Source organism: Gossypium arboreum, chromosome 3 (genome assembly GCF_025698485.1).
Source record: "Gossypium arboreum isolate Shixiya-1 chromosome 3, ASM2569848v2, whole genome shotgun sequence".
Classification (NCBI taxonomy): Eukaryota; Viridiplantae; Streptophyta; class Magnoliopsida; order Malvales; family Malvaceae; genus Gossypium; species Gossypium arboreum.
The window spans coordinates 57,947,160-58,019,248 of record NC_069072.1 but is presented as its reverse complement, the minus strand read 5'-3'; the positions used below and the strand labels follow the sequence as shown (position 1 = coordinate 58,019,248).

The 72,089-nt window shown below is 34.5% G+C and overlaps 1 long non-coding RNA gene across 1 annotated transcript; it reads right to left on the bottom strand.

Annotated features, from left to right (window-relative positions):
• Positions 1 to 28,762: 28,762 nt before the first annotated feature.
• LOC128290096 (uncharacterized) lies at positions 28,763 to 30,363 on the bottom strand. Its single transcript, XR_008279738.1, has 2 exons — positions 30,041 to 30,363; positions 28,763 to 28,995 (listed from the first exon to the last, which is right to left on the bottom strand). It is a non-coding gene; the product is annotated as an uncharacterized LOC128290096 (long non-coding RNA).
• Between the last annotated feature and the right edge of the window lie 41,726 nt (positions 30,364 to 72,089).

The following is a 72,089-nucleotide window of genomic DNA, read 5'->3' as shown; positions in this document are numbered from 1 at the left end:
CATACAAAGGCACAATTTCGATTGCTTATTACTTCATTCAATCGAATCAAAATCTAAGTTTCGATACTCAAAACTTACCTCGGACGTGGTCGAACGATTTCGACGGCTATTCGACGACTTTTTCCTTCCCTTATCGGATTTAGCTCCCTTTGCTCTTGAGCTTAATTTAACAAATAAATTGGTTTTATCATTTGAGCACCGAAAGAGGAATTCAAGATACCTAGCCAATATATATGCTCATTAGGCATCAAAGTCGCATATGTACGAAATCACGAATCGAACTCAACACATTAGTTAATATTCCTCTTAGCCAATTTTCTAAGCCAAGAATAGGCATCAATATGCTTGCCTCTAACCGAATGCATGCACACCAATTTCCCTCATGTGGCCGAATATGCATGTCCATGTTGAGGCCAATTATGCACTTAATACCACACAAAACAGCATGCATTTTACTAACTAACGCATTACATATTGTAGCTCAATACACATCTCTCATGTACTTCATAACCAAACATCATCACAAGCAAATATATACCTTGAAATAGTATATATGTCATGCCAATACATCATGTGCAAACATGTATACACATATAGGTGCAAGGTCAATCTCAAGGGGTTCATACCCATCCAAACACAAATTTTACCAATCAAGTAACAAGCATAAATCATGCTCATGAATGCACCATGGCCGAATACATCACAACCATACTCTTTCAACTTCGGTCATGGTTAAACAAAGAATTCAATGTCCTACTCAAGAATACTAAAAGAAATTTCAAGAGTAGTCAATCCATTATTACATGCATCATCAACAAGCTTCACATTTAGCATGCAATGGCTTTAACACAATATCAACCTTGGCCAAATACCATTTTTCATGGCATAGCAAGGATTTGAACCATGGCTAACATGCACATCAAGTTAGCAACCAAAACAAGCATGAATCTCATGACACAACCTCAACATACCTTAATCTTGATGCAAGTATAGCCAAATCTCCTTCTAGATCTCTTCTAAACTAAAATGGAGCAAAATTTCCTTCCTTCTTAGAATTTTCAGCCCAAAGAAAATGAGAATGAATGAACCAAATTTTTTCTTTTCCTTTCTCTCAACTCACGGCCAAGGGGGAAGCATGGATGAGACCATTTTTTTCTTTCTTTGCCCATGCTCTTTATTTTATTATTTCACCCTAATGCACCAACAAAACATGTTTCATGACATGTTTTGCCCATCCACTATTGCCATGGCGGCCACTTCATGTTGGGGGAAATTGACATGCAAATCCTTATTTTTGCATGCATGTTCAACTAGTCATCACACCTTTCCCCATCATACTTTCAAAGTTTACTACTAGGTCCTTTCTAATGAAATTCACATTTATAACTCTAAATCGAAACATCAAAATGTCTCACATGAATTAACACATATTATAGGCATCAAAATAAATTATAAATTATTTTTATGCCTCGGTTTTGTGGTCCCGAAACCACCTCTCGACTAGGGTCAATTTTGGGCTGTCACAGTATCAAACCTAACTAAAGGCTGAAAGTTCGTTAATCAATTGAGCGAATACTATTTAATTGGAATCGACTTTTCCGAAGAATATACGAAACATACCTTATCGTTTGGATTTCATGAGCGTATTAATTGAAATTATTACAGCAAGGTCGCTCACTTCCAAACCCAAGTACCTTCGGGATTTAGCCGGATATAGCAACTCGCACAAATACCTTCGGGTCTTAGCCCGGATATAGTCACTAGCACAAATGCCTTCGGGATTTAACCCGGATATAGTCACTAGCACAAATGCCTTCGGGACTTAGCCCGGATATAGTCACTAGCACAAATGCCTTCGGGACTTAGCCCAGATATAGTCACTAGCACAAATGCCTTCGGGACTTAGCCTGGATATCATTCGAATAATCATGCACAAATATCAATAAATCATGACACATCCATATTTCATTTTCATTACTAAAGCTCAAACACAAGACACTTATCAAACCTTACCAATTTCGGCTCAATAGCCACATACAAAGAGCATGATTTTGATTGGCTTTATAACATGATCTCTATACATATTCGGCTACCCGTCATAGGTATAAACTAGTCACCTCAATATATAATTCAAGTAGAATCATTATATCACCGTTTATTTGTTATGCTTATATGTCATGACTTAATCAAATCATAAACTAAGTTTCATTACTCAAGACTTACCTCGGATGTTGTCGAGCGATTTACTGCTATTCGATCACTTTTTCCTTTCCTTATCCAACTTTGATCCTCTAGGCTCTTGAGCTAAATCAAACAATTTACTTCCCAAATTAAACATAGTCATCGACATCCATATACATTTTATACTAGCCGAAATGTACCTTCAAGATATACTTTACTCAAATAATTTACCTTGGCTGAACATGTATAATGTTTTGTAGCTTAATAAATTTAACATACATTATGTATTTATAATATTTGTGCAGCCAATTATCCATGGTCATACACACACAATCAAAAATAAATACCAAATTTTCATATCCTTTATGCCATAAGCCGAATACACTTGTCATGTTCACCTACATTTTTCAAGTACAACATTCTCATATTCGGCATTAGTATCAAGCATAATAGCCAATTCTTCCCACCTTGAATCTATGCATCTATTTAATCATAGTTTGTTCAAGCACGCATACAACAAGATACATCCAATTTAACAAGAAACAAAAACCTTATTTCTCCATAGCTACTATGACCGAAAGTTCTAGGCATCTCAATACCGAAATTTTTAACATGGGTTGCCTAAAGAACTTGGTGATGAGTTCAAATTAATCTAACATTTCAAGCAACTTAACACATCCATATAACTAAAAATTCTAAGTTTAAACACAATACAACATTTTAGCACCATGGTAGAATACTTCATGAAGTTGTTAAGACCCATCCTTTTTATTAAGCACTCAAACTCAATCATCTTCATGCCTCATCACCACAACATCAAACACCAACCAAGAAGACAACACCCATGGCCGAGTATCATCTCCATCAAATAGCAAAAGAATTTAAAGCAACATCTAAAAATATGCATGAATTTCATGGAATAACATCAAACATACCTCTTCCTAAACATCAACCAACCGAACATGAAGCAAGAGAATCCTCTTCTTCTTCCTTCCTCAAGTCACGACAATGGGGGAGCATGGATGAGACAACTTTGTTTTCATCACCCCTCTCTTCTCATTACTTTATTACTAACCTTTTATTTTATTATTTCTAACATAAAACATTAACACAAAATGTTTATAATATGCTTTAACCCATAGCATGGCCGGCCACCATCTTGATTTTTTGGTTAATTTGACATGCAAACCCATCATTTTTATAACATGCATTAATAGTTCCTTATAGATTAACCTATCACATTTCAAAAGTGTCACACATAAGTCCTATTAACTAAATTCACATGCAATCGACTAAATCGAAGCTTAAAACTTTCATAGATTCATATTCACATATTTTAGACAATAAATATCATATTCAAATACTTCGGTGACTCAGTTTAGTGGTCCCAAAACCACTTTCTGACTAGGGTCAATTTAGGGCTGTCACAACTCTCTCCCACTTAAGAAATTTTCGTCCCCGAAAATCTTACCGGTAAATAGGTTTGGGTATCGTTCTTTCATGGAGTTCTCGGTTTCCCAAGTAGCTTCTTCGATCCCGTGTTTGAGCCATAACACCTTTACTAACGGAACCCTTTTGTTTCACAACTCTTTCACTTCATGAGCTAGGATACGAATCGGTTCTTCTTCATAACTCATATCGGCTTGAATTTCAACCTCAGAGGGATTTATTATGTGCGAAGGGTCGGATCTGTAACGTCGAAGCATTGAAACATGAAAAACATTGTGAATCTTCTCGAGATCTGGGGGTAAAATCAATCTATATGCCACTGGACCAACTCGTTCGGATATTTCATACGGCCCTATAAACCTCGGACTCAGTTTGCCCTTACGGCCAAATCTGAGTATCTTTTTCCAAGGTGAAACTTTAAGAAACACTTTGTCTCCCACCTGATACTCAATATCTCTTCGTTTTAAATCCGCGTACGACTTCTGACGATCTGATGCTGCCTTCAAGCTTTCACGAATTATCTTTACTTTCTGCTTAGCATCTTTAATCAGATCAACTCCGAAAATTTTACTTTCACCGAGTTCGGTCCAAAACAATGGTGTACGACATTTGCGATCGTACAAAGCCTCGTAAGGTGCCATCTTAATACTTGATTGAAAACTATTATTGTAAGCGAATTCAATCAAAGGTAAATACCGCTCCCATGAACCACTAAACTCAAGGATGCAACATCTCAACATATCCTCGAGTATCTGAATTATCCGCTCGGATTGACCATCGGTCTGAGGATGAAAAGCGGTGCTAAAATGCAACTTGGTACCCAAAGCTTCTTGCAATTTCTTCCAAAATCGCGATGTGAATCTCGGATATCTATCTGACACAATAGAAATAGGTACCCCGTGTAATTTTACAATCTGAGAAACATACAATTCAGCTAGTTTATCCAATGAGTAATCCGTACGTACGGGAATAAAATGAGCCGACTTAGTCAGTCTATCAACAACAACCCAAATCGCATCTTTCTTAGTTGCCGACAATGGCAACCTAGATACAAAATCCATGGTGACTCGATCCCATTTCCATTCAGGTATCATGATCGGCTGAAGTAAACCTGTAGGCACTTGATGTTCCGCTTTCACTTGTTGACATATTAAACACTTCGAAACAAAATTGAAAATGTCTCGTTTCATACCATGCCACCAAAACTGACGTCTCAAATCGTTGTACATTTTCGTACTCCCCGGGTGAATTGACATTCGGCTACAATGAGCTTCATTTAGAATCATCGAAATAAGTTCTGAATTTCTTGGAACACACCAACGAATTTTGAACCTCAAACAATCGTCATCATCAATTTGAAACTCTAATTCCCTATCTGAAACACATTCAGCCCGTTTTGCAACCAATTCATCATCGACTTTCTGAGCTTCACGAATTTGATGAATCAACAATGGTTTGGCCTTTAAGTCTGCTACTAACACATTGTCGGATAGAACGGACAAGTGTACATTCATCGCTCGTAAAGCAAACAGTGATTTACGACTTAAGGCATCCGCAACCACATTAGCCTTTCCCGGGTGATAATCAATGACAAACTCATAATCTTTCAACAACTCAAGCCAACGCCTTTGTCGCAGATTCAAGTCTCTTTGAGTCATCAAATATTTGAGACTTTTGTGATCCGAATATACATGGCACTTCTCACCAAATAAGTAATGTCGCCATATTTTCAAAGCGAATACGATGGCAGCTAATTCGAGATCATGGGTTGGATAATTTTTCTCATGTGACTTAAATTGTCTCGACACATAAGCTACAACTCGACCTTCTTGCATCAATACACAACCCACCCAAGTAAGGATGCATCACTTGTAGATGACAAACTCCTTGCACGATTCGGCTTTGCACTAGTCTCGAGCTTCATCAAATAAGTTTTCAATTGATCGAAACTTTTCGACATTTTTCTCGTCCATTCAAACTTAACATCTTTACAAGTAGTTTCGTTATTGGTGTGGCTATCATCGAGAAACCCTTTACAAAGCGTCGTAGTAACCGGCAAGTCCCAAAAGCTCGAACCTCAATAATATTTCTGGGCTTCCAGTTAAGTATGGCTGAAATTTTGTTCGGATATACTCGAATACCCGATCACAGATACCACATGACCCAAGAAGCTCACCTCTCTTAACGAACTCACACTTCTTGAACTTAGCATATAACCGCTTATCCCGTAAAATCTGCGGACTAATCCCGGTGTTCAAGATGATCGGTTTCATTTCTCGAATAGACCAAAATATCATCGATAAACACAACTACAAACCGATCCAAAACGGTTCAAGATCCGATTCATCAAATCCATAAATACCGCAGGGCATTAGTGAGCCCAAACGGCATCACTAAGAACTCGTAGTGACCGTATCTCGCTTACGAAAGCGGTTTTGGGTATATCCGAATCTCAAATTCATGGCGATAATAGCCCGATCTCAAATCTATCTTTGAAAACACCGAGGCTCCCTTTAGTTGATCAAACAAATCATCAATACGCTGTAACGGATATTTATTCTTTATTGTCACTTTATTCACCGACGATAGTCGATGCACAACCTCATGGTTCCGTCCTTCTTTTCACAAACAATCTTGGTGCACCCTAAGGTGAGAAACTCGGTCGAGCGAAACCTCTATCCGTCAACTCTTGCAACTGAGCTTTCAATTCCTTTAATTCCGTTGGTGCCACACGATATGGAGCTATCGAAATCGGTGTAGACCCAGGTACGAGCTCAATACCAAACTCTACCTCCCGAACAGGTGGTAAACCCGATAATTCTTCGGGAAAAACATCCGGGTATTCACAAACCACTGGTACCAATTCAAGTTTCTTTTCTGACTCTTTATTATCAAGCACCTATGCAAGGTACGCTTCACACCCCTTTCTCACATATTTTTGAGCTAACATCGAGGATATTATTGTTGGCAATCCATTCAAAACAGTAGACTCAACTCGGATTATCTCATTATTTGCACTCCTCAAATCAATAGCTTACTTTTCAATTCACAACTGCATCATGTACGATCAACCAATCCAAACCGAGAATAACATCAAATTCATCAAATGGTAAAAGCATCAAATCGGCCGGAAAGCAGGAACCTCTGATTACTAAGGGACATTTCTTACACATTTTGTCAACAAGTACATAACGGCCCAAGGGATTCGACACTCTAATAACGAACTCCGTAGACTCAACAGGTAAAGTCTTACTGGATGCTAAAGTCTCACATACATAAGAATGAGTAGACCCAGGGTCAATCAAAGCAATCACATTAGTATCAAAGAGAGTGAAAGTACCGATAATAACATCAGGCGAGGAAGCATCCTCGCGTGCACGTATAGCATAGGCTCTAGCAGGAGCACGAGCCTCAGATCTGGTGGTAACATCTCTAGATCCTCTCGGACCGCTAGCATTCCCGTATTTTAGATGGTCTACCTCGGCGAGAGTAGCACCCGGTTTCCCACTCTAGTTTACATTTTGTTCGGACAGTCTCGAGCAATCCTTGATAAAGTGGTCAGCTGATCCGCACTTATAACAGGAGCGGTCATGGAATCTACAACTCCCCGAATGCCATTTACCACAATCTCGCACTGCTTACGTCTCGACGATCATTTCCAACATTGGCAACCGAAGTGACTCGTGTACTCACAGGGGGTCGATCACGATCTCATCTAGAAAAGCCCGAAGTGTCTTTAGATCGGCCTAAATCATCTCAAAATTTCTTCGATGACTATTGAAAGGGCTTCCCCGAAGATCTCTTACGAAACTCCTTTGCTCTCATATCAACTTTTCTTTTCTCCTTACTGAGCTCTTCAGCTTTGCAAGCTCGCTCGACAAGTACCACAAACTCTCTGATTTCTAAAATGCCAACATACAGCTTTATATCATCGTTCAGTCCATCTTCGAAACGTTTACACATCACAGCTTCTGAACAAATGCATTCTTGAGCGTACCGGCTAAGCCTGACAAACTTTCGTTCATAATCAGTAACCGACATGGAACCTTGTTTAAGTTCAAGAAATTCTTTCCGTTTTTTATCAATGAATCTCTGGCTGATATACTTTTTTCAAAACTCGGTTTGGAAAAACTCCCAAGTTACTTGCTCTCTGGGCACGACAGAAATCAACGTATTCCACCAATAGTAGGCAGAATCACGTAGCAAAGAGATAGTACACTTTAGGCATTCATCGGGTGTGCAAGATAGTTCATCAAGTACCCGAATAGTGTTGTCCAACCAAAATTCAGCTTGCTCGGCATCGTCGCTGTCTGTAGCTTTAAATTCAGTAGCCCCGTGTTTTCGGATTCTATCAACTGAGGGCTTATTTAACCTTATCTCGTCGATTCGGAGGTATCGCAGTCTGAGGGTTGTATTAGTCGGGAATGGGGTTGTGGAGCAGCGTATTAGTTCGAATGTATTGGTTGAACCAATCATTCATCACGCTATAAAAAGCACGTCTAGCTTCATCATTCTGATTACTAGCAATAAGTTGAGAGTCCACCGGCGCTGTCCCTTGTGCAGGAGCAGGCGCTACACTCTCAAGATCATCAGCTACCGCTCGGTTGGGATCGGGATCCATTACTATAAATAAACACATTTTTAACTGTCAGAAATCGCCACACTATCAAATCAACACACAATGGCATGTATAGCTAGACCCGAACGTATTACGGTAGTCCTAGAATCGACTAAACCGTAGCTCTAATACCAATAAAATTGTAACGCCCCGTACTCGAGACCGTTGCCGGAGTCGAACACGAGGTGTTAACAGACTTAATTCATTCATTTACACAGTTCATTTTAAAATTTCTAGATAAGCTGGCTAACTGCGTCACTGTCACCTTAAAAATCATATCTCGAGTTCCAAGACTCAAAAACCAATTTCGTAAATGTTTCCTGAAACTAAACTCATGTGTACATCTACAAATTTTTTTCTAGAATTTTTGGTCGAGCCAATTAGTACAGTTTATTAGTTAAAGTCTCCCCTATTTCAGGGTTCGACTACTCTGACCTTCATGCATTACGACTTAGATATCTCCCTGTACAGAGCTTCAATACTTATGCCGTTTGTTTCTAATGAAACTAGACTCAAAAAGGAATCTATAAATATAAATAATGACTTCTAATTGTCTCTGGTTAATTTATGGTAAATTTTCAAAGTCAAAACAGGGGATCCAGTAATCGCTCTGGCCCTGTTTCACGAAAACTTAAACATCTCATAAAATACGGCTCATATGGTCATTTCGCTTCTTCCATATGAAAATAGACTCATCAAGATTCGATTACATAATTTATTCATTATTTAATTATATTTCTACTATGTTTAGTGAATTTTCAAACTCACATCACTGCTGCTGTCAGCACCTATTTTAAGGCAGATTTTACCTATTTCATAGTTTCCATGATTCAACTAGCCATTTAACATACATAGCACCAAATATGATCGTGATTAACCATTCCAATGGCTAATCATTGCCAAGCATTTCCACACTTCTCAATAACCATATATATATATACAAAATGATTATAACTTTATGCTCAAAATATATAAGCCATTTTCGTATGGCCAACCGAATATATACAATACCAAAAAGGTACTTAATTAACAACGAAGGTCAATCCTATACATGCCGTTATCAAAGTTTAACTAAAAGAGTACCAAAAGGGCTTAGATAGTGTGGACGACTTCGACTTTGACAATCCCAAGTCCGATAGCTGACGAACAAAATCTATAAAACAGAGAATCAAAGAAACAGAATAAGCATTTAATGCTTAGTAAGTTTTGAGTAATGAAATTAGTTACGACTAAAGTATAACGTTCATATGGCTAAATGAATAATTTCATATATGCATATTCTCAAAATCATACTTACTCCATGCTTCAATCAATATATTCATACACAAGGTATCAAACCTAACTAAAGGATGAAAGTTCGCTAATCAATTGAGCGAATACTATTTAATTGGAATCGACTTTTCCGAAGCATATACGAAACATACCTTATCGTTTGGATTTTATGAGCGTATTAATTGAAATTATTACAGCTAGGTCGCTCACTTCCAAACCCAAGTACCTTCGGGATTTAGCCGGATATAGCAACTCGCACAAATACTTTCGAGTCTTAGCACGGATATAGTCACTAGCACAAATGCCTTGAGTTTAGCTTGGATATAGTCACTAGCACAAATGCCTTGGGACTTAGCCGAATATAGTCACTAACACAAATGCCTTCGGGACTTAGCCGGATAGAGTCACTAGCACAAATGCCTTGGGACTTAGCCGGATATCATTCAATAATCATGCACAAATATCAATAAATCATGACACATCCATATTTCATTTTCATTACTAAAGCTCAAACACAAGACACTTATCAAACCTTACCAATTTCGGCTCAATAGCCACATACAAAGAGCATGATTTTGATTGGCTTTATAATATGATCTCTATACACATTCGACTACCCGTCATAGGTATAAACTAATCACCTCAATATATAATTCAAGTAGGATCATTATATCACCGTTTATTTGTTATGCTTATATGTCATGACTTAATCAAATCATAAACTAAGTTTCATTAATCGAAGACTTACCTCGGATGTTGTCGAACGATTTCGACGGCTATTCGATCACTTTTTCCTTTCCCTTATCCAACTTTGATCCTCTAGGCTCTTGAGCTAAATCAAACAATTTACTTCCCAAATTAAACATAGTCATACGACATCCATATACATTTTATACTAGCGAAATGTACCATCAAGATATACTTTACTCAAATAATTTACCTTGGCGAACATGTATAATGTTTTGTAGCTTAATAAATTTAACATACATTATGTATTTATAATATTTGTGCAGCCAATTATCCATGGTCATACACACACAATCAAAATAAATACCAAATTTTCATATCCTTTATGCCCTAAGCCGAATACACTTGTCATGTTCACCTACATTTTTCAAGTACAACATTCTCATATTCGCATTAGTATCAAGCATAATAGCCAATTCTTCCCACCTTGAATCTATGCATCTATTTAATCATAGTTTGTTCAAGCACGCATACAACAAGATACATCCAATTTAACAAGAAACAAAAACCTTATTTCTCCATAGCTACTACGGTAGAAAGTTCTAGGCATCTCAATATCGAAATTTTTAACATGGGTTGCCTAAAGAACTTAGTGATGAGTTCAAATTAATCTAACATTTCAAGCAACTTAACACATCCATATAACTAAAAATTCTAAGTTTAAACACAATACAACATTTTAGCACCATGGCCGAATACTTCATGAAGTTGTTAAGACCCGACCTTTTTATTAAGCACTCAAACTCAATCATCTTCATGCCTCATCACCACAACATCAAACACCAACCAAGAAGACAACACCCATGGCGAGTATCATCTCCATCAAATAGCAAAAGAATTTAAACCAACATCTAAAAATATGCATGAATTTCATGGAATAACATCAAACATACCTCTTCCTAAACATCAACCAACCGAACATGAAGCAAGAGAATCTTCTTCTTCTTCCTTCCTCAAGTCACGGCAATGGGGGAGCATGGATGAGACAACTTTGTTTTCATCACCCCTCCCTTTTCATTACTTTATTACTAACCTTTTATTTTACTATTTCTAACATAAAACATTAACACAAAATGTTTATAATATGCTTTAACCCATAGCATGGCCGGCCACCATCTTGATTTTTTGGTTAATTTGACATGCAAACCCATCATTTTTATAACATGCATTAATAGTTCCTTATAGATTAACCTATCACATTTCAAAAGTGTCACACATAAGTCCTATTAACTAAATTCACATGCAATCGACGAAATAGAAGATTAAAACTTTCACACATTCATATTCACATATTTTAGACAATAAATATCATATTCAAATACTTCGGTGACTCGGTTTAGTGGTCCCGAAACCACTTTCCGACTAGGGTCAATTTAGGGCTATCACAAAACCATAGCTCTGATACTACTAAATGTAACACCTCTAACTTGTATCTGTCGTTAGAATAGGGTTTCAAAGCATTACCAGAAAATTCAGAAACATTTACAAATAATTCTTGAAATTTACTATTTATTTACCGAGATCATTTATAACGTCCATTGAGTGGGCCCTTGAGGCCTAATACGAGCATTAAGATTGAGTTAGGAATTAATCGAGACCTCTAAGAATTTTTTGCGACTTTTCAATCATTTTGCAAGGTACAGGGCTCACACGCCTGTGTAGTCTAAGGGACATGCCCGTGTCACCCTGGGGCACGTCCGTGTTGGTGGCCGTCTTCGACCCCGTGTAACTTTCTGACTTGCATACATGTCGTGTGCTAGTTCGTGTGGTTAATTAATTTAATTCAAAATTAGGTGCAAGTTTCACACGACCAAGACACATGCTCGTGTGGCACACACGGCTGAGACAAACCCCCGTGTCTCTGCCCCTGTGCCTAATTCTGGGCATTCTGTTTGGCAAAATTAAGGTGCAGAGGGCACACGGCCTAACCACATGCCCATGTTACCAGGCCGTGTGTCACACACGGTCTAGACACACGCTTGTGTATCTGCCCGTGTAGACAAAATGAAGCCATTTCTAGCTTCATTTCTCACCCAAAATTTCACCCAAGACCTGAAGTTGAAACACACAACCAATACTAAGCATTCCAAGCATTCAAAATAGGCAATTTCATCATTTAACATGACCTATCATTGCAAGCACAAGTGTTTATAAACTTACATTGATTTAACTTAGGCAATAACATTATTTGATCACATATACTTAAAATATCACATATGAATATATCATAATAACCTACTTAATCATACCAAAATAAGCTGTTACTAGCCATTCCAATGGCTAGGTTACAAAACATCATTTTCCTGCCACTAATGGCCAAGTTGTCCTATATATGCCATTATACCAAAATGATTTTACTAGGTATACCTAAAATGCTAGTTGATAGTGTGACGATGCTCCAATGGTCTTCATACCTTCACGAGCTTTCGAGCACTATAAAACAGGGGAAAATAAAATGGGGTAAGCATTGCATGCTTAGTAAGTTCGTATAACGGAAACTAAACTTACCAATCTTATTTATTAAAATCTAGGTATACAATGTTATGTTTCCATCCATTTGGTTAAATTGCCTAATCACATACACTCAACCAAACATGTTAGTCACAAAGTTTACATACACATCAAGTAAGAATAGATGAGCTCATCAAGCAATAATATTTCAATTCATTATTATATCATCTCAAGATTTTCATGCCATGTCAAGAGTTTGATGTCCGTTGAATTATTAAAACTCCGATGAAGGCTCAAATAGTACACTCGAAGTGTACGATTTTGTTAATCCGTCAATTCTTATCGGAGTTACCCCTTAGGATACTTAACCAAGGAACACACTCTCAAGCCACTTGTCGTGTAACAAGATTACCAGTCCAAGTTAAATCCTTTATATAGCATATGCTCAAAAGAGCTCAATTAGGGTTACCAGTTCAGGCTAAACCCTAATCATAACGTATGCTCGAAAGGTAATGTATTGGGATTACCCGTCCGGGCTAAATCCTTTCTATGACAAGGTTATTGGGTTTACTCATCTGAGCTAAATCCCATCCGCAAAAAATGCATGACCCTATTTGTTTCGGGAAAGCGCATACAATCATCTGAATTCAACATTCAATTGAGACTTAACTCTTTATCACCATTTTGAAACATTTATTAAGTTTCACATTATAAAATTCAAGTAATGCACATAAATATAAATCACATTCCATACAACACAACATTCAATTAAACATATTTACATGCCAGATGAAGTTACACGAACTTACCTCGACACTTGTTCGCGTAAAAGTCTACTAATCCAAAATCTTTTCTTTTCCTCGATCTAACCTCGAATTAGTGTTGTTCGGATCTATATAAATGAATTTAACCATCAATTTCATACATTTCATATTTAAATGGACTCAATTTACGTCCTAGGTAAAATTACCATTTTGCCCCTAACTTTTCCATAAATTTTGATTTTGTCCCTAGGCCCGGAAAATAAAACTTGGACAAATTACTCTCTATTCCAAGCCTAACCAAATCCCCATTACAAATTTACCAGCACATGTATCCATAAAATTTTAGAATTTTTCATCAAATTTTACAACTTTTCATTTTAGTCCCTAAATCATGTTTTCATAAAAAATCACTTTGTAAAAGTTGTTTATCTATCAATAATCTTTCATTTTCTACCATAAATTTCTAATTTCCAGTATAATACATCCATTACCCATTTTCATACGTTAACTTTTCAAATTGATCCCTCAAATAGAGAGATTAAGTTATCCCGATTTCAAAAATACCAAAATTACTAAAACCGGGACAAGAAAACTTATCCCATTAAGCCTTTAAAAGTTTTTTCTCTCTCTTCTATGTTTTTCATATAATTTTTGGGTTGAAGATGACAAAATAAGATGATATTTTCTTTTTATCATCTTTGAATTAATTAAATTATTTCAATTTCAATTTAGTCCTTAGTCTTTTCTAATTTTTCCATGGATGAGTCACCAAAAATCTACATACTTTTTTTTAATGGTCTAATTACCATATAAGGACCTTTAGTTTTGAATTCCATAGCTATTTAATCCTTATAGCTACTAGAATTCAACTTTCATATTTTATGCAATTTAGTCCTTATCGTAATTAAACACTTAATCAATAAAATTTTCGTATCAAATTTTTCACACGACATGTCTATTATAATACATATCATATAATAGAATAAACATAAATAATATTTTTGGGTTGGATTTGTGGTCCCGAAACCACTGTTCCGATTTAACTGAAAAATGTGTTGTTACATATGTTATAGCCTCAGCCCAAAACTCTATACCCAATCCAACATTAGATAGCATACATCGAACTTTTTCTAGCAATGTTCGATTCATGCGTTCTGCCATTCCATTTTGTTGTGGTGTAGATTTGACAATGAAGAGCCTGATGATGCCATCTTCTTTACAAATATTTGCAAATGGATCACTCCTATACTCTCTACTATTGTTTGTGCGAAGGTGCTTTATCGTTTTGCCCATTTGAGTTTCCATAATCTTTTTTTCACTTAAGGAAAACTTTTAACACTTCATCCTTTTTCTTTATTGTATACAACTACACTCTTCGGGAATAATTGCCAACAAAAGTTACATAATAATGTTTTCCTCCCAAAGAGCTTGCTTTAGAGGGACCCCAAACATCTGAGTGAACATAATCTAATATGACTTTTGTATCATGGATTGCAGTCTCAAACTTCATCTAATGACCTCAACCCGATCCGAATCTTGGTTATTACCACACGAATACAGGCACAAGTTTAATCTACTTACACAATTTACAGATAATTACATCTTAATTACAAAATTTCAAACTAAAATACATAAGGAAATAAAATGAGTAATTACAAATTCAACTCGAGGTAATTAAATTGCAACATTATCTTATTTAAAAACCTAATCTATTACAGATGCTCCAAAGTATGTATTTCTAAGTAGCAATTTAAACTTTAAATGTGCCACTAACTCGCTTTGTATGCACAATGACTCAATATGCCACTTCTTGGTGCAGTCTTGGGATTGTCCCTCCTGGCGTAGAGTCACATCAATTTACCTGTAACATATCACACACAGGTAAGTTTATAAGAAATTAGTGAGGAAAACCTTCTTTACCTGCACAATGCTTGAACATTTTTGTTACTGAAGAATTGTTATGACATTCTTATTATTCTAATCTTTCAACTTGTTTCTGGCGAATACTTTTCTTATAATTTCATTCTTTATTCTCTATGGATATCATGCCCTACTCTAAACTCATTACTTACCTATCAACATCTTCGATATGCCACTTACCTCTTTCATATTGATCTTTTATAAGTCTTTACTTATTTCCTTTACAGAGGTCCATTCAGTCGAAACATTGTTACTCTTGTACACGTAACTTTAAGCCATCATTTCTCCATAACTCATGTTTCATCACATATACAGATAACAAGTGCCTTCCTTTAGATAAAAAATTAGAAAAAATCCTTATTTAGAATACACTTCTTGTATGTTTTCCTATTATCACTTTTGCATCTCATCACTTCATTATTCATAGTTGAATGATGGTTTTGCATAACACTTTACCATAGCCCATGAAGGCACTGTGCTTTTCTGATATTTCTAATCTCACTTACAAACCATACTAATTGTGCTAAAATAGTTTAATATAGAATCTGCGATGTAAATTATTCCTTTAGAGTGCATCGCAAATGCTTATCTTTCAAACTATTGCCACAAAGGTTATCATTGCAAGGTTCGCCACAGAGGCTATCCCTTCATGATTCACCATAAAATCTTTCCTTTAATATTATGCAAAAAAGGCGGTCATTTCCTGACGTGTTTACGATATGGATTTGCCTAAACTCACGTTACGTGAGGTTTTCCCATCATCGTCTTGGGACATGCAGGGAACTTCTTTAGGTAATCACCGTCCTTTAGTTCCTTGCGGAAGTTACCATAGTTATGGGGTTTTCCTTCAAGATTCATATCATATATCGTGTTTTTAGTCCTAATGCACCCTTTTAGAATCCACCACAGTGAACAAAAACAAACTTATTTGATAGACTCTTCATGCACTAACATTGCTTAAGACACTAATCATACACTTCATTACATGCCTTTTAGATGTGCTATACAACCATGCTCAAACTTCTCATATTAAACTTGTCAAATTCATATGAACTGTACATGCAAACCCCAACTAACATTCAGACTATACAATTTTGGTTTCTATTTCATAGTTTGAACAATTATCACTAACATATCATGTATGAATAGTATACATGCAAGAGTTAGTAAAGAGACTCACATGACAACCACGGATAGCAATTTGAATTCTAGATCCAAACTTTATTAAGATATTGCAACAACCACTACTTATAAAACACAAGAACACCATTAAAACTCATTCAAATAACCTTACCATCATCTTAAACCCAAATGAACCCAATACAAAACCTTACTTCTTCATCTTACTGTTCATGCATTCTTATAGACCTAATCTTTCATAGCATAACATGCAATCATAAAACTTAACTTGATATGGAGTAATCATTGATAATGTTTGGGATCTCAACTTCAGCTTAAAGAAATGTCTTCGGTTCCTCAAGCTTCAAATAACCATATTTTTGAAGAAAGAAGAAGAGAACTCCCCTTTCGCAAACTTAAATATCCATTATTATAATCTAGGTCCTTATAGGAACTTGAAAAAAGTCACATCATTACTAAATTGTATTATTAAAAAGTTTACAACTTTCGAGAAACCTAATTAAGTATCCGTTTATCTTTTAACTATCTTAGTTTACAATTAGTTAGTTCTTAACCAGTTTACCTTATAACTTAACTGGCAAAGTGCCATAGATAATAGATGCATTATAACCCCGTGTGAAATCATACTCTCGATACCATTTTACTTGGCCGCTAATATTATCCAACTAACATAGCCACATGACAATAACTTAACCACATAACTGTACATGCCCACTTTATTCTCTTAAAGATGCACTTGGGCGGAGCTTAATCTGCCAATCATAATACTTTAGGACTATACGCCCAACCTTATACCCACCAGAACCGAGGTGTTACAATTCATCTTTTTTTACTTCCTTTTGATGCAATGCTCATAGAAATCAAACTTACAAGTTCTTACTTCTTCCAATAGTCCTTGATTTATGAGTAAGCTCAAGGAATTTTCACCTGTATGCCCCAAATGCATATGCCATAACTTAAGTGCTTTTAACTCTTGATTTTTAGTTAGTGTCGTAACAACTGTCCCATTAACTGTACTACCCAGATAGTGGTAGAACTTATTATTCTTGTGAACCCCTTTCATTACCAAGCGTGCACCATAAATAATCCTCACCAAACCATCTTTACCTCTCACTTCAAAACCTTTTGATTTCAAAGTTCCCAAAAAAATGAGATTCTTCATCAAATCCAGCATATAACAAAAATCTTGTCAAGTTATGGTTGATTCATCATGATGTCTCAATTGAATAGAATCAATCCCATATGTGGTAAAAGCAATATTATATGTTATATAGACATCTCAACCATTTAATTCTTTAAAACCAAAGACTCACTCCAAATGAGGACATATATGATAGCTACAAGTTGAATCCAACATCCATACATCGAAATGGCTAGTTATTGATGTAATAAGTGAGAAGTCTAAATCTTCATCCTCACACTCAACTACATGTGATTATGCTAAAGCTTTCCCTTTTTTAGATTTACCCTTAATTTTCAACTTTGGGTAATTTTTCTTCCAATGCCCCTTTTCTTGACAAAAAGCACACTAATCTTTACTCAGTTTCCCTTTTGACTTGAATATTTGCTTTTGAACTTTACTCCGGGTGTGTGAACGACCCCAGAATACCAAAGCTTTTGCATCTCCGGTTGAATTTCCTTCATTTCCTTTCTTTATCAATTCATAACTATATAAAACAACACACATTTCACTAGGAGATACATTTGTCTTCCCGTGAAGTAGCATTGTTTCAAGGAACTCAAACTCCCTACGAAGTGACCCCAACAACATCAAAGCATCTTCATCTTTGAAAATCTCATCCATATTCACCAGAACAGTGACTAACTGATTAGAACTGTGACGTGATCATTCATAATGGTACCCGAAATATAAGTGAAGTAGATCAAACCTTTTCTTCATGTGAAGTTTATTCTGACTGTATTTTTTCAAAAAGTTTTCTATTAGTGCCAACCTGTAACACCCTTTACCCAACCTGTAACAACCCAATTTTGGGCTTAGTCGGAACAGTGGTTTTGGGACCACTAACCCGAGGTCAGAGAAATTATTTTTTATATTATTTTATGTGTGATGGCATGTTTATAAAGGTGCAGGAAAATTTTGGTGGATTAATTTTAGCGTTTGTGAGCTTAATTGCAAAAAAGGACTAAATCGTATAAAGTGCAAAAGTCCTATTTTGTTAGCTAAGGGAGTTAAATTGCCATGAAACTTAAATTTGGGGTCTTTAAAGGGAAAATAGACCCTTAGACTATACCTTAAAAGCCTAGTCATCATCTTTTTCCTCCATTCTTTCTTCTAGACCGAAAATATCAGCCATTAGAGGGGCTTTTGAAGCTTGAATTTTCAGCCATTTAGTCTTTCCACAAGTAAGTGATTTTGATAATTTTTTTTGATGATTTTTTTACTTTTAGAACCCTTGTAACATGAGCTTTCAAATGAGAGGACTATTTTGCAAAATGGTTGAAAGTATAGGGTTTTATCATGAATGTGTTCATGTTGTTTTTTGAAATTTTATGTAAGAAAATGAATCATAGTGGTGAAATAAACAACTTCTGTGAAGAGATTTCTTATAGAAACCCTAAAAAGGACCATTTTGCATAAGTTGTAAAATAAGTGACAAATGTGTGAAATAATGGAGATTTTTGGGTGGCTATAAGAGTAAAAAGGGTTTAGCTAGGCTTAGGACATGAAGAAATTCGATAAAAATCGATTTTAGAGTATAAGGGTAAAATGGTCATTTTGCCCAATTATGATTTTTTGGGTGTCTAGATTAATGTGCTGATAAAATTAGTGAATTTTGTTATTATAGATCAAGAAATTCAAAATTTGAACCTAGACCAGGGGAAGGCCAATCGAGTAGATTAGACCGACGAGTCGTCATATTTTGTAAGCCGAGGTAACTTGTATGTAAATAATACAACTACTTTGTTATTATATGTGCTGAATTGATATAACATGAAATGCTTGATTGTGGAAATGAGAATGCATGATGATAATTGAGATAGTAGAATTCTCGTTTGAACCATAGGGAATAAATCGGATATTCATGCCATGATGTATGGGTTATTGTGAGCTAGTGTAAGACATGTCTGGGACATGCATCGACCATGTTATGAGAGTTAGTGTAAGACCATGTTTGGGACATGGCATCAACATTGAGACGAGAGCTAGTGTAAGACATGTATGGGACATGCGTCAGCCTCGTGAAGTAAGCCAGTGTAAGACCATGTCTGGGACATGGCATCGGCACGTATAGAGGTGTCAGTGTAAGACCATGTTTGGGACATGACATCAACATGGATATACGAGAGCTAGTGTAAGACCAAGTTTGGGACATGGCATCAGCCTCGATGACGATAGCCAGTGTAAGACCATGTCTGGGACATGGCATCGACATTAACCCTATGTTTGAGGCTTAGTGAATATCCGATAATATTCCAAATGGTTCAACATTGAGAGTTATAATTTAAGTTAAACAAGTAAAATATAACTATGTTGTGAGTGGTACAGGTACCTAGTTGAAATGTAAGAGATATGAGCTCAATATATGCTATGTGATTTGTATTGGTTAGTGATGAGTAAGTTGTGCTTATGCCTTCTTTCGTACTATGAGCATGTTGACAAATGGTAGAATTGTTGTTATATTTATTTGCATGCAACTTACTAAGGTTTATGCTTACTCTCTCTCATTTCCAATTTCTTATAGTGCTGCCTAATTAGATCAAGGATCATCAGACGTCGAAAACATCGACTACACTATCAACCGAAGCACTTTGTATAGTTGGTTTTACTATTTGAATTATGCCATGTATAAAGCTTAGAATTTTGATGTTTGTGTCATGTTAAATTGGCCAAATGTGTTGGCTTGGGATGAATCCCTTCATTTTGTACTAAGCCTTGGAATAGTGGCTAATGTTCATTATTGATATATGAAATGATGATATTTTCATGAATGAGATAATGCCTTGTGTGGCTGATTATACCTTGTATTCTTGAATGAATGTTGTTATATTATGTTTTAGGGTGGCAAAAGGCTTGGTAGATGCCCTATATTGTCCACACAGGTAGACACATAGGCGTGTGTTAAGGCTGTGTATGACACACGGCTAGCCCTATGGGTGTGTTGCCCGGCTGTGTGTCCCCTGCACGTAAAATTTGCAAGTCTATATGCATAATAGTAGACACACAGGCAGAGACACGACCGTGTGTCTCATCCATGTGAAGGGCACGGCCTAGTACACGGGTGTATGCCTTGTCCGTTTGGCCCTTGAGAATTGCTACAATAGAAAAAGAATGTCCAGGTTTCTACACATAGTCTAGGACACAGGCGTGTCATGGCCGTGTGAGGGACACAGGCCATGAACACGGGTATGTGTCAGGCCATGTAAAAACCCCTGTAGGTTCATAATGGAAATTAATTCCACACGGGTAAAGGACACGGGCGTGTCCCTAAATGCTTAGGCTGTGTGAACCACACGGGCCATCAGCACGATCGTGTTGATGTGGTCATACAGGCATGTTGCCCTTCTCACACGGACGCGTGCCCCTGTGTCACGTGTTATTTTTCAAAGGTCTTAAAATGACCCGAATTGGTCTTGAATGGTTTCAAATGAATGTTTTAAGCCTCGTAGGCCCATATTAAGGAGTTTATGGTAAAGTTGGGAAAAATTTCAAATTTGACCAATTCTTGTGATTCGGATAACGTGTGAATGTATGTGTTCAAATTAGGTAATGCCTCGTATTCCGTTCCGGCATAGGGTACGGGTGTGAGGTGTTACACAACCCATTCACCAAGTCCGAGTATCGGATACAACACTAAATCAAATGACTCAACGAAACTTCTATTCTGGTTTAAATACATAGTTAAACAATTTACATTAAACTTGTAATAAAAATTTAAGGCTTTGTTTCCATCGGTCGATTACAAAGTTTTGGATAAAGACTTGATAACATAAAATGAAAACTTAAACCCTGAGGCTAAGCCTCTATGGGTTCCCTTTTGTACACAAGCACAACTGATGCATCTCGCCAAGATCTTAGTGAAGTCTAGCTTGGTCCCTCTCGATTTTTGAATCTTTAACTAACATGTATTCAAGTAGAAATTTATTAAATTTGGGAGAACTTAGTGAGATCCATATATAAAATATTAAGAAAAATGTGAGACATCCAACTTAGAATTTATCTCCCTGTTAATTACATTCATTATTTCTGACAGACGACGCTTGGCAACTACCCAAGAAATTGCTATAGTTATGGTCTTTACCATATTTCAATGTTCTCACTACCTTGGAGTACTAGAGCTAACGAAAACAACACCTTAGCCTTTAGTTTGTCGATCTACTTCCTAAGGAGGCTTCTTAGGACATGCAACTCCTACCCTTAGTAGATCAACAAGATCTTTGCCATTCTTCCTAGCTATGTCTTACCCCTACTTTTCACTATCCTCTAACGGACATTACTGGCTGCTCAGCCTTGTGTACACATTTCCTCTCATGAAGACCTTGATCAGCCTACTCAACCATTTAGCTGACCTTTTGAAATCGTGTGAAATTTGTAACCTCCCTGGCAGACTAATATTTTTGTATACTATGAATACCTTCAAATCTAAGGAGCTTCTTTTTCTATTCACCATATCTGGGTTGAGACATAACTTTGGCATCACTCATGAACCGCAAACTTTCCAATTACGATCCCCATATTTTACATCCTAGCAGAATTTCTTGTGTTTACTATCCCAATGAATTACCCTGTGTTTATTGTCCCGGTGGACGACCTTGTGTTTACTGTCCCAACGGAGTCTATTTGTTTTCATAGCTGAGCTATAGTCTTACACCTTAAACCTCTTGGAGATGTCGCCCCAAAGGACCATACTGCTGTTGCGTGTTGCCCCATAGGGCTTGTTGATCACCATCGCAACATTGCTATATGAAACCTAATAACTGTTGTCATGGTGCCGTCTCGAAGGACCTCTTTCACATTTCACTTTGATGCTCAAACATCGCAATGTCCCCTCCGCAAGGCCTAAAACTTTGCACATCACGATTTTTTTCCCAGCAATCTTTGATGGTGGAATTTTAATGGAATTCCAATTTCCCTATTCATCTCTCTATTCCTTCGTTTCTCTATTTCTAACCTTGATGCTCGAATACCATAGTGTCTCTTCTATAAGGCCTAGAGCTTCTTTAATCATGAGTGCACTCAGCAATTCCGTATGGCGGTATCTAACATAAATTCTCATTTCCTAGATCCTAACTTCATCTAAATCCTTTGAAAATTCCCATCAGTATTCACAACACATACAAATAGACATTACATGCAATTCATAATCATTTGAACATGTCATATGCTACTTTATAAGCATAGGGCTACAACTATCTCTTTCATAACGACATGCTGTCGGATACCTATAAACCTACTCAACCTTATGTAACAAGCATTTTTTGATAAAAGAGTTTATGCATAATAATGAAACTCCTTCTAGATTTAACATACACTATTGCCAAACAAACAACATCTCAGAGTAAAAGTGTAGAAACTCACGTCGTTTCCTTATGCTTGTTAACTTAGTTTATCCGAAAGTCAGAGCCTCCTTGGTCTTGGAAGCTAAACATGACAACCATTTATCAATCAAACTATAGGTGTTCGACCTTTAGAACCCATAATTCATCATTATATAGAAGCCTTTAAATGCTCTTACTCTACTTATTTCTTCAATCCACAAGTATAGAAAGGTAAATAAGCTTACCAATTCTTTGATTTCTTTACTACCGGACTTCAATTCATGTGACTGTAGCGACATACAAAGTTTCCTTTAGCTACATCCCCTTCTTCAGAACGACTGAAAAAGATAATGCTATGGAGAGGGAAAAGATTTTTAAATGTCTTGAAATTATTCCATTGATGTGAAAGTATATACAATCGTTGACAAGTAACAAAGTAGTGACTAAGAGTATCATCTCGGCTGTTTATGTGAATCAAGTATTGTGAAATTAATTACTAAGCAAATTGGTAGGTGTTGAAAAATAAATTAAATGATGGGTTTTAATTAAACTAAACTAACCTAAGTAAGCTTAAAATTAAATTAAATAAAGGAAGAATTGAGTATGCATGTTTTTAAGAAAAATCACAATACCATGCATGTGTTAGAATAATTCTCTTTACTAACTTAGAAATATTTTAATATTGTTAATGATGTTACAAAAAATTCCATGGCAACTCGGTTAGTTATTAATCCTATTTTAATTATGAGTACTTTGGCTTTTCTCGAAGCCCGAAGTTTAATCTCTTGTCCACATATGTCTGTGTTTGTTACGACTTCAAGGTTACCTTTTCAGGCATCATTTAAAGATTCAACTTAATAAATTAGTAAGTATAGCATATGTCTATGTCAACAACTTAGAAAATTAATAAGCAGAAAAAAACATATTTGTGCGAGGTAAGAGTAACATTTCTATACTGAAGTAGTTTAATCACATGAATCCTAGGATTATGCTAGGTAATAAGGTTCTCTCAAATTATTACGAACTTTAATATAATTCTCTCGAATATAGATTAAACATGCACTTTTCAGATAGTGTGTCAATTAATGACAATCCGGTTAGGGTTTAATAATTAATTCAATTGTATTCCCCACATTTATAATGCATGAATAACATAGTAATAATTTTATCTGAATGCATAAACAATCAAGACACATAACATCTGTAACACCCCGTACCCGAGACTGTTGCCGGAGTCAAACACGAGGTGCTAACAGACATAATACATTTATTTTCACAGTCCATAAAAATTTTCTAGACTAGCTGGTTACTGCATCACTGTCGCCTTAAAAATCATATCTTGAGTTTTAAAGCTCGAAAATCAGTTTCGTAAATTTTCCCTGAAACTAGATTCATAAGTCCATCAACATATTTTTTTCTAGAATTTTTGGTCGAGCCAATTAGTACAGTTTATTAGTTAAAGTATCCCCTAATCCAGGGTTCAACTACACTGACCTTCACGCATTACGAATTGGATATCTCCCTGTACAGGGCTTCAATACTGATGCCGTTTGTTTCCATAGAAACTAGACTCAGAGAGGAATCTATACATATATGGCATGACTCCTAATTATCTCTGGTTAATTTACAATTAATTTCCAAAGTCGGAACAGGGGATCCAGAAACCGTTCTGGTCCTGTTTCACGAGAACTTTAATATCTCTTAACATATAACTCATATGACCATTTCATTTCTTCCATATGAAAGTAGATTCATCAAGGTTCATTTAAATAATTTATTCACTATTTAATACAGTTCCTACTATTTTTAGTGATTTTTCACATCCACATCACTGCTGCTGTCAGCATCTGCCTTTAAGGTAGGCTTTACCTATTTCATGATTTCCATGATTCAATTGGCCCTTTTTGCATACATAGCACAAAGTGTGATCATGATTAACCATTCCAATGGCTAATCGTTTCAAAACAATTCCGTACCTCATAATGATCAACATACAAACGATTATAGTACTATGCTAAAAACGTATATAAGCCATTTTCGCATGGCTATCCAAGTTTACACAAAACCGAAAGGTACATGACCTACAACAAAAGGGTAGTCCTATACATGCCATTTCAAAGTTCAACCAAAATTGTACCAAAAAAGGGGGCTTTGATAGTGTGGAGACTTCGACTTCCTAAAATCCCGAGTCCGATAGCTGACGAGCCAAAATCTATAAAACAGAGAACAAAGAAACGGAGTAAGCAATTTATGCTTAGTAAGTTTTAAGCAAAACAAAGTGTTCTCAATCACTATCATTGGTCATTCATTTCAACTGTTCGATGAAGTTAATCTAGAGCTTCATCTCGATCTATAATGTCATTAAACGCAACACTTGGCTGCCACATATATACTTTCAATAATAATGACCTAGATGGTCAAATATTTCCAAAGCACATTCTTCATCGATTATCAGCTTTCAATAATCCTTTCCACTTGTTCATAATCACATCCATACTTAAGCTTACAAATCATAATCCTTACCAATTAGATCATTCTCATATTTGGAGTTATAATATTAATCACATTTACCTACCTCTTTGATACCGATAATTCACCTCAAATCACTCCACCGATGAGTAAGTGATACGTACTGAACATCTTAAATACATAATACTTATTTGATGGTAACTTAATGCGATACTCAATATCAAAGTCTTACTTGAATCCTAGCATTTAGCCGTCGGGTCTTTAAAGCTCGGATATAGTACGAGCAACGGCCTCACGGACATTAATCAGATAATATTCTCGCATAAAGCTGCGGGGTTTTAACCCGGATATAGTCACCACATATAGTCATCGGGCCTTAAATCCGGATTTACATCACGAGTTACATGCATATTTATTCACACGTTACAACATTCACATCGACTATCATATTTGTAATTTATTTATCTCATCAAATATCTAATAAAACACACCTTCCGCCGTTTGTCATTTGGCCACAATATATATATATATATATATACATCTCATACATATCTCACATTAGCCATTTGGCTTTACCACATATCTATCTCATACACATTTCGCATTGGCCATTCGGCCTTACCACATATATACATGTTCACATTCATCACATTGGCCATTCGGCCTTATCACACATACGCATGTTCACATTCATCACATTGGCCATTCGGCCTTATCACACATACACATGTTCACATTCATCACATTGGCCATTCGGCCTTATCACGCATATATATACAGGTTCACATTCATCACATAAAATCCTAAATCAAAATATAAATTTTCATGTATTCACATCACAATTATCCAAATATACTTCACATACCACATATACTTTCACGTATACACTTTGTCTTGGCTGAATCTACATCTATCATTTTCATATTCAATACTTATAAACTTACAATTTCACAATTTCGAATTCACGTATGGGTTTAATCAAGAGCTTATGAGCAACTAAAACAAGTTTTATCAAGGTTTGCAACATAATCTCAAATTCAGCACAAGCTGTTTTTCCTGAGCAGTAGTCAATAAATTATTTATAACTGGAGCTACAAAACTCCAAATCAATTGCCGTTAAATTTCCCTGAATGTAGACTCATGTATATTTCATCCATAAAATTTCCAGAATTTTAGGTGTGGCCAATCAATACCAGATTTTTCTTAAAGTTTCCCCTGTTTCACTGTTTGACTAATCTGACCACTCTTCACTACGAATCAAATTTTTCATTGTACAGAATTCATAATGTGTTCTATTTGATTCCATTTGAAATTAGACTCATTAAGGAGTCTAAGCATATAAATATTATCTCATAACCATTTTTGTACAAATTATAATGATTTTTCGAAAACAGAACAGGGATTTCGGAGTCATTCCGACACTGTCCCGCACAACTTTAAATATCTCTTTATAGGAAATATCTTTGCTTCCACGGTCTCTTTTATAAGAAACTAGACCAACTAAGCTTTTATTACATATTTTATTCAGCCTATAATTCCACACCAACAATTTATAGTGATTTTCTAAAATCACATTACTGCTGCTGTCCAAGCAATTTATTACAATTTGCTCTTAAATTTCCAAGTCCAAACACTTATGAACTTACCATTTGAGTTCAAGACATATCCTGGCCACATCATATCTTATTAAATCAACTCATTATGTCCTGTTATGATTGAATTTACTCAATGATTAATCGCTTAAAACTTACCTCGGATGTGGTCGAACGATTTTGGCGGCTATTCGATCACTTTTTCCTTCCCTATCCAACTTTGATCCTCTAGGCTCTTGAGCTAAATCAAACAAATTTACTTCTCAATCAAACACATACATACGGCAACCATATACATTTCAAAAACCAATTCATTCAGATCATTTGTCCATATATTAGCTTTTAGCATATTTGATCATTAGAGCGACCTATTTAACTTTCAAGCATTCATTTCTAATTTTAATTAAACAATGCCGAATGCCATTAACTACCAATGCCACACACACACATGCGCATAAAATTCATCCATACATAACCTATAGCTCATTCAGTCATTCATCTCTCAAACCTATCAAAGTTTCATGTCAAACTTCCTGGCGAATACACATAATTGAGCAATTTACCAATTTACCCCTAATATTATGCACTTTTACAATTTAATCCAATTTTCTCAAAACACAAAATATGAAGAATTTGCATATACAATGCTAGGGCGAATGTTCACTAAGCTTATATAAATCCTCCCATTTCACTAATTTCACAATCTAGTCCTTCAATTTAGTATTTTTTTTCAATTTAACCCTAAATGCTCAAAATTACCAAAAATCCCAATACCAAAATGTTAATCTATCACATTTATTTTATTTTCTCACATCAAACGTAAATTTTATCAAACTATTAACAATGACACTTCATGAATATATCATCAATTTCAAAATTTCAAGCATGGGCTTTATAGTATTCAAAGCAACTATCTCAAAAGTGTAAAATTAACAAAACCAAACTCAAATCACTTACCTAATTGAACATGCAAGGACCGAAAATATCAAAGCTGAAACTTTCTTTTCTTTCTCTTAGTTTCGCCAAATAAAATAAATGAAAGATGAACACTTTCATCTTTTATTAAATATAATATATTAACATATATTAAGGTATACCATAATGCCATAAAATATAACAAACAATTCAAGTCATTAATCCATGCATATTGGTCGGCCACCAATTCCTATTTATGGCCAAATTGCAACCTTAATATTCCATAATATAAAAACAATCATAAATTGGCCCTTATACATTAACCCTTAAATTTTCCATTTTACGCGATTAAACCATTTTTTTATCAATTGACCTCCAAACACTAAAATTTTTAAACGAAACTTTAATACCATCTTTTGCCACTTTGTAAATATTTATAAAAATATTTACGACTCAATTATAGAAATGAGGTCCCGATACCTCATTTCCTAAACCCACTTGACCTTAGGGTCATACCACTTGAACTTAATAAATCACTTATAAAACAAATATCACAATATCAAAAATATTTTTAAAAATCACAATTAACTCGTAAATATTAAATATAATATTTACAAACCTACTCGTCGGGTTTGGTGACCCCGAAACCACTGTTCCAGTTAATCCTAAAAACGGGCTGTTACAACATCACTTACAACATAAAAAATCTAAGTTATGGAAATTAAATTATTCTAACATCGAAGGAATTAAGCAACCATAATTAAATTAAAAACATAAACTTTAGTTGCAAACATGTTTCTTAAATTCAACAACAAGAAATCAAAAGAGCAAAGGGAAAAAAATGCAAAGCCATTTTTGGTGGTTCTCCGTGGCACAACTTCATTTCCCCTCCTTTGTGCTTCACTCCTTGCCATAGGAATCAAGCCAAAATGCTCCTCCAATGGCTGAATGGGCTGCTCTCAAATCCTTGCACAATTCACTTGAAAAAATAGGAAAATGAGAAAGGAAAGAAAAAAGAGAAAAGAGAGAAAGATGAATGAATGAGGTAAAAAACTTGTCTCGAAATGTTTTGATTGATGTGCAAGTACATACTATTGTTCACAAGTAATAAAGCGATAAGTATATCGAGTATCGTCTCTATGGGGACTTTCTATGTGAATCAAGTATTTCAAAATTAATTACTATCAAATTGGTCTATGATGAAAATAAATTTAAGTGATAGATTTTATTAAATTAAACTAACCTAAAGATGCTTAAAATTAAATTAAATAAATGAAGGAAATAGTATGCAAGTCTTTTAGAGACATCTCAATAGCATTCATGTGTCAGAATAATTCTCCTTCCTAACTTAGAAATATTTAAATACTAATAATGATGTTACGGAAATTTCCATGGCAACTCTGTATTTATTAATCATATTTTAATTATGAGTACTTTAGCTTCTCTTGAAGTTTGAAGTTTAACCTCTTGTTTGCATATGTCTATGTTTATTACGACTTCAAGGTTACCGTTTCAGACATTGTTTAAAGATTCAACTTAATAAATTATTAAGTATAGCATATGTCTATGACAACAACTTAATAAATTAATAAGTAGAAAAATAGATTTATGCAAGGAAACAATAATATTTATATACTAAATCAGTTTAATCACATGAATCCTAGAATTATGCAAGGTAATAAGGTTCTCTCAAATTATTACAAAATTTAATTTAATTCTCTCAAATATAGATGAAACATGCACCATTCAGATAGTGTGTTAATTAATTACAGTCTGGTTAGGATTTAATAATTAATTCAGTTACATTCCGCACATTTATAATGCATGAATAACATAGTCATAATTTTATCTGAATGCATAAAAAGTTGAGGCACATAACATCACTAACAACATAAATAATCTAAGCTATGGAAATTAAATTATTCTAACATCGAAGGAATTAAGCAACCATAATTAAATTAAAAACATAAAATTTAGTTGCAAACACGTTTCTTAAATTGAATAACAAGAAACTAAAAGAGTACAGGGAAAGAAATGCAAAGCCGTTTCCGGTGGTTCTCCATGGCACAACTTCCTTGCTCCTCCTTTGTGCTTCACTCCTTGCCATAGCAATCAAGCCAAAATGCTCTTCCAATGTCCGAATCAGCTGCTTTCAAATCCTTGCAGAACTCACTTGAAAAATGAGAAAATGGGAAATGAAAGCAAATAGAGATAAAAAAGAGAGAGATGAATGAATGAGGGAGTGAGGGGTAGTATTTGCTAAAAATAGCAATCCAATCCCCTTTCCTATGGCCGACCACCTTGAGAAAAGGAAAAGGAAGGATGACTTTGTTAAAAATAGCTAGCCCAAGGTATTTTTCATGAGAGGAGTTGAATGGTCACTTAGCAAAGTTGTTGGGGCTATTTTGTAATTTTTTTAACAAGTCTAAGGACCTAAATTAAATATGAAATGGACGGTTGGACTACTTGTAGTTGAATTTGGGCTCTTTCCTCCATAAATGGACGATTTGTCTTCAAAATTAAGCAACAAGCTTGACTAATTCACTGATTCAATTTCCAAGATGGGTCAAGTCTTTCCATTATCCATAATTCTAATTAATTTTGGACGTCCATAGTTGATTAATTATCAGTCCTCCTTTGCGTGGCTTTTGTTACAGAAGATTGCTAAAGCATCGAGTATTGAGCATGTAAGCTTTGAGACTAATTTTCCTCATATAGCACAAAATTGTGTCAAATAGGTAAAATTATGTCAATTTAGCATGTAAATTAAAAAAAATGTAAATTTATCTTTAATTTGTTTCCATTTAAGTAATTTTTCAATAAAATTACAAAATTCATTATAAAGTATTCAGAACTTGCACGAATTGCTAGTCAAAAGGTGATAAAAAATCTATATAATTTAGAGTTATTACCCCCCAAACTTAATTCATTGCTCGTCTCGAGTAATTCTAACTTAAATTAAATCTCGAAGAACCATTTTTGCAAAAAAAAAAAATCCCTTCAAATGAAATCAAATCTTTCCCATAGTCATGTGTTCAACAAAATTATGCTTAGAAATAGAAGATTTGAAAACATACAACTTTAGTACATATATCACTCAGTTATTCCAAATGTTAATATGCTAATAGAAATATGTACTAAATACATTCCCTTAACAAATGTGTGATAAGAACTTTCCAATTAAATTTTTTTTCCTTCGATTAAACTAAGCAACAATTCCTAAATTTAATTTGTGCCTTCATATATTGAGCTCAGTACTTCCTCTCCATTAATGTAGTCAGCATAGTAATCTAAATCAATGTCTTTCATAACATTGTAATAAGATTAGGGTTAAGGTATGGAAATGAGATGGATAATTTTTAGGCTAATATCTTAGACTCTGCTTATCTCAGACCTTCAAAGTACAACTATCCTTAAGAACACCAATCTTGTTGTGTTTAAGTACTCATGCTCATCTGTACATCTTTTTCAACAACTATTTCCTAAGCATCACTGTTGCTTTATTTAAGCATATGATTCAACATTTTGAGCATTCCAGTATTCTCTCTAACTCTCCCAAAGTTATTCACAAAAATAATCTAGATGCATTGAGTCAAAGATTTGGTACAAGTAGAGATAAATATGAAAGGAAGGATAACTTATTAATATAGGGCTTTAGAAGAAAATCAGCCCATATAGCTCAAAATAAGATTTCAAGGGATAATTATTACTAAGGTTGAGTTGAAAGGCTCAAACAGTCCAAACAAAAATTTGCCTAAATCATTTTCAAATTACCATGCCTACTAGAATTTTGCCTCAAGGAAGTTTCTAAGTCAATTCTAAAGACTTAAATCTTCATGCATACTTAATTTTTCTACGAAATTAAAATTTCATGGGTTAACTTATACAAAATTACTAAGTTAAGAATTTTTGACATAATTCAGCTAACATAAAAATAATTGAAATAAAAGAGTTTTATACATACTAAAGATAACATAGTTAAGCAAAAAATTAAATTTTTGAGAAATATTCTACTTAAGCACAACTTGATGGAAAGAATTCACTTTTCGTCAAAAATCCCAAAAATTTTAGTTTCCGGTCCCCCCACTTAAAGAGAAATAATGTCCTTTTGTTGAAAACATAAATTAGAAGGGACAAAAATAAAGAAGTGAATAGATACTGTGCACTAGGTAGTATTTCAAGAAAGGGAGGTGAGTCAAATTTGACTGCTTAAGTACCAAGCCTTTCCTTTACAAATTCAATCCTAGACATGCACATAATCATTACCACACTTCTTATTTTCATGGATTAAAAAATTGATTTGCAACTTAAATTCTTATTATACAGAAAAAAGAAATTAAAAAGAAATAAATAATTAAACCTAACATGTCCTAAAAAGAAAAGAAAATAGGAAACCCCATTTTACTTATTTGGTAGAATTCTCATTTCTGAAATTGTTTCCACTTTCCCACGACCCTTTGTGCACTCACTTTTCTTTTCGGAGGGATGAATTCGTCTCGCTTGATATCCGAATTTGCATTTATGGAACAAAGACAAAATCTAGAAATTCATACACAAAATCAAATGGGTTACGTGTGAGTTTTCTAAATGCACCATTTATTGAATCGTCTCGGATTTTAGTGTAACACCCCAAACCCGGCCCAGACGTTATGGCCGAATCTGACGTGCCACCTTGAAGTTAAAAATCCATGTTTCATTTTAGTGCTTTAAAAACCGACTTTTGTTAAGCTAACAAAGTGAATGGAAGTGGGCACCGTAGGAATCTGTAATGAGGAGGTGAGCCATGAAGGTCGCTAAGTACCAAGCTCTTCGAATGGATCTAATCCTAGACATGCCCACAACCATTGCCACACTTGGTTAAATCGAGTTGTAATTTATTTAAGTTGAAATCGCTGATCAATCGGATAATTGTGGCGTGGTGTTATTTTGAAAACAATTATCATTTTGAAAACACATCCTAAGTCTAGCCCATTTATTAACAAACAGATTAAAGTTATTAAAAATAAAATAATCCCAGAAAAGAAAGAAAATCAAGTCAAAATGGGCTTATTACAACCCAAAAATAAATAATAAATAAAGAAAACTTAATGAAAACCAAACACTTATTCAAAAGCCCAAAGGCAATCACCGTGGCCACTCTGAATCCCCTCCGGCTCCAAGTCCCCAAATCAAGGCTCACCTACAAGGTTAAGGAAAGGGGGTGAGTTTGGAAACTCAGTGCAACAAGCCCCTTCGAGCCCAAAACAATATCACCGCTAGGCCTAAGCCCAAATCCAATCTCAACATATCTTGGTCAAGCCTTTTCATATTTCATATTTCATAACACTAGGTCGAAGCCTTTACTGTAATCGGTATGGCCCGTAGGCCCATTTCATTATCACGAGTAATGTCAATGAAAGAATGAATGCAAGCCCAATTGGGGAGACTACTCGACCCACCATCCGCTACTCTCCACTCGTACCAACCAACACACCATGTGGGGAATAACTCAACCCACCCAACCAACACACCACTGGCAGCATAGTTGCTTTATCATACATCTGGAGGCCTAGCCTCTTTTAATAACTGGGGCAAAGCCCTTTTCGGTAAACTGGGGCATAAGCCCTTTTCAATAAACTGGGGCATAAGCCCTTTTCAATAAACTGGGGCATAGCCCTTTTGCACTTCCTCCATCCATATAAAAACCCAACCCAATGCATTTATGATTACATCATGTGCATTCCATACATATCATGTGCATATTATACATGTCATGTGCATATAATATCAATCATGTATATCATATCCCACGTATCAAATTTATAATTAAACCCTAGGGGTATAATGGTCATTTTTACCTAGAGGCAAAACAATCATTTTCATATTATAAAGGTAATTTCATAAATTTACCAAATATTAGGGTTTTCCATGTTCATTATTAGTTACTAACCATTCTTATGTTTTAAACAGCGATTCTGACCCATTTTTAGCGAAACCGAGTTATTGGGCCAAAAACCCCTAATGGGCCCTACTTAGCCGATTTTGTCATCTAGGCCCATTTAGCCTAAATTCCATAATGTTGTTACCCGTCTTAATGATTAATTTAACAGGTTTTAATTTTCTACCAATTTTACCCAAATGGGCCCGAAAGCCCATTGGGCCCAATTCCAGCCCCTCAAGGCCCAACTTACCGTGAATGCCAAAATCATGCCCTTACCTTTTCCGACTTTCCCGATCATCAACCCGGCTAATCTAACTAACCAATGAGCGTTCTCTTGCTCACAAGTCCTCGAAATGCCAGAATTTCGGCATTTCAGCTTTTCGGCATTTATCATTTTAAGCTATGAAAAAGGGTTCGTTACACACCTGTTTTGCGATATTCCTCGACGAGATCTCCTACACGATTTCTCCTATAATCAACCGTCAATAATTGAACCAAATAGAGAACCATCTAATATCAACACTTACACATTCGGCCACCCTCCATAATGGCCTTAAGAACCTTACCTTTGCCGAAATTGATGACTAGCTCTAGCCACTCCGATGATCCAAACTAATCCAAGTCGACCCTATCCAAACTAATCCAAGTCGACCCTACGCCTTGCTGCTCCTCCACTAAACAAACCATAAAAAAATTAAAAGAAAAACCCAATAGAGCCTATACCCACATTCGGCCATCCCCTAAACTATAGAGGTTTCGGCTTTTGTCAACAGTTACTATAGGAATCGTTTAGAGTTCGAGCACTTACCACAATCTCTCTTCTTGAATCCATTTACGCCTAGAAGATAAGGGAATTGGCCACTAAAAAGTGAAAAGAAAAAGAAGTTTGCTGGTCAACAAGAAATCGTGACCACCTAGCTTCACAGATTTCGGCTTTTGCGGTATTTCAGCAGTAGTGGTGGTAAGAAAAAAAATAGGTGAATGAAGGGGAGTAGTGGGCTGGTCTTGGAAAAGAAAAAAGAAAAGATGAATGGGAGGAAGGTAGATTCGGCTGGAAAAGAAAATAGAGAAAAAAGACTACACCAAAAGGAGAAAAAAGACTACACCAAAAGGAGAAAACGACACACCCTAATTCCTATTGCCGAAAATCCCTAACTAAAACCCCTTTGCCGAAATCCCCTCTCTAATCCCCTCAATTCGGCTAAGCTCTATCCTCCTCTCAAATCCCTAAAATCTCTCCCCTTATCCCTCCTTAATTCATGCATTTGACTGATTCAAACTCTCTCCCACGGAGTTCCATCCAGCTTTAAACTCTAACATGCACAAGCATAAAAATAACATTATTTTCTTTGCCATCACAGGGAATGGAACCTAGGTCTTCCCTCAACACTTACACGCCACCTTTATAGCTCCCTAGTGGCATCACTTAGCCACTTTACCAGAGGATCTTTTGTGTTACATTTCACCCACAAATTTTAATAAGACTACCTATCCAAAGCCCCTAACCTCTTAAGTCCAAAATTCAAAAATTCAACCGGGTTTTGGCCAGCACATGGGCCTTCCATAAGCCCATTTACCTACTCAAATTATGAATTCCACAACCAAATACCAAATTTTAAAAAAACTTTACCAAAATATCGAGAATCGCGAAAAACCCTAAAATCAAGATGTTACATTTAGTGTAACACCTCTAACCCATATCCGTCATCAGAACAGGGTTTCAGAGCATTACCGAAACTTTTAAAAAAATTTACAGATAAATCATGCAAGTTACTATTCAAATTTCGAAATCATTCGTAACATCCCTTAAATGGACCCTCGAGGTCCAATACGAGCATTAGAATCGAGTCAGCACTGAATCAAAACCTCTAAGAATTTTTTACGAAATTTCAAAAATTTTCCAAGATGCAGGGCTCACACACCCGTTTGGTCCAAGGGACACTTCCGTGTGACCCTAGGACATGCCCGTGCTGGAGGTCATGTTCGACCCTGTGTAACTCTCTAAATTGCGCACACAGCCATGCCAAACACCCGTGTACTAGGCCGTGTGGTTAATTAATTCAATTCAAAATTAGGTGCAGGGGACAATAGAGACAAACGCTCGTGTCTCTGCCCGTGTGCTCAATTTTGAGCATTTTGTTTCTCGAATTTAAGGTGCAGAGGACACACAGCCTAACTACACACCCATGTATTTTGCCGTGTGTCACACACAGTCTAGACACACGCCCATGTGGACAAAATAAAACTATTCCTAGCTTTATTTCTCACCCAAAATCACACCTATAACCTGCACTTGAATCACACATCCAAATACCAACCATTTCAAGCATTCAAATCAAGTAAATTCCATCATTTATCATTTCATGCATACATGTCTATAATCTTACCTTAGTTAAGTTCTCAAGTAAGACATAATTTGATCAACTACTGAACATATATGTAGCTACCATAGTTTGACATTACAAGTATATTAAAACAAACCAATACTAGCTATTCCAATGGCTAGATTACAAACATCATTTACATTTACATGCCAATATGACCAATACATCCTATACATGCCATTACAACCATAATTGATTTACCATATTGTACCAATATGGGCCGATGGATAGTGTGAGCAATCTCTGCCAAGCTTCCAATTCAACGAGCTTCCGATTTACTATAAAACAGGGAACTAAAACTAAGTAAGCATAAAATGCTTAGCAAGTTCGTATAACATGGTACTTAACTTACCATTTATTCTATTTTGAGGTAACTATGTAAGGCACAATCATTCAATTTGACCTCAAGCCCTACACATATCCTTATTACCCTTGTTAGTCATATATTCCATAATAACATCAAAAACATGTATGGGCTCAATAACGATCAAGTTTCCATGCACATATGCTTTCCACAACATGTTTAATTCACATTACTATATCTCAAGTATATTTTCATATAACACATCTCGAGTTCAGATTATTTCATAACAAAACTTTACACATTTTACTCGAAATAGCAATGTCACACGAGTAGTAGTACACTTAAAGTGTACAAGTCTATAACCGAGGATGAACATACTCATCAAAAGAATCACATGTACAAATATCATCATCTCATGTTTTCATATGTCAATTTTCATGTAGCATCATTTTCATGGATTTTAGACAACTAAGTGTAATAACTTATTTCTTATTCATGTCCTTTCATGTCAAGATTTTTACTCGTTGAATTTGTTCGGAACATCGATGGATACAGATGTAGTACACCCAAGGTGTACAAATCAGAATCTGTCAATTCATGCTCAGCTATACTTATAAGGTACTATTTCAGAGAATACACTCTCGAGCCACGCATATATACAACAGGATTACCAGTCCAGGCTAAATCCTTTCTATGACATATGCTCTAAGGAGCTTGATTTGGATTACCCATCCGGGCTAAACCTAATCCATAACATATGCTCGAGAGGACTTATATCAGGACTAACCGTCTAGGCTAAATCCTTTTTGTAATGAGGTCAATAGGATTACTCGTCTGAGCTAAATCATGTCAGCAACAAATGCAAGACCTCATTCATTTCGGGAAATCACATATCCATCGAATTTTCCATTTATTCAAACAGAATTTAGCATTTTTCAAGCATTATCAAGCATGTGGTCAATCTCATCTATTCATCCAATTCAAATGTTCACATTCAACTCAAGCATAAAATTTACATTTTTATCATTTATCATTTGTCGGGCATTATAACTGATCGAACACTTTCATTTATCGGGCATTAACGAGTATGTGATCATTTTACATAAATGAAATTTATAAAATTCACAAACACAATATTTAATTCAAGCATAAAAACATATACAATTTAGTTACATGAACTTACCTCGAGAAATGTTCGTGTACATAAATCTATTAATCTGACATTTTCCTCTTTTCCTCGTTCTAAGTCCGAATTTGGTCCATCCGGATTTATACGAGTAAATTTAACGTTAATTTATCACATTTCACATTCATGTGGACTCAATTTACATCCTAGGCAAAATTACCATTTTGCCCCTAACTTTTCTATAAATTCTAATTTCGTTCTTAAGCTCGGAAAATGAAGTTTATGCGATTTACTCCCTATTCCAAGCCTAACTGAAATTTCAACATAGAATTTAAAGCACATATATTCTATAAATTTCAGAATTTTTCATCAATTTTCACCACTTTGCATTTTAGTCCCTAAATCATGTTTTCATCAAAAATCACTTTGTAAAAGTTGTTTATCTATCAACAACCTTTCATTTTCTACCATAAATTTCAAATTTTCAGCATATATATCCATGAATCATTTTCCATACTTTGATAACTTCTCAAATTGATCCCCCAAATAGATAGATTAAGCTATCTCGATTTCAAAAATATCAAAATTACTAAAAACGGGACAAGAAGACTTACCCAATTTGGCCAAGAAAGTTTCTTGTCTCTCTCCTAGGGTTTCCATGTATTATTTTGGGGAAGAAGATGATAAAAATGATTTTTATTTCTATTTAATTAATTTATCATCTTTAATAATTTTGGTTTCCAATTTAGTCCCTAGCCTTTTTCTAATTTTCCATGGGTGAATCATCCAAAAATATCTACTAACTTTTTATTAATGGTATAATTACCATATAAGGACCTTAAGTTTTGAATTCCATAGCTATTTGATCCTTCTAGCTACTAGAATTCAACTTTTGCATTTTATGCGATTTAGTCCTTCCCGTAATTAAACACTTAATTGATAAAATTTTCGTATCAAAATTTTCACATGACATGCCTATCATAATACGGACCATATAATAAAATAAAATTAAACTTTATTTTTGGGTCAGATTTGTGGTCCCGAAACTACTGTTCCGATTTCACTGAAAAATGGGCTGTTACATTTAGCATATATCCAATAAGCTTTCTGTTGTTGATTCATGTGTTGTAGCATGATCATAATTTTAGTTTGCTCGATTGTGCAACAACTTTGGATGGTGTTGGTTCAGTCCATTCGGGGATAATAAGTCTAGTGGGTGTCATGAAATTTGGATAAGTGGTTGATTTTGGCTCAACTAGATGATTGGGTGGTTCTATATCGGATGGTTCATCAACTGATTGCTTTTTCCTAGAAATACCACCAACTATTCTAAAAACATAATTTTCTGTGATATGGCCTTGGTGGTTTCTTGCTTTGAGATCTACCTTTGGAAGGATGTAAGATTGTAGGCATAACAATGTGAATAATGATGGAAAGTGAGAATAACCATCCCGCTTAGCAGCACAATCTCATTTTTTTTGTAGATGAACTTTCCCACATTAATAGACCTTTATCTCATGATTACATATAACAATTGTTCCGTTGTGATAGTGGAATTGTGTGAGACAGACATAAAACTGAATCGTATGAAATAAAACCATACCTTTGCTGTTAGGTTCAAAAACTCTCTTCGGCAAGTGTGACTGTCGTATTTCTTAATTTAGATCCAGGAATCGTGACTACTATCAGCACTTCTTGAAGTAAATCCCAATAAACATTTTTCAACACAACAGAATAATCATTATCCTCTATATTGGGTAAGTGAAAAAACCATTTATACCTTGAGGTGCGAATGATACTTTTTTTCCTTGAATAGGAACTTCTGTTTTGGTGGACGAAGTCAAATTCGAGTAAAATTCCTAAATTAATTCAACATCATAAAGTGGTCGTTTCGTACAGAACATATTTCACTTTAATGCATTGACAATTTTCCAAATTTTTTGACAACAATGTCGCCAGATCAATATTTTCTAAGTAGAATCCTTTGTCTGGAAGTATCGGTTACTTTTTGAAAATTGATTTGAACCTGTACATTATTTCTTTTCTATGGAATCGATCTCAGGATTCAGTGGTTTGAGATGTACTTCCCTTTCTAGTATAAGACGTCTTCGGAGTGTAAAATAAAAATTATGGAAAATTGGTAAAAATTTTGGCTAGGTGCGATAGCTCAATGGTTAAGGGGATCGGCATTTGGGTGGCTTAGGGTGACGGTTAGGTGGTCGTTGGAATGTGGCGCTTGGTGGCTAAGGATGCGATGGTTTGGATTGATAATTATGTGGCTTGCGGTAGTAATTGTGGCAGCTTAAGGGTGGTTTTCGAGTTGAGAAGAAAAAAATATTGAGGAGAGAAGAGAGAGGGTGGCGACAAAGGGATTTAGAAAAGAAGAAGGCTGATGGTTTATGATTTGTTAGGGTGTTGAAAATGAGTGTATATATAGGGGTGAGTTCAGGTGAATTTTGTTGAAGCAGAATCCTACTAAAACAAGTAAACAGTTAACCCGGGAGAATAAAACACTAAAAATAAGGGGATTAGTTTTGAATAAAACAAAGTCCTTTTATTTTGCAAAAGATAAATTAAAATAATATAAAAGATACATATATAAAAAACTTATTTTTAGTGCATAGAATATTTACAAAAATGACAACCATTTATTTAAAAATAATAAAATCAATAAGTAAAGTACCTATACTGCAAATAAACCAAATAACATAAAAATAAAAACATGAGCCAAATTGACCTTTATTTTGCAAATTAAAATTTATTTTACTACTTAGAAAATATTTTTTTCAAGAAATTACATTAGAATTAGTTTTCAAGAAAGATTGAAGGAGTCACAGATGGTCCCGCTTAAAACCCATTCTTCTTGACAGATTTTTATCTAATATAATGGTCTAAGAAAAATATTTCCTAAGTCAATTATGTGACAGCCCAAAATTGACCCTAGTCGGAATGTGGTTTCGGGACCACAAAACCGAGGCATAAAAATAATTTAAAATTTATTTTGATGCCTATAATATGTGTATGCTCATGTATGACATTTTTTTGATGATTGATTTAGTGTTATAAAGGTGAATTCCACTAGAAAGGACTTAGTAGTGAACTTTGAAAGTACGATAGGGAAATGTGTGATGACTAATTAAAGCATGCATGGAAAATAATGGACTTGCATGTCAAATTCCCCCTTTTATAGGTGGTGGCCGGCCATGACATGGGTTATGGGCAAAGAAAACATGTTGAAACATGTTTTGTTAATGGAGCATGAAAGAAATGATTAATAATTAGATGTGGGAAGAGAAACAAAAAAAAATGTGTGAGAGTGTAGCATTCCCCCATTGCCGTGTAACTAAGAAGGAAAACAAAAATTTTTGTTCATCCTTGTTCTCTCCTTTTGGCCGAAAATACTAAGGGAAGAAGAGATTTTTGCTTCATTTTATTTGTTTAGAAGAGATCTAGAAGGAGATTTGGCTAAACTTGCACCAAGATTAAGGTATGTATGAGGTTGTGTCATGAGATTCATGCATGTTTTAGTTGCCAACTTGATGTTCATGTTAGCCATGGTTCAAATCCTTGTTATGCCATGGAAGTGGTATTTGGTCAAAGTTGATATTGTGATAAAGCCATTGCATGCTAAGTGTGAAGCTTGATGATGATGCATGCAATGATGGATTGTCTACTCTTGAAATTTCTTTGTAGCCATCTTGAGTAAGACATTGAGTTTTCTTTTTGTTTAACCATGATTGAAGTTGAAAGGGGCATGATTGTGATGTATTCGGCCATGATGCATTCATGAGCATGGTTCATGCTTCTTGCATGTTAGTTGAAATTTGTGTTTTGGATGGCTAAGGACACCTTGAAATTCGACCATGCACATATATGTATATATATGTTTGCACATGATGTTTTGGTTATGAAGTAAGTGATGAATATGTTTGTTTAAAGAAGAAAATGTTGAAGAATGCTTGTGAAATTGCAAGTACATTCGGCCTAGTACACATATGATGTGGAAATCTTGGAATTTATTGTTGAATTGGTGCAAGTATGACTAAGTATATTCGGCCTTAGGTAGCCTATTGATGGCCTTAGCTTTTCCTTGATGCTTGAATGAATTGTATTGAATTGCTTGATGTAGTATAAAATGTGCATGACCATTGTGTATTCAAGCTAAAGGGTGGCCATATGACCATTTAAACTCCTTGTCATATTCGCCATAAGCTAGCATAATGAGGTTTTAATAAATTGAATTTGTTTGAATTAGCTCAAGAGCTTAGAGGGCCACAATTGGACAAGGGAAGGAAAAGTGATCGAATAGCCGTAAAAGCCGCTCGACAACATCCGAGGTAAGTCCTCAAGAAGTGACCCTACTTGAATTATGTGAAATGAAATATGGATGTGTAATGATTATTGATTTATGTGTGTATGAGTATTTGAATGATACCCGGCTAAGTCCCAAGGCGATTATGCTAGTGATTACATTTGTGTTTGAGCCTTAGTAACGAAAATGAAACATGAATGTCTAATGATTATTGATGTATGTGTGCATGAGCAATTGAATGATATCCGGCTAAGTCCCGACGACATTTATGCTGGAAATTATATCCGGTTAAGACCAAGGCAATTGTGCTAGTGGCTACATCCGGCTAAGACCAAGGCATTCGTGCGAAGTCGTTCTATCCGGCTAAGACCAAGGCATTCGTGCACGTGGTTATATCCGGTTGTATTCAAGAAGCTTGGGCTGAAGGTGAGTGTTGGCTGCTGTAATAAATTCCATTAGTACGCTCGAAAAGCCCAAAGAATAAGGTATGATTATATGTGCATTGGAAAAGTCGACATGCTTGAGCAACATTCGCTCAATCGACTAACGAATTTCAGCTATTGAATTGGTTGATACCTTGTGAAAGTATAAAATGATGAAGTGTGAAGTAAGAATGATTATGTGAATGTGTATTAATGAAATGATGTATTTGGCTATGTGAATGTATTGCTTTAATTAAAGCTGATTTTATTCCTTGAGACTTACTAAGCATAAAAATGCTTACCCCGTTGCTTTGGCTCTCTGTTTATTAGATTTTGCTCGATAGCAATCGGATTCGGGATCATTAAAGTCGAAGTCATCTACACTATCAAAGCCTCCATTTTGGTATAAATTTTGGTTGAACTTTGAAATGGCATGTATAGGACTACCCTTGTTGGTTCAAATATGTTGTGATGTATATGTGTACGGCCATGCGAAAATGGCTCGTAAAAGTGAAGTACTGAACTTAGACTATTTGCGGTTTGTATATATATATATATGGTGTCATGATGTGATTATGGATTGGAAATGGGAGTGTTGGTCACATGATCAGCGATTGGTATGGTTAAAATGATCATATGTGAACCTATGTATGGCAAGACTAGTTGGTTCATGGAGACTACAAAATAGGTAAGACCTACCTTAAAAAATAGATACTGCCAGCTGCAGTGACGTGAATGTGAAAAATCACAAAAATTTGTAGGAATGGTATTAAATAGTGAATAAGCTATGTAAATGAACCTTGATGAGTCTACTTTCATATGGAAGAAACGAAACGGTCATAGGAGTCACATGTTAAGAGATATTAAAGCTATTGTAAGACAGGGCCAGAACGGTTTCTGGGTCCCCTTTCGTAACTTTAAAAATTTACTATAAATTATCCAGAAAGAATTAGGAGTCATGCCTTATATGTACAGATTCCATTTTGAGTCTAGTTTCATTAGAAACAAACGGCACCAGTATTAAAGCCCTGTACAGAGAGATATTCAAGTTGTAACGCGCGGAGTTCAGAGCAGTCGATCCCTGTAACATAGGTGACTTTAACTAATAAACTGTACCAATTGGCCCGACCAAAAATTCTAGAAATAAATCCATGGATGGATATATGAGTCTAAATTCAGGAAAAATTTACGAAACCAGTTTCCGAGTTTTGAAACTCGAGATATGATTTTTAAGGCGACGGTGACGCAGTTTTCCAGCCTGACTGGAAATGTCAATTGGTGGGCGAAATATGTGGATTTGGCTTGTTAACCCCTCGTGTCCGACACCGGCGATGGTCTCGGGTTCGGGGTGTTACAAATTATTACAAATAAAAAGAAAATTATGGGTCCAACAAAGTGAGCCAGGTGTTTTTCCGCTAATCTCAACTATTCAATAGTGTTTAAGCCTTTGGTCATTGACCTTGAACTTACCTCCTTTACCATCCTATAATTCGACCGCTCCGTATGGATAAACTTGCTGGATGGTGAATGGTCGGGACCATCGAGACTTAAATTTTTCGGGAAATAACTTCAGTCTCAAATTGAATAATAGGACCCTTTGCTCGGCTTTAAATTTTCGAGGTTGTATACATTTTTCATGCCATCTTTTGGTTTTTCTTTAAAGATTCTGGTATTCTCATAAGAGAACAACCTAAATTCTTCGAGCTCATCGAGCTGTAGCATCCTTCTTTCACCATCTTGTTTCAAATCTAGGTTATGTTGTTTTAGAGCCTAATGAGCTCTATATTCAAAATCTAAGGGTAGATGACAAGCTTTTTCGAAGACCAATCGATAAAAGAGTCATCCCTAAAAGTGTTTTCAAAGATGTCCAATAGGCTCACAGAAAATCATCAACCCTCAGGCACTAATCTTTTTTATTTTGTCGGACCACCTTGTTAAGTATCCTTTTGATTTCTCGATTCGCCAGCTTAGCCTACACATTTTTCTACGGATGATAAGTAGTAGTCACCTTATGTTTTACACCGTACTTGTCAAGCAACCACTTAAGCCACTTATTCACAAAATGAGATCTTTCATCGCTAATTATGTGCTTATGTAGGAATCACATGGGTATTTTGGCATCATTCTTCGGATATGCCTCGACTTCTACCCATTTGGATACATAGTCCACAGCCACTAGGATATATTCATTACAATAAGAAGAAGGAAATAGACCTAAAAAGTCAATACCCCAAACGTCAAATAATTCAGTATACCTAGCACACGGGCATGTGACTTGGCCGTGTTGCATAAGTCAGTATACCCTACAGGATTGGCATGACCTAGTACGCGGCCTGGCACACAGGATTGTGTGGCCACTTCGAAGGGCACACGGGCTAGACACACAGGCGTGTGTTTGGCCGTGTGACCCAAGTCAGTATGTATGCCTAATTTTCACACAGCCTGAGACACGGGCGTGTCTGGAGCCGTGTGAGGCACACGGCTGGTTCACACGGGCGTGTGACCCCTGTATTAATAAAAAATTATAAGTTTCCAAAATCTTTATACATTATCGGTTTAGTCCCGAACCACTACTAAAGCATGTTTAAGGCATCGTAGGGACTTATAAGGGACAATGTGATTGTGTTGAATGGTATTTGAATATGAACGCTTAAAGGTATGATAAATGATGTGTATTGATCGGTAATACCTCGTAACCCTATTTTGATTGTGAATACGGGTGTGGGGTGTTACATCCCAAATTTGATGGGTCTAAGATTTAGGCATATTCTAGTGAAATAATTTGTTTGAAGAAGTGTAATCCGCCCAATTTCTTTTTTTGGCGAACATGTGTGGGTGTATAGTAATCATTGTATAAGTAAGTGAAGGTTCTATATCAGATTATCCTACTATTTGAGAGAAATATTTTGTTAAGGGAAAAGGTAATTATGGTATGAGTTAACACTAAAGGTATAATACACCTTGTTTGTCTGAAGTATTATGCTAGTTAGGTTGTAAAGTAACCTAGTTAGGAACCAACTAGATAGACTGGTCTGATATCTATAATGCAGGATTCTCATTTATATTTCTCTCGAAATCTATAGGCCATTAAGAAAGACAAATTCTAAAATATGTGACACTTGTTAAATTCCACTATGTAAGATGGGTCATATTTATATGTATGAGAAAGGTTCTGTAAAAAGGTTCTTCTCTCTTGAATATGCTACTCTCTGATTCTTTTTCTTTAGTTGAATGGCATCTTTTCATCCTTAAGTTAGAAGCTAAGGTTCTTGGTTTAATCAATGGTCATTCCATGTCCGAGTAAGTATTACAACTCTGCATGTTAGGTGTTTTGAAAGAGTAAGTCAGTATATGGGATATGCACAATAAAGCTTTACATATAAAGCTATGCATGAAGTTGTCAGCGATTGAGATGATAAGTGAATTGTCTGTATAAGAGTTGTAATAGTGAATCTATGTTCTTTAAATAGTTGTTGCTACTAGTTCGAGAAAGATGTCTGAGTTTGGAACTTAGAACTACTGTAGGTGAGTTTCTACCTTGACTCTTTTATGTGAATTGTTCAAGTGAAAGCATATACATATATAGAGGATGATGATGTCTACATTAATTGGTAAGAGTATGAGTATAGTAAAGATGAGATGTGTGCTGTGATGATATGTATAAAGCTCTTTGAAAAAAATGATGATTGGTAAGCATGCAAGTAAGGTCTGATATATGAGATGTACGAACCAGTCCAAATATGAACAAATCTAGGTAAGTGAATGCCGAGAAAATGTCCCTCTGTGATGGCTCTAGTAGGATAGTTATATTGCTAACCAGACTAGCAAATCATGATATGAAAACAAGTGTAAGACTATGAGGTTGAGACCCATGGTATCGTATGATATGAAAACATTCAAAGTGTCACCTCTAGTAAGATGAAGATTGGACTAGTAGATCACGATACATGAAAGTATGCAAATCCAAGTGGTTGAGAACCAAGGCAATATATGATTGCATGAATGTTTATGGTGTAGCATTCAATAATGCATAGATCAAATAGGCAGATCACGATACATGAATTTATGTGTAAGTCCATAAGGGAGAAACCCATGGCACCTTCTGTGAAAATCTACTAGGATAGTAAATGCGTGATTTTGTATATTGCCCTTGTGTTGTATTCTGTTTGGCCCTTATGGCATATTCTGCTAAGTCTGTATGGTAGAATGGGATTATTCGCTCTTGAGGTAAGTACTTGATAACTTCTTAGTATTCTATGATAGATGTCGCACTAATAGGGTTATGATACATCCAAAGATTAATTTGGTTAAATTGGATTTGTGATGCTATCAAATAAGTTTTTAAAAGAAATTCTTGAAAAAGAAGTGTATATCTATAAGTTGAAAAGGGTATCCGCCATGGTAATCTGTTAATGTTGAATATAGACTTGTTCATAGTTATGAAAAAAAAAAGAGATGTCAATTTGAGTTCGTCTGTATTATATAATGCTGAAATCCGAGTATCTGGTATCCGCTATATCCAAATAGTATCATTTCTTCTTTTGAAATATTATAGAACTAGAGTCATCATATTTCTGAGCATCTAGGGTTCTGAAATAAAGTTGTGTGGAATTTATCTAATGATCTGTTTAGTTCATTATCAGAGTTAGCTTGTAGGGTATCAAACAATAATATGATTTGATTAGTAAACTCATGGTATTCAAATCTGTGTGAGTATCTGCCAAGTGTGTATGTATTCACTAGTGAATAGTATCTGTGATCAATCATTCTGAAATAATTGTATGTATGAAGAGATGGTCTGTATGAGTGGACCCTAAAGGCATATTCTTTGGAAAAATTCTTTTGTTGTTTCAAAAGAAAAAGGAAATTTATGAAATGTTCTGGAAGGATCATAAGTCAATCAGGTAAATAAGGGAGAACTAGTATGCTAAGTATAATAGTTGGCGTATAGTACAAGACCAGGATTATGAATATGTTTCCGCAACAATAATGAAATCAAACCTTTGATATGAGAAAAAAAAAACCAAGAGGATCCCTAGATATTTTGTACTAAAACTTACTAAGTTCTCTTGAACTTACAGTGTTTGTTATTTGTTTTAGGTGATATGGTTAGAGAATGCGCTAGGAGGGACTATGCCAGGAGTACGCCAAGGTAGCGCCAAAGTGAGTTATTATGCATATAGTGGAAAAGTGACGTATTGTAGTATCATACCCTAAGAGTCAATATTTTAGTAAATGTTTGTATTGTAGTGAGTTGTAATTGGTCTAATGTAATATTTTATTTCTAAAATACTTTCTTTAGTTTCTTTGATATCAATTCTTTAAATGAAATGATAATGAGAAATGTTTAAAGTAATGAGTGTATGTCAACAGTTTCACAGATTTTGTTAAGTATTATGTGTAGTAACACCAAGATCTGGACCCGATGAATCAGGTCAGGTTGAGGGCGTTATAGATAGGAAAGATGACTTTGTTAAAAATAGTTAGTCCAAGGCATTTTTCAAGGGGGGAGTTGAACAACCATTTAGCAAAGTTGTTGGGACTGTTTTGTAATTTCTTAACAAGTCTTGTAATAGCCCAAAATTGGGTCTAGTTGGAACAGAGGTTTCGGGACCAAAAAATCTGAGATATAAATAATTATTTTATGATTATTTTGAGGTCTATGATATGATTTCATGATTGTGTGAAAATTTCGTGAAGAAATTCTATGCATAAAGTGCTTAATTCGAAGTTAGGGACTAAATTGAATAAGTTGCAAAACTTCCATTCTAGGAGTTTCTAGTATGAAATTGATTTGAAATATTAATTAGGAGGTCTTAAATAGAAATTTGACCAATTTCTAAGTTATGGACAAAAATTGGACATGGATGGAATTTTTGGAAAGTTTAGTAGTAAGGGTATTTTGGTCATTTAGGGGTAAAATGAATTAAAATACAAAATTAAAAGCCAAGTTTGCTCATCTTCTTCACCATGGACGTGTATACCAAGGGAGACTCCATGTCTATGGTTTTCAAGCTTCCCAAGCTCAATTGTAAGTCCGTTCTAATCCCGTTTTTCAAGTTCTTTACGTTTTTGGAATCTCGGTAACTTGATTTAGCTTATGCTAGCAATAATTCAACCTAGGGTTCATATTTGGAAAAATACCCATAGGTAAAATTTGTGTATTCTGGTGTTTTATGATACAATATGAGGTTTTAAGTTATGTTAGACAACTTGTGCTACTCGGTTTTAAGTGAAAACGAGCAAAAGGGCTTAATCGGTAAAAATACCTAATAGTCATAAGTATATGTTAGAGTGAGAATTTGATGTTTCCATAGAAGGGAAAAGTGATCATCATGTCATAAAACATAAGAATAAGGGATGAAGTTTAATTCCCGAGCCTAGGGGCAAAAGTGTAAATATGCAAAAGTTTAGGGCAAAATTGTAATTTTTCCAAAGTTTGAGTTAAGGACTGTTTTGAATAGTACATTAATTAAATAAGTAAAATATGATGTTTTAGGTCCCGGAAAACGAGATTTGAACCTAGAATGAAAGAAAAATTGAAAATTGGGAAAGTTGGTAAAATGACCGTTTTAATATCAAGGTAAGTTCATATGTATAATAAGCATTAATTTATGCATGTTTCAATGTAAAATTGATATATTTACTATGATCTTCGAGGTGTTGAAAGTATGTAAGTTGGTATGATAATAATACAACAATAATGTCAGTAATTTATATTTGAAAGTTAAATTTAGTGAATTAATTGAATTATGTTAAATTAAATGATTATGGTGCCAAGTTTATGAATTCATTTAAAAATATGTCTATGGTACATGAAGTGCATTGAATTATCATACATGAAGTGCATTGAATTATCATACATAAATGTGATTTCTATGATTATGGATATTATGGGAAATTGTAAGTTCATATGATTTTTAATAAGACAATGTGTAATTTAATGTTATTGCGTTGATATTAAATGAGATGTAAGTTTTATGTAAGTAATACATCACTATTACTTGTATTATGATATTTTATAAAAATATTGGAAATATGTTTGTGGATAATTACTTGATTGGTGAAATTGTTGGAAAAGAGAGAGAAATCCCAGTTGAACCTTCGGAAAGATTGGATGATACAGATGGTATGTAGCTAGGTCACATGTATAGTGCTGAGTGCACATCATGTGTACAAGAGAGCTACAAGACATTAGGATGTAGCTAGGTCGCATGGGTGATACTATGTGTACACCATGTAGACAAGAGAGCTACGGGATATATGTAGCTAGGTCGCATGCGTGGTTCCAAGTGAAGGACACCATGTAGACAAGAGAGTTACGAGATAAACTGGCTAGGTCACATGGGTGGTACTAAGTGTTCACCATGTGTACAAGAGAGCCAAACTATATGATGGGTGGAGCTATGTGCTGAAACCACCAAGTATCGAGGATTGATCCGAAGTGTTCAACGGGAGACTCTCTATGTATTGCTTTGTGAGTTTTGTGATGAATAAGTGCAGGAACTTGGTTATGTGAATGATGTGTTCATTAAGTGACCAGGATGTGGTAAGGTTATAAACAAGTAAGTTATACAGGAGGATGATTTTATGGTGACCTTGTGATCATGGACCTATACTTGTGATGTATGAAATGTGGTGAAAATGATTTGTGATATGTATGTTAAAATGAGGTTAATACAAAGAAAGTGTGAAAGAGTGAATTAGCAATAAAACTGTTTTGGACAGTAGCAGTGACGTGATTTTGAAAAATCACCAAAAATATTATAAATTGAATCAGAGACTGAATGAGATATCAAATTAAAGATTAATGAGTCTATTTTCATATAAAAGAAATATAGAAATAAAAGGAGTTCTATATTTTGAGATATTTATGTTTTTGTGAGACTGATTCAGAATGATTACGTGATCCCCTGTTCTGATTTTGGAAAATCACAAAAATTTGGAGAAAAATAATTAGAGGCTAAAAATTATATTTTTAAAATCCATAATGAGTCTATTTTCAAGATAAATCAACAAGAATATTATCCGAGTTCTGTACTATGAGATAATTATTTTTTAGTGAAGAGAGGTCAGAACTGTCAGAAAGTGAAATAGGGGAAATTTTAATGAATAAACTGTACTAATTGGATAAACCAAAAATTATAAAAATTTTATGGTGGAAGTATATGTGAGTCTAGTTTCAGGGGAAATTTACGGATATTAATTTGGAGCTCTGTATCTCGAATTATAAATAATTAAGTGACTATGACTCTTGTGGACAGTTTGATGTGAACATTTATTAGTAAATTGTGAAATCGTACTTACAATAATGCTATATACATTAAGGATGTGGAATGGAGAGGAGGAGGAGGAAAATAAATATATGTGGAATACATGGAAACTATGGTATATGAAATATTGATATAATGAAATAAATGATATGTGTTTATAAGAAAACAAAAGAGAATGTTATGTATCATGACATGTATATATATATATATATATATGACTAGTCTCAATGTAATGCTTGTTGGGTATGGAATTGAATTGAAATGTTTCGGGCAAACATATTATTCTGCGCATCTGAATTGTGGTATTTTATAAAGATATGATCTAGCTTTAAATATGAATGCTTGATGATTAAGCTGAAGATATTTGGTAAGATGATAATCTTGATATAAATGTATAAGTGGTACTATAATAAACAAGGTAAAATGAGCATGAGAGACACATGTATGATGACATACAAATGCTATGTTTGTGGTTTAATTGAGGATGTTTAATCATTAAATGAATACCATGTTATATGCTTTTGATTTTGTATAAGTGTGTAAGAGATCAAGGTTGACCAAAGCTTGGAAAATAGCCTATGTATATTCCACACAGGCAGAGACACGACCATGTGTCTCAGCCGTGTATGGAACACGACTTTGGGACACGGGCGTGTGGAGCCTTAAAGCATGAAATTTCCAAGATTTTCGTAAGTTCTCGGTTTAGTCCCAAACCCTTTCTAAAGTATGTTTTGGGCTCCGTAGACTCAAATAAGGGACTATGTGTAAGAGAATGAACGCTTTGAAATATGAATAAAATTTTATGGCTCGTATTTTAGTTTAATGTTTTTATGTTTGTCTGGTAACGCCTCGTACCTTAGCCCGGCCTCGGATACGGGTAAGGGGTGTTACAAGTCTAAAGACCCTAAATTAAATATGAAATGGACGGTTGGGTTGCTTGTAGCTGAATTTGTGCTCTTTCTTCCTTAAATGAACGGTTTGGCTTCAAAATTGAGCAGCAAGCTTGACTACTTCATTGATCCAATTTTTGAGTCGGGTCAAGTTTGTCCATTATCTATAATTCTAATTAATTTTGAACTTCAATAGTTGATTAATTATCAACCCTCCTTTGCACTGCTTTTTCTACAAAAGACTACTACAACAATGAGCATTTAATAGATGAGCTTTGAGGCTAATTTTCCTCCCATTGCACAAAACTTGTCAAATAGATAAAAATATGTCAAAGTAGCATGTAAATAAAAAATTAAATTAAATTTTTCTTTAATTTTGTCCATCTAAGTAATTTTGTAATAAAATTACAAAATTTGTTATTAAAATACTCAAAACTTATACGAATTATTAGAGTTATCAATAAACAGAATTGAGAAAATTTTGACACCACCCACACCTATATACAGTCCTCATCGGACTTTCCAACCATCTATTCTTTAATCATATTGTCTCCATAGAGTATTTTAAACTGTAACCACAGAGCATACTTTAAATAACCTTCAGCTTTGATACCACTTCTCATGCAAATAGGCTTAAGTGAGTAATTTATTGTACTTGAAAATCACACTAGGTTCAATTCCTAAGAAAGATTGAAGGGGTCACAGATGGTCCCGTTTAAAGCTCAACCTCCTAGACATAATCTCCCTCTAATGTAATTTAACAGCATAATATATCACTACAAATGTGCATTAACCAAGTGTTGGAAAGGCATGGTTATAGAAAGAGTCTAACTTAGCATTGGTCTCAGCCATTGAGTTGCCTACTTTATAAGTGGAAGTGGAACTAGTAAAGTGACGAATGTCAGCTGGAAGCATTGTTGAAGTTAACTTAAATGGACTAAACGAAACGTTTATTAAGTAGAAATGCGATGCAATGATGAGTGTTGTGAAGACCTCTGTTTTATATATCTTCTGAAAATTTCGTAAATCTAGTTAGTATGATGTGATGTTTAGACGATATACTCCTAATCTAATAAGGTAGTTGGATAATCAAGCTGGATGTATAAGAATATATAATTAAGTTTTTTTAATATGCCACTTTATTACACTCCAATATTTAATAAGGCGGACATATTTGTTATATAAAAATAAATAAAAGCTTAATTGAAAGAGCAAAATTGCTGTATAAGTAACAGCATATTTGTTAAATGTTAAGAAACTTATAGCTGATTTTGGAAATTAGATAAATATTTGTAACTGTAGGACTATACTTTAAATAGTTAAATAAGAAGTGTATTCATCAAAACTTAAAAAGTATTTCGAAATAAGGAATAAATAAAAAATTGTTGCTGGCAGTGGAACAACCCCTCGAAATTTATAGCAACTAATCCATCCTCTTCCTCTTCCAAGACGGTGAAATTTTGGTAGTGTTGGTAAATGGTAAGCTTTTAGAATTTCTATATTTACATGATTTTTAAATTTATTCTTCTTAAATTTATCCCAGGTAAATATTATTTACAGTTATTTTGACTTGATAATTAAAAGATAAAATATTTTGACAGGATTTCTTTTTAATGAAAAGATAGTCTAAAGAAATATCAAGAGATTATAAAATAGAATTAGGGAGTAAAGTATCCCTAACAATATCCTCTTCTAATATTTTTTGAATCTCAATAAACAAAGTTTTTCCTTGTTTGTAAAGGTCATTTTAGTTAGAGTATTTGCTGCCTGATTATCCTCTCTACGAATGTGTCGTAAACTTTAACCAAAATATCAATTAAATCTCTCCATCAAAAATGTACTCAATTAAGTATTTAAACGTCTTTTAATCAGTAATTTATGTGTTTGACCTTTAAAATGTTGATGTGGCCATTAATGGTTGCTGATGTGCTGATCCATGTCAACAAAAAATAAATAAAAAATTCAATTATTTAAAAATTTTATATCCAAAAATCTTAACAACCATCTGTTGAGTTTATTCTAAATGTGATTTTTTTAAAATTACAAAAAAAATATTTTTTTATTTAGAAAAATTTAAAATTTTATTAAAAAGATAAATAAATTTAAAATAAAAGATATTTAAAAATTTAAGTATAAAATGAATTGTCCAGATCAGATCTACAAAAAAAAAACCTTTAAAATTGAATAATTTTAAAATTATCCATTCGTCCATAAACATATTATATTTGTCAAAGAATAAAAAAACCTAGATGGATATTTGTTAAAGAATATTTATTAAAGAAAAACTAGACGAATATAAAGAAGTTATTAATTTTTTTACAAATATAATTTAACTGAATTTACTCGATTTAATTTGACTTTTGCTCGTCTCTAGTTTTCCAAAAGTATTGAGTAGTAGGGAGCAATTAAGTACTGAATTGTAAAAAAAAAAAATCATTTTTAATAATTTTTACATATATGTTTTTAACATTCTTTAACAAATATAATTTTTTTAAATCAAATAAGCTCAAATAATGCATAATTTTAATTTTTTTATAATTTGAAAAATCATTCGAATGAATCTAAACATATGATTGTCGTGTTCTAAATGAATTTGACTCTCTAGATTCATTATGGATTAAAATTTTAAATAATTTTTATTTTTCATTTTTTCATTTTATAATTTTTAGTAATTTTAAATTTTTTAAAAATGAATTGATTAATTTAAAATATTTTTGAATTTTTATTTGTTGTTGATCTATTAGCATAAATTAACTCTGTGATTAAGATATGCTTGTTAATTTCACCAAAAACAAGTTTATTGTGACTAACGGTGATAAAGTGATTATGGAGGAGCCCTTACCTTTAACAATTGTTACAAAGTGATGATTAACACTCGGTATAATAATTCTACAACATCAGAGTTAGAACTGTGGCATGAGAAGCTTGAATATCTACATTTTGAAGGTTTTCAGAAGTTGGTGAAGTATGAAGTTGTTCGAGGAATGCTCAAGTTAGCAGCTACCATTCTTAAGGTGTATAATATGTAACAAACCGTTTTTCAGTGGTACCATAAATGGTAGTTTTGAAATTCTATTCTCCGATGATCGAATCTGTAAATATTATTAATTAATATTTACGAATTAGTTATGATATTATATTGAATTTTGGTCTGATGAATTTGTTAATTGAATAGTTAATTAAGGTACAAGTGTTTCGACCCTAAAGTCAGTTATGTTGGAAAATGAGGTATGGACCTCATTTCTGTAAATCGAGCCTATAAATATTTAATATTACGGAGTTATTGTATAGATGAATTGAATTTTCGATAGGTAATTTTGTCGAATTAGTGACTAATTAAAGTACAAAAACTAAATTGTAAAAGTGATAAAAGTTAATCGCTAAGGAATTTTAATTAATTAAAGGACGGAGCATTCTGACCTTTTTATTTTAGTGGACGGTGGTGGATGATCACTAACTATGTTAATTAGGACTATTAATTAGTTCACTAAGTTTTAGCTATTGTAAATTTTGATTAATTAACTAGAAATAAAGTATATATATTAAAATAAAGGGTAAAAAATTAAACATTCCTTCAATAGCTTTGTTCTTTAGAATTGGTAAGCCAATTTTAGTCTGTTTCTTGTAAATTTTATGTTTTTGAAGTCCTAGGAGTTTGATTTAGCTAGCTCAGGGATTAATTTATGAATCTGTTAAAATTTCTAAAAGTTACCATTGTTGAATCTTGAAGCTTTTCGTACTAAATTGTTAGATTTTAAGCTTAGAAATGAAAACGGACTAATTTGTAAAGTGAAAATTGTTAGTTTAGGACATAGGGACTAAAGTGCAATAATTTTCAAATTTGGCATGAATATTCTAAAGTTATAGGTTTTGGTGATCTGTAGAAGGATGAAATTGAGATAAATTTCAAAATTGAAACTCAAATTTGAAAGTTATAGCGTTTTCAATTTTAGGAACTAAATTGGATAAAATGTAAAATTTTAAGGAACATTCAAAAATCGAAATAAAAATGTCATATGCATAGATTTAAGTATTATAATATATTTGGAATTGACAAGTTGAAATTAAATTATCGTATTGATCAAGATTTGAATCAAATTGAGGATAACTGGGGAAAAGAGAAATTTGTTGACTAGTCTCTACAATTCAACTTGTTTGTTGAGTTTTGTCAAATAAGTTCATATGGTATATGTATAATTATGATAAGTACTCAAATTATAGTCTTTGCATATGAGTATATGAAATTTGAGTTATTTAAAAATTGGTACAACAAGGTGAGTTTTGGACTGAATTGTAAAGAGATGGTTAAATGTGTTAATTGTGCCCGAATGAACATATTAAAGGATAGGATATGATTGGCATGTCAATAGGGTTAGTTCCACGCTTATACAGGTTTGCACTTCGGTGCCCTCTAATGTGGTATAATTACCCGTGTATCCAAATCTATTTATTATAGTTCATCGGGCTAGTGGATTAATTTTAAAAAAAGGGAAATGACGGATAAATGTTATGAGATTATGCTCAAATGACTACAAGTATTTGGAATGATTTAAGTAATGTACATGCTTCATATTCTGATAGAATGACACTGGACTGAATTGTGTTTCAGATTAAAATGTTTTACAAACTGTATTTGATGATCTCATCTTAATGTTGTGAAATGTGAAGACATGAAAGTTTTGTAGTTAGCTAATACATTATGTTAATCCTGATTTGAGCTAAGTTTATTGGTTTTAAACTATGAACTTACTAAGCAATTGAAATGCTTACTCTGTTGTTGTTTTCTTTTCTGTAGTTGTCCTTTTGTGAAATCCTTTTGGTTGGATCATTTTGGAGCTCACGCTATCCAGTTATCGAATCTATAGCCTTTTGAATGTTGCGTCTGATTATGTGGCATGTATATAAATGTTATTATATGTGTTTACTTGAATGGATAATTTGGTTTGAAATGTTTAATGTTTGAAGTTGGAATGATTAAATGCATAGCATAATGGTAATGTTTGGTAAACTTATGTAGATAGTTTTACTAGTGTCGTCTATTTATAAGGAGAGATAGAAGAATTTTGATTGAATAAGTATAACACAAATTGTAGAAGCCCAAATTGCCCGGGCCCAGTTTTAAACCCATGCATAAAACCCAAATCTACCCAAAACCCATTACAAAACCCAAATATTGGACCCAATTCAGAAGCCCACTAAACCCAAAAACCCAAAATCAAAAAACCTAACCCTAGCCCCCTAGCATTTGGCGCCGAACCACTTGCCACTTGCCTCTGCCAAATTCGGCCAATTGCTCCACTGCCTGCAGCATCGCCCTTGTCCCATCAGCAAGTTGCACCTGCAAGAAAAGAAAGGAAGTTACAAAAATAATTGAAAAAAAGTTGGTAAAAGGCTATAAAAGCCGACTTAAAAAATTTGTAAAAGGATTCGGCAGTTCATGAATGCAAAAACCATAGTTTTAAACCCAAAGCAGTGATTTGAACACCACAAAAATCAGAGAATCAGAAAACAAAAAGATCAAATCAGAAACAAAGGTGATTTTTTTTATTTCGAATCGGTTTCTTTTTTTTCTTCCTACTCATAAACATATACAAATATATATATATATATATTCAAAAATAAAAAAAATAAATTTTTACCTTTTTTGGCCACCGTACACGGTGGCCGGCAGAGACGGCCGGTGACGGTCCGGAGACCGGACGGTGACCGGCCCTGTGGTCGGAAATCGCACCTCTCCCCCTCCCCTCTCTTTTTTTTTTTCACTCTGTTGCAAATGAACTTTTTTGAAAAAATTTAGCCTTTTATAGCCTTCCAAAACGACGTCGTTTTGGGGGCTGCCTTTTAACCCCAAAACGACGTCATTTTGAGCATGACCCGATCCGTCCAACCCGACCCGCCTCAAGATCCGCGTGTTTTTGTATAATGGTTTAATTGCGCGAACGGTCCTTCCGCTTTTTCTATATTTTGCAATCAAGTTTTTATTTCTTTTAAATTGGCCCTGAAATTTATCGTGTTTTGCGATTTGGTCCTCCCTTCAGCGATGTCGTTTTAAGGGCTCGGGTAAATTGTTTTTTGGCCCTCCGCAATTGCACGCGCGTTCAAATGGGTCCTCTTTTTATATTTTATTTTAAATTTGCCCCAAAACTTCGATTTTAATCCAATTTTAGTCCTTTTTTCGCTTATTTTTCGATTTATCTTGAATTTTATATTATTTTTCTATTTCATTTAGCTTTAAATATTATTTATGTTATATATATTATTGTTATCACTATTATTTTTGTATTATTATTATATTATATTTAGTTATTTTTTTATGTCTCATTTTTTACTATTATATGCATATATATATTTATTATTATTACTATTATTATATTCATTATTAATATTATTAGTACTAGTATTGATTTTTCAGTTAATATTTATATACGTATATACATGTATGTATTTATGTAGTGTAGTTATAGTTTTTTTATATTATTATCATTTTTAATATATATATCGTATATGTTTTTATATATATTATGTATATATTTTTAATATTATTAGTTATATATATATATTTTACTATTTCATGTATATATTTTTATATTATCCTTACTATTATTAATATTAGTATATGTTTTATTATATGTATATATCTTTAATATATATATATGTATATATTTATGTAATATTATTAATAGTAGTTTTTTTTTATTTCTAATATGTAACGTCCCGAACCCGGGACCATCGCCGGAGTCGAACACGAGGTGTTAACGGACTTAATTCATTAATTAAACAACTCAAACAATTTATTTTTAAAACTTCCAGACAAGCTGGCTAACTGCATCACAGTCACTTAAAAATTCATATCTTGAGTTGCGAGACTCGAAATCCAATTCCATAAATTTTTCCTGAAACTAGACTAATATATCTATCTACTAAACTTTTTCTAGAATTTTTTGTCGGGCCAATTAGTACAGTTTATTAGTTAAAGTATCCTCTGTTTCAGGGTTCGACTGCTCTGACCTCTGTGTATTACGAATCAGATATCTCCCTGTACAGAGTTTAAATGACTATGCTGTTTATTTCTTATAAAACTAGACTCAATAAGGATTTCATATATGTAAGGTAAAACTCATATTTATTTTTTTACAATTTATGGTAAATTTTTAAATTCAGAACAGGGGATTCAGAGACCACTCTGACCCTGTTCCACTAAAACTTAAATATCTCATAAAATATAACTCATATACCTATTTTGTTCCATCCGTATGAAAATAGATTCATCAAGCTTCGATTCCATAATTTATTCATCATTTAACTTCATTTCTACTACTTTTAGTGATTTTTCAAATTCACGTCATTGCTGCAGAAATATTCTATTTTATAGCAAATTTCACTTTACTATAGATTTTCATGGACTAAATAGCATTTTAAACATACAAGGTATCAAAAATGATTTAGATTCGCCATTCTAATGGCTAATCATTCACAAACCCTTTTCTTGCAAAACGATCATTTACACAAAGTTAGTATTTTGCCATACATGCCACATTCAAAATACACAAGCCATTTTACCAATTTAGGCCTTCGGATAGTGTGAACGTGTCTTCGACCTATCCCGATTCTCAAGCCGGCTTGTCAAAACTACAATAAATGAAAAGGAGGGAGTAAGCACAAATGCTTAGTAAGTTCACATGCAAATAGTAAGTAACATAATCATGCAATTCCACATAAAACATCATTTGCATAAACAACACCAAGACATTCATGTTACATTTGCATTTAATATCTTACTAGAATTTCATCATACCAAGTTCTCAACTCGAGGATTTAAGCACATACCTGTCAAAGTTTCTCATTCACTACACTTACCAATATGTCACCTTCATTTTAGGCATTCTTCTTATTCACTTAAGATTCACCCATTGAACACATCGGAATATCATTCGAATACACGGATTTCATGAACGTAAGTGCCGTACCCGCAGCTAGACAAACTCAATAGCCTGCGGAACTTATGTAGCCAAGCTACCATGTAACCCGACCATAAGTGAACTCGGACTCAACTCAACGAGCTCGGGTGTTCTCATCCATAAGTGAACTCGGACTCAACTCAATGAGCTCGGATGCCTAGTTACATCTCACGAACTCGGACTCAACTCAACCAGTTCAGAACTCAAAATATCCTAGTCATGTCACTTGTATTCTAATCTATTCCCAAGGTTCAAACGGGCTTTTTCCTTGATCACTTTGCCGTCTTCCACGGAATATCAAAACCGATACTCGATAGCAATTCATATTTAACACGTAGTACCCATAATTTGCATATTACTCAATAATAACCACAAAGCATAAGATTTCATAATAATAATCTCCGTATCATATAAATAAAATTAATGATAATAATCATCATATCATATAAATAACATTATATTACTTAAATTGACAATCATGTTACCACATTTACACATGAACTTACCTCGATACGAAATATTAGCAATCGAGCCTATTCCTCGTAAACTTTGTTTTTCCCTCGATCATGACTTGAATCTTGTTTTTCTTGATCTATAATACTAAATTAATTTTATAATACGAACTTTGGCAAAATTACCATTTTGCCCCTAAGCTTTCACATATTTGCACTTTTGCCCCAATGCTCGTAAATTAAACTTCATCCTATTTTCTTATGTTTTATGACATGCTGATCATTTTTCCCTTCTATAGAAACATCAAATTCACACTCTAACATGTACTTATGACTATTAGGTATTTTTACCGATTAAGCCATTTTACTCGTTTTCACTTAAAACCGAGTGGCACAAGTTGTCTAACATAATTTAAAACCTCATATTCTATCATAAAACACCAAAATACACAAATTTCACCTATGGGTATTTTTTCAAATACGAACCCTAGGTTGAATTATTGCTAGCATAAGCTAAATCGAGCTACTAGGATTCCAAAAATGTAAAGAACATTAAAAACGGGCATAGAAATCACTTACAATCAAGGCTTAAAAGTGTTGAAACCCTAGCTATGGTGGACAGAAAAATTCAGCAGCAACTAATGGAGAAGATGATCATTTTTGTGTTATTTTTCCCATTTTATTTCATTTAATATGCAAATGACCAAAATGCCCTTACTACTAAACTTTCCAAAAATTCCATCCATGTCCAATTTTTGTCCATAAACTTAAAAATTGGTCAAATTGCTATTTAAGACCTCCTCATTAATATTCCAAAGCAATTTCATACTAAAAACTTCTAGAATGCAAATTTTGCAAATTATTCGATTTAGTCCCTAATCTCAACTTAAGCACTTTATGCATAGAATTTCATCACGAAATTTTCACACAATCATACAATCATATCATAAACCTCAAAATAATTATAAAATAATTATTTCTATCTCAAATTTGTTGTCATGAAACCACTATTCCGATTAGGCCCTAATTCGGGATATTATAACTCTCCCCCCTTTAAGGATTTTCGTCCTCGAAAATCTTACCGGTAAACAGGTGTGGGTATTGATTTCTTATGGTTTCCTCAGGTTCCCATGTAGTCTCTTCTACCCCATGCTTTTGCCACAATACTTTCACGAGAGCGACACTTTTATTTCTTAATTGCTTGACCTCTCGAGCTAAAATCTTAATCGGTTTTTCTTCATAAGTCATATCCGGTCGTAGCTCAATTTTTGTCGGTGAGATTATATGTGAAGGATCCGAACGATACCGACGTAGCATAGATACATGGAACACATCATGCATTTTCTATAATTCAAATGGCAATGCTAACCAATAAGCTCCTGGTCCAACTTTTTTAATTATTTCATACGATCTAATAAAACGCGGACTTAACTTGCCCTTCCGTCCAAATCTAAGAACTTTCTTCCCCAGAGTTAACGGCAACCCTGATACAAAATCCATAGTAATCCGATCCCATTTCCATTCAGGTACCATGATAGGATGGAGTAGTCCCGAAGGTACTTGGTGTTCAGCTTTCACTTGTTGACAAATTAAACACTTTAATACAAACTCGGAGATATCTCTTTTCATTCCGTTCCACCAATATATTTTCTTCAAGTCATTATACATTTTCGTACTGCCCGGGTGAACTGCCAAACAACCATTATGTGCTTCATGCAAAATCTTTTGAATCAACTCATCATTTTTCGGTACACAAATCTGGTTTTTAAACATCAAGCAACCATCAGAACCGATTCTGAAATCTGACCTCGTATCAACCTCGCATTGTTTTCTTTTGGCTTGCAATGCTTCATTGCTTTACTGAGCTTCACAAATCTCTTGTAAAAACATCGGTCTTGCTCTTACCTCTACTAGAATCGAACCATCATTTGATACCTTTAATTGAGTATTCATAGCTCTCAAAGCAAATAGCAACTTTCTACTCAAAGCATCGGCATCCACATTCGCTTTTCCTGGGTGGTAATCAATAACAAGCTCGTAATCTTTCAATAACTCCAACCATCTTCGCTGTCTCAAATTCAAGTCTTTTTGTGACATCAAGTACTTAAGACTTTTGTGGTCGGTATATACTCGGCATTTTTCTCCGTATAGATAATGTCGCCAAATCTTCAAAGCAAACACTATAGCAGCCAATTCTAAATCATGAGTCAGATAATTCTTTTCGTGAGATTTTAACTGCCTCAAAGCATAAGCCACCACTTTTCCTTCTTGCATAAGTACACATCCTAAGCCATTTCGAGAAGCATCACTATACACCACAAATTCTTTACCTGATTCGAGTTGTACCAACACTAGTGCTTCAGTTAATAACTTTTTCAATTCTTTAAAACTCTGTTTACATTCTTCCGTCCATTCAAATTTAACATTCTTTCGGAGTAGTCTAGTCATAGGAGTAGCAATTATAGAAAATCCATTTACAAACCGTCGATAATACCCAGCTAGCCCCAAGAAACTTCTAACCTCGGTTACATTTTTTGGTGGTTTCCAATAAAAAATGGCCGAAATTTTACTAGGATCAACCCGTATACCATCACCTGAAATAATGTGACCCAAAAATCCAACTTCTCGAAGCCAAAACTCACTTTTACTGAACTTAGCATACAACTGCTTATCTCTCAAAGTTTGCAAAACTACCCTCAAGTGCTCAGCATGCTCTGTCCCATCTTTTGAATAAATTAAGATATCATCAATAAATATCACAACAAATTTGTCCAAGTATGGCCGAAATATACGATTTATCAAATCCATAAACACAGCAGGAGCATTGGTTAACCCGAATGGCATAACTAAGAATTCATAATGACCGTACCTTGTTCTAAAAGCAGTTTTAGGCACGTCTGACTCTTTTACTGGCAACTGGTAGTACCCAGATCTCAAATCAATCTTTGAAAAACCAAGTCACTCCTTTCAGCTGATCAAACAAATCATCAATTCTCGGCAACGAATACTTGTTCTTGATTGTCACCTTGTTTAATTGCTGATAGTCAACACACAATCTCATAGAACCATCCTTCTTTTTCACAAATAACACGGGAGCACCCCAAGGTGAAAAACTCGGTCTCACAAAGCCTTTGTCAGTCAACTCTTGCAATTGCGACTTTAATTCTTTCAACTCTGTTGGTGCCATTATATACGGAGTGATCGATATCGGAACTGTTCCCGATATCAGCTCAATACCAAATTCTACTTCCCTGACTGGAGGCAAACCCGGCAACTCTTCTGGAAATAGATCCGTTAATTCACACACAATCGGCACTGATTCAACTTTCTCTTCAATTTCTTTTGTATTAATTACATACACCAAATAAGCTTCATAACCCTTCCTCAAATATCTCTGAGCCGACATGGAAGAAATCACACTAGATAATGTCTCTGATTTGCCTAGTTCAACCTGCAGAATTTTACCACTTTCACACTTTAATTCTATAACCTTTTCTTTGCAATTTACTACAGCATCATGCAATGTCAACCAATCCATACCCAAAATAACATCAAATTCATCCAACGACAACAACACCAAGTCAGTCGAAAAGTAATTACCCCGAATCATTAAAGGGCATTTCTTGCATACTTTATCATACATTTGCCTAATGGATTCGACACTCTAATCATAAATTTTGTGTTCTCAATAGGTATGTTCATACTAGACACCAATTTCATACACACATATGAATGAGTAGAACTGGGATCAATCAAAGCAATAACATTAACATCATAAAGAGAAAATATACCAGTAATCTCGTCGGGTGATGAAGCATCTTCATGTGCCTTTATGGCATAAGTTCTAGCTGGAGCCCTTGCTTCAGATTTAGTTGCTGAATCTCTGGCTACATTATTGCTGCTTGCTTCTTTTCCAGCTTTTCTCGAATATCTTCCCCTCGAGTCTGCACCATTAGCTTTTACACTCTGAAATTTTTCTTTCTCAACTCTCTCCGGGAAATCTCAAATAAAATGATTCGAAGAACCACACCGAAAACATTCATTCGCTCTACATGGGCCAAAATGATTTCTACCACACCGCTGGCACTCATGTTTAACAAATCTCGAATTCCCCACACTAGCTACGGAAGTAGTTTGAGATTTAAGACCCACATTTTGCTTCTTGAAATTTCCATATGATTGTCCGGCCGAAACTTGAGAACGAGGATTCATATTTCTAGATTTTCTAGATTGCTGTGAGAATGAACTGCTCGTCAATATTTTCTTCCAACTTCTAGTCTCAACCTCTACTTTTTTCTTCTCTTTAAGTAGTTCTTCAGCCTTGCAAGCTTGATCAACAAGTACTACCATTTCTTTTAATTCAAGAATCCCCAAAAATACTTTGATGTCTTCATTGAGTTCATCTTCAAATTGTCTACACATTTTAGCCTCTGTAGGAATATATTCTCTAGCATATTTACTCAACCTGACGAACTCCCTTTCGTATTCAGTAACCGTCATGTTCCCCTGTTTCAATTCAAGAAACTCTTTATGCTTTTGATCAACAAATCTTTCACTGATGTATTTCTTCCGAAATTCTTCTTGAAAGAACTCCCAAGTTACTTTCTTTTTCGGTACTACTAAAATCAATGTCTTCCACCAATGATAGGCTGAATCCCTCAACAATGATATAGCACATTTCAAGCATTCCTCAGGTGTACAAGACAATTCATCAAATACCTGAATTGAATTCTCAAGCCAAAATTCTGCTTTCTCGGCATCATCATCAACATTTGCTCTAAATTCTTCGGCCCCTTGCTTACGGATTCTGTCAACTGGAGTTCTGTGAAATTTCATCAGATCTACACCTCGAGGCATCGGGAGCACAGGTTGAGGAATCAGGGGAGGTGGGGGAGGTTGTGCATTCGGGTTCGTACGAACGAACTCAGTATACCAGGCATTCATCATCTAGAGAAAGGCTTACCGAGCCCCTTCTCCTCCTCCTTGACCAATAGTAGGAGGTGGATTTTCAGTTGGCACCGTCCCTTCAGCCGGAGCTGGTGCATTACTCTCTACATCATCAGCTGCAGCTGGATCGGGATCCATTTACTATAAAAAAAATCATTTAAAAGGTCAGAAGTCGTCACACTATCACAATATATATATATGGCATGTATAGCAGAACCCGTACATACAACACGTTAGTCCGAGAACTGACTAAACCTACTCTAATACCACTAAATATAACGCCCCGCACCCGAGACCATCGCCGGAGTCGAACACGAGGTGTTAACGGACTTAATTCATTAATTAAACAACTTAAACAATTTACTTTTAAAACTTCCAGACAAGCTGCCTAACTGCATCATAGTCGCTTAAAAATTCATATCTTGAGTTTTGAAACTTGAAATCCAATTCTGTAAATATTTTCTAAAACTAGACTCATATATCTATCTACTAAATTTTTTCTAGAATTTTTGGTCAGGAAAATTAGTACAGTTTATTAGTTAAAGTCTCCCCTATTTCAGGGTTTGACTGCTCTGACCTCTGTGTATTACGAATTAGATATCTCCCTGTACAGAGTTTCAATGACTATGCCGTTTGTTTCTTATAAAACTAGACTCAATAAGGATTTCATAGATGTAAGGTAAAACTCATATTTATTTTTTTACAATTTATGGTAAATTTTTAAATTCAGAACAGGGGATTCAAAGACCACTCTGACCCTGTTCCACCAAAACTTAAATATCTCATAAAATACAACTTATATACCTATTTTGTTCTATCCGTATGAAAATATATTCATCAAGATTCAATTCCATAACTTATTCATCATTTAACTATATTTCTACTATTTTTAGTGATTTTTCAAATTCATGTCATTGCTGCAGCAATATTCTATTTTATAGCAAATTTCACTTTACTATTGATTTTCATGGACTAAATAGCATTTTAAACATACAAGGTATCAAAAATGATTTAGATTGGCCATTCCAATGGCTAATCATTCACAAACCCTTTTCTTTCCAAACCATAACCATATCATAAGATCATTTACACAAAGTTAGTATTTTGCCATACATGCCACATTCAAAATACACAAGCCATTTTACCAATTTAGGCCTTCGGATAGTGTGAACGAGTCTTCGACCTATCCCGATTCTCAAGCCGGCTTATCAAAACTACAATAAATGAAAAGGAGGGAGTAAGCACAAATGCTTAGTAAGTTCACATGCAAATAGTAAGTAACATAATCATGCAATTCCACATAAAACATCATTTGCATAAACAACACCAAGACATTCATGTTACATTTGCATTTAATATCTTACTACGATTTCATCATACCAAGTTCTCAACCCGAGGATTTAAGCACATACCTGTCAAATTTTCTCATTCACTACACTTACCAATATGTCACCTTCATTTTAGGCATTCTTCTTATTCACTTAAGATTCACCCATTGAACACATCGGAATATAATTCAAATACACAGATTTCATGAACGTAAGTGCCATACCCGCAGCTAGACAAACTCAATAGCCTGCGGAACTTATGTAGCCAAGCTACCATGTAACCCGCCCATAAGTGAACTCAGACTCAACTCAACGAGCTCGGGTGTTCTCATCCATAAGTGAACTCGGACTCAACTCAATGAGCTCGGATGCCTAGTTACATCTCACGAACTCGGACTCAACTCAACCAGTTTAGAACTCAAAATATCCTAGTGACATGTCACTTGTGACACCCCTAAAGTGACCCTAGTCGGAAAGTGGTTTCGGGACCACAAAACCGAGTCATAAAAAAATAATTAACCATTATATTTGATGCTTATTATATGTATATAGGCATGTGTGAAAATTTCATGTTTGAATTTTGTTAATTGTAAGTGAATTTTGCTAAATAGGATTTGTGTGAGAAAAATTAGAAATGTGCTAGGCAAATGTTAAAGTGGCCTATTGATGCATCTTGGAAAATGTTGTCCTTGCATGTCAAAATACCCAAAAGATAGACTAGTGGCCGGCCATGCTATGGGTTAAAATGTATTATAAACATTTTATGTTAGTGTTTTATGTTAGAATTAATAAGATAAAGAACATGGGTAATAAAATAATAGTGGTTAGTAGGGGAGAAACAAAAAAATGAGCTAGGTTGCTCCTCCATTGCCGTGAATTGAAGGAAGAAGAAGAGGGGAAGTTCGGCCAAGGTGGTTCTTGAGATTAAGGTATGTTCAATGCTGGTTTTGGAGGTTTACACATCCTTTGGAGGGTTAGCCTACTTCTATTTATCTCATGGATGAAATTGGAGTTGTTGGAGAGTTAGGATTCGGCTAAGAGGCTTCAAAATTTTAGTTGATGCCTTGATACTACTAGCATGTTAGCTATATGGATGTGTTAAGTTACTTGAAATGTTAGATAAATTTGAACTCCCTACCAAATTCTTTAGGCAACCCATGTTAGAAATTTCGGTATTGAGATGTCTAGATCTTTCGGCCATTGTAGCTATGGAGGAATAAAGTTTTTGTTTCTTGTTAAATTGGATGAATCTTATTGTATGAGTGCTTGAACAAACTATGATTAAATGGATGCATAGATTCAAAGTGGGAAGAAATGGGCTATTATATTTGATGCTAATGCCGAATATGAAGATGATGAACTTGAATAAATAATATTCAGCTAGCATGATAAGTTATGAAATATTAAGTAGAAGATATAATTGATTGATAAAGTGGCTAATAGGGATTTCTAATGAAATTTTGCCAAGGCCGAATGTATCATGAAGTAAACAAAAAAATGCTAAATGTGTATTATGTGCTTATATGTGTATTCGGCCAGGGAAGTTTGACATGAAACTTTGATAGGTTTGAGAGATGAATGACCGAATGAGCTAGAGGTTATGTATGGATGAATTTTATGCACATGTGTGTGTGTGGCATTAGTAGTTAATGGCATTCGGCATTGTTTAGTTAAAATTAGAAATGAATGCTTGAAAGTTAAATAGGTCGCTCTAATGACCAAATATGCTAAAAGCTAATATATGGACAAATGATACGAATGAATTGGTTTTTGAAATGTATATGGTTGTCGATGTATGTGTTTGATTGAGAAGTAAATTTGTTTGATTTAGCTCAAGAGCCTAGAGGATCAAAGTTGGATAAGGAAAGGAAAAAGTGATCAAGAGCCGTCAGAATCGTTCGCAACTTCCAAGGTAAGTTTTAAGTGATTAAATGTTGAGTAAATTCAACTATAATAGGATATAATGAGTTGATTTAATAAGATATGATGTGGCCATGATATGTCTTAAAATCAAATGGTAAGTTCCTAAGTGTTTGGACTTGGAAATTTAAGAGCAAATTGTAATAATTTGCTCAAGACAGCAGCAGTAACGTGATTTTAGAAAATTACTATAAATGTTTGGTGTGGAATTATAGGCTGAATAAAATATGCAATCAAAGCTTAATTAGTCTAGTTTCTTATAAAAGAGACCGTGTAAGCAAAGAAATTTCCTATAAAGAGATATTTAAAGTTGTGTGAGACGGTGTCAGAATGACTCCGAAATCCCCTGTTCTATTTTAAGAAAATCACTATAATTTGTACAAAAATGTTTACAAGATAAAATTAATATGCTTAGAATCCTTAATGAGTCTAGTTTCAAATGAAATCAAATAGAACATGCTTTTAATTCTGTACAATGAGAATTTTGATTCGTAGTGAAGACTGGTCAGATTAGTCAAACAGTGAAACAGGGGAAACTTTAAGAAAAATCTGGTATTGATTGGCCAAACCTAAAATTCTGAAAAATTTACGGATGGAAGATATACGAGTCTATATTCAGGGAAAATTAACGGCAAGTGATTTGGAGTCTTGTAGCTCCGGTTATAAATAATTTAGTGACCATTGCTCAGGAAAGCAGCTCGTAGTGAATATGTGATTTTGTTGTAAACATGGATAAAACTTGTTTTAGTTGCTCATAAGCTATTGATTAAACCCATACTTGAATTCTAAATCGTGATATTGTAAAATGATATATGAGTGTTAGATGGATCTTTGATATTAAAGTTTGTGAAATTGTAAGTTTAGGAGTATTCGAATATGAAATGATAGTATGGCGTGAAATTGAATTATTCATTGGAAAGTGATGGATGTAGATTCGGCCAAGACCAAGTCTGTACATGATAGTATATGTGGTATGTGAAGTATATTTGAATAAATGTGAAAGTGTATATATGTGACAAGGCCTAATGGCCGATGTGATGAATGTGAAAGTGTATATATGTGATAAGGCCGAATGGCCAATGTGATGAATGTGAAAGTGTATATATATGTGATAAGGCCTAATGGCCAACGTGATAAATGCGAAAGTGTATATATGTGATAAGGCCTAATGGCCGATGTGATGAATGTGAAAGTGTATATATGTGACAAGGCCGAATGGCCAATGTGATGAATGTGAAAGTGTATATATATGTGATAAGGCCTAATAGCCAACGTGATAAATGCGAAAGTGTATATATGTGATAAGGCCTAATGGCCGATGTGATGAATGTGAAAGTGTATATATGTGATAAGGCCGAATGGCCAATGTGATGAATGTGAAAGTGTATATATGTGATAAGGCCGAATGGCCAATGTGATGAATGTGAAAGTGTATATATATGTGATAAGGCCTAATGGCCAACGTGATGAATGTGAAAGTGTATATATGTGATAAGGCAGAATGGCCAATGTGATGAATGCGAAAGTGTATATATGTGATAAGGCCTAATGGCCGATGTGATGAATGTGAAAGTGTATATATGTGATAAGGCCGAATGGCCAATGTGATGAATGTGAAAGTGTATATATGTGATAAGGCCTAATGGCCGATGTGATGAATGTGAAAGTGTATATATGTGATAAGGCCGAATGGCCAATGTGATGAATGTGAAAGTGTATATATATGTGATAAGGCCTAATGGCCAACGTGATAAATGTGAAAGTGTATATATGTGATAAGGCCTAATGGCCGATGTGATGAATGTGAAAGTGTATATATGTGATAAGGTCGAATGGCCAATGTGATGAATGCGAAAGTGTATATATGTGATAAGGCCTAATGGCCGATGTGATGAATGTGAAAGTGTATAAATGTGATAAGTCCCAAAGGGCATTTGTGTCAGTACTATATCCGGGTTAAAACCCCGCAGGCTTTATGCGAGAATATTATCACTGATTAATGTCCGTAGGCTTCGTGCTCGTACTATATCCGAGCTCTAAAGACCCGATGACTACGTGTGAAGATTTTGTCCGGGTAAGCCCCGAACTAAAGGTTTTGCTGAAGATTCAAGTAAAGCGTAATATGATACGACTTCACAGTAACAATTGGTAATAAATACGTTCAATGCGTTAAGTTGGTCAGGTATGTATTTTGAGATTATATTTAAGTTTGATTTAGACTAAATCACAAGGTCATTATGTGATGCACATGTGAGTAAAGCAATAAGACTGTTCTATGATTATTGTGCATTTGGTCAATGTGGAAAGTCAGGTAGAAATATGTACTGTACCTATGATCATAAGAGGTCACTATCAAGTGAGAATTTATCTGCCTATTATATACGATGAGATGTGCATATTCGGTAAAGGGATGGTATGCCCGAAGGAAGAGTGAAATAAAAATACGAACAACTATGTTATAATTTGATTGTTATCTGTTGACACTGCTTAAAACTTACTAAGCATCGTAATGCTTACTCCGTTTGCTTTGTTTCCTCTGTTTTATAGATCTCATTGCGAAGCTACAGGCTCGGGGATCGTCAGCAACTAGTCACACTATCACTATCCACTACTTGTTACTGTTATGTTTAGCATTATTTTATGGCATGTATAGAATAGACTAGTGGCGGAAGAATATTTTTGGTTAATGTATATAAGCCATGCGAAAATGGCATCTTTTGAATGTTTACTTAGTGAAGTTTAAATTTTACCTCTAACTGTACTTAGTACTTATTTAAATGAACGATCTTATTTCAAGAAAAAGCTCAAAATTTTACTGTTCTGACATGGGTTACAAGTCCGGTAATGCCCCTTGCCTACTCTGGCGACGGTTACGGGATAGGGGTGTTACATCACTTGTATTCTAATCTATTCCCAAGGTTCAAACAGGCTTTTTCCTCGATCACTTTGCCGTCTTCCATAGAATATCAAAACCGATACTCGGTAGCAATTTATATTTAACACGTAGTACCCATAATTTGCATATTACTCAATAATAACCACAAAGCATAAGATTCCATAATAATAATCTTCATATCATATAAATAACATTAATGATAATAATCATCATATCATATAAATAAAATTATATTACTTAAATTGACAATCATGTTACCACATTTACACATGAACTTACTTCGATACGAAATATTAGCAATCGAGCCTATTCCTCGTAAACTTTGTTTTTCCCTCGATCACGACTTGAATCTCGTTTTTCTTGATCTATAATACCAAATTAATTTTATTTAATACGTACATTCATCAAAACAGCCCTTAATACGAACTTTGGTAAAATTACCATTTTTCCCCTAAGCTTTCACATATTTGCACTTTTCCCCAATGCTCGTAAGTTAAACTTCATCCTATTTTCTTATGTTTTATAACATGCTGATCATTTTTCCCTTCTATAGGAACATCAAATTCACACTCTAACATGTACTTATGACTATTAGGTATACATGTACTTATGACTATTAGGTGTTTTTACCGATTAAGCCATTTTACTCGTTTTCACTTAAAACCGAGTGGCACAAGTTGTCTAACATAATTTAAAACCTCATATTCTATCATAAAACACCAAAATACAAAAATTTCACCTATGGGTATTTTTTCAAATACGAACCCTAGGTTGAATTATTGCTAGCATAAGCTAAATCGAGCTACCAGGATTCCAAAAATGTAAAGAACATTAAAAACGGGCATAGAAATCACTTACAATCAAGGCTTAAAGTGTTGAAACCCTAGCTATGGTGGAAACAAAAATTCAGCAGCAACTTATGGAGAAGATGATCATTTTTG